The sequence below is a fragment of the Coregonus lavaretus genome (assembly GCF_964263955.1).
Source record: "Coregonus lavaretus genome assembly, chromosome: 16".
Lineage (NCBI taxonomy): Eukaryota > Metazoa > Chordata > Actinopteri > Salmoniformes > Salmonidae > Coregonus > Coregonus lavaretus.
Genome location: NC_140003.1, coordinates 22,658,420 through 22,729,822, shown reverse-complemented (window position 1 = coordinate 22,729,822; position 71,403 = coordinate 22,658,420). Strand labels below are relative to the sequence as shown.

Genomic DNA, 71,403 nt, shown 5'->3' with positions numbered 1-71,403 from the left:
TTTGTGACTTTCTTCGTGTTTATCCATACTTTTTCTGTACAGAAAGCTCACACCATTATCACCTATGACAGCCAAGACACTTTTGAACTACAAATCGACAGCTACTAACCTCGACTTCGACCTCGATTTCGGCTCCTACTTTAACTCCGACTCAGCTGTTCCCTTTTTTACACTGGACCCTACTCCATTGTTCGGGCTACCAAAGCGCAGCAAGTGATGACGCGGGAGGAGGGCTGGAGTCATTGTTAGACTCAAACGCAGACAAAATCATCGGGCACTCCCTTCCGTTTAAGTGGCAAATGTCCAGTTACTTGAGAGTATTTCCTACCAATGGGACGTGAAAAGCTGTAATATTATATGCTTTTCAGAAACTTGGCTGACGGGCGATATGGACATAAAACTCAAGGATTTCTCCATGCTTCGTCGCAACCGGACAGCGGACTCGGGCAAAATCAAAGGGGGAGGGGTATGCCTTTTTGTAAAAAACAACTGGTCAGCTGCTTCAAATGTGAAGGTAGTCTCGAGTTTTTGCTCACCTGAACTAGAATACCTCATGGTAAATTGTATACTTTTTTATCTACCAAGAGAGTTCTGTAATCATCACTGCTGTCTACATCCCACCACAAAATGAGAATGGCACTAAGCAGGCACTCAGCGAGCTGTACACGGCCATAAATAAACAAGAAAACACACACCCAGAGGCAGCATTTCTAATGGGCAGAGACTTTAACGCTGGGAGACTGAAATGCATTTTGCCCCACTTTTACCAACACGTCTCCTACACGATATGATGCGCTAACACTCCGGACCACCTTTACTCTACCCACAGAAATGCATACAAGGCCCTCTCTCGACATTCCTTTGGAAAATCCGACCACGACTCCATCTCCTGCTTCCTATTTACAAGCAAAAACTCAAACAAGTTGTCCGACGAAGCGGACGCTAAGCTACAAGCTTCGCTAGCACAAATGGGAATATGTTCAGGGATTCATCCAATAACATTGAGGAGTTTACCACATCAGTCACGGGCTTCATCAATAAGTGCATTGACGATGTCATCCCCACAGTGACTGTACGTATGTGCTTTAACCAAAAGTCATGGTTTACAGGCAGTCTACCGCTTTCAAGGAACGGGACACGGACATGGACAATTACAAGAAAGCACGCTACTACCTCCGACAAGCCATCAAACATGAAAAAGGTCAATATAGGACTAAAACAGATTCCTACTACACCTGCTCCGATACTCGTCGGATGTGGCAGGGTTTGCAGACTATTACGGATTACAAAGAGAAACCGAGCCGTGAGGTGCCCAGGGATGCAAACCTCCCAGACGAGCTGAATGCCTTCTATGCTTGCTTCAAGGCAAACAACACTGAGCCAGGCATGAGAGACCCTGCTGTCCCTGACGACTGTGTGATCTCGCTCTCTGTGGCCGATATGAGTAAGACTTTAAAACAGGTCAACACTCACAAGGCCGCTGGGCCAGACTGAATACCAGGGCGTGTTCTCAGAGCATGCGCAGACCAGCTGGCAAGCGTCTTCGCTGACAATTTCAACATCCTTGTCCCAGTCTGTAATCCCAACATCTTTCAAGCTGACCACCATTGTCACTGTTCCTAAGAACTTAAAGGTAACCTGCCTAAACGACTTTCGTCCCGTATCACTTACATTTGCAACCATGAAATGCTTTGAAAGGCTGGTCATGGCACACATCAATGGCATCATCCCAGACACCTTGGACCCACACCAATTCACATACCGCCTCAACAGATCCACAGACAACGCAATCGCTATTGCACTCCACACTGCTCTCTCCCACCTGGACAAGAGTAAAACCTATGTGAGAATGCTGTTCATTGACTACAGCTCAGTGTTGAACAGCATAGTCCCCTCCAAGCTCATCGCCAACCTCTAGACCCTGGGACTGAACACCTCCATCTGCAACTGGATCCTGGACTTTCTTCCAGGTGGTGAGGGTAGGTAACAACACAACTGCCACGCTTTCCCCTACTGTACTCCCTGTTCACCCACAAATGTTTGAACACGCATGGCTCCAACACCATCATCAAGTTTGCTGACGACACGAAGATGTTAGGCCTGATCACTGATGACGATGAGACAGCCTACAGGGAGGTGGTCAGAGACCTAGTAGTGTGGTGCCAGGACAAAAACCTCTCCCTCAACGTCAACAAGACAAAGGAGCTGATTGTGGACTACCGGAAACGGAGGGGCGAGCACACCCCCATCCACATCGACGGACCTGTAGTGGAGTGGGTCGAGAGTTTCAAGTTCCTTTTGTCCACATCACCAAGGACTTAACATGGTCCGCTCACACCAGCACAGTCGTGAAGAAGGCATGACATTGCCTCTTCCCCCTCAGAAACTGAAAAGATTTGGTATGGCCCCTCATATCCTCAAAAAGTTATACAGCTGCACCATTGAGAGCATCTTGGCTGGCTGCATCAAGATTGGTATGGCAACTGTACCACCCTCGATCACAAGGCGCTACAGAGGGTGGTGCAGATGGCCCAGTACTTCACTGGGGCTGAGCTCCCTGCCATCCAGGACCTCTATACTAGGCGGTGTCAGAGGAAGGTCTGGAAAATTGACTGTGTGTGTGTCTGTATGTGTGCGTGTGTGTGTGTGTGTGTGTGTGTGTGTGTGTGTGTGTGTGTGTGTGTGTGTGTGTGTGTGTGTGTGTGTGTGTGTGTGTGTGTGTGTGTGTGTGTGTGTGTGTGTGTGTGTGTGTGTGTGTGTGTGTGTGCGTGTGTGCATGCGTGTGTGTTGTAAAATATACAATATATTGTGTAAAACATTTACACGTGTACATTTTTATTACTACCTATAAACATTTCTGTTCATGAACAATGGCCAAAATAAATGTGTAAAGTGTGTAAATAAATATCATATGTAAATAAATAAATAGCAAGTCCTTTTCATCAATCTGAATTTATATTATGACATTTCAGATGTAAAGACATATCTGATATTACGAAGCTATTTTAAAGTGTACGTATCATTGACGTAATTAATGTGACTTTGTGTTTGCTAGGTTGCTAGCTAGCTACTTAATTAAAATCAAATCACATGTTACACAGTTTACAGCAGATACACTCTTAGAAAAAAAGGTGCTATCTAGAACCTTAAAGGGTTGTTCAGCTGTCCCCATAGGAGAACCCTTTGAAGAACCCTTTTTGGTTGCAGGTGGAACCATTTTGATTCCAGGTAGAACCCTTTTGGGTTCCATGTAGAACCAGGGTTATACATGGAACCCAAAAGGGTTCTACCTGGAACCAAAAAGGGTTCTCCTATGGGGACAGCCGAAGAACTCTATTGGAACCGTTTTTTCTAAGAGTGTATAAAAGGTGCAACGAAATGCTTGTGTGCTAGTTCCCTCATTTCTTGGAGGACAAGGAGCTCGCCCAGTGGTGTATTGCGGCGTCCGCAGCACTATCTGTAGAGCCTTGCGGTTGAGGGCTGTGTACTGTAGTTGCCGTACCATCAAATCAAATCAAACGTATTGGTCACATTCACATGGTTAGCAGATGTTATTGCGAGTGTAGTGAAATGCTTGTGCATTACCATGCAGTGATGCAGCCAGTCAAGATGCTCTTGATTGTGCAGCTGTCGAACTTCTTGAGGATCTTAGGGCCCATGCTGAATTTCTTCAGTCACCTGAGATTGAAGAGGCGCTGTTGTGCCTTCTTCACCACGCTGTCGGTGTGATTGGTCCATATCAGGTCCTCTGTGATGTTATTCTAACAAGGAAGGAAGGATAAGCTAACCAGCATGGCAGTGTAAACAATCTGCTAAGTCACTGAACAAATGTAGCTGATATACTGTACTGCCGAGGGACTCGCTGCACAACCCCATATTTAACAATCACAACGCCAAGAAATTAGCTTTATGAGCAGCAGTGGGCGGCCCCAGAACCAACTTGTTTGCTGAGCCACAAGGTGTCCCTAGAGCCACTGCACAGCATTACAGTGCTGTGGGCAGGAGCTGACACAGGAAATACAGAGGCAAACAGTTTGTCCCAATGCCCTAATTGAAAGATTACCAAAATACACACTTTGTAGCTATATTTCAGTGTTCAACGTGCTTGATAAGAAGCCAGACAAAGTTGCTTTCTAGCTAGCTAGTCTCGTAACATTTGCTATCAGATAGCTATCTAATGTTAGCTATTATAGCGACATGATTTATAGTTCAGGATTAGATGTAATCTTTGACCAGGATCCCTGTTGGTGTCTATCTGTGTGAGGTATCATGCAGAGAATCATTTTAATATCCTGAATTTTAAATATGTTTTATATTACTTCTGTGTATTTATAGGCTTTAAAATATTCCTAATGTCATTTGGGTCCTTTACTTTACGGCACAGAAATAAACAGATCATTGCTTAGAAATTATTTTGTAAAGTGGCATCTTTGATATCCAGTATTACTGGGTACCATGTGGTACCAGGAAGTTCAGTTAAATTAAGGAAGTAGTAGAGTACCCAAATAAAGTGCTACAATAATTTCTACATAGATACTAATATGAAATCCTGTTCACACTTTACAATAAGTTATTCCTAAGACATTTACAGGTGGTGGTAACTTATTTTGTGGTTATAAACGACTTGACTATTTTACTTGCAATAACTACAGTCTTTTTTTGTAACTCTTTTTTTGTAACTTAAGGTGATGTTAGAAAGGTTTTGGAATGGGTGGCATGAGCGGCCACATGAGTGGCTTGAGGTTCATGAGCATGAGGAGTATCACTGATATGTGCTAGATATCTTATGTTGACCATATAAAAGTGATTGGTAATCCGTAACAATTGCATGTGCTACGTCATTTCAATATTTGGGCGTGAGGATCATGAGCACCAGGCGTATCATGGATTCCTGCTACTAAATATTGCTTGATGTACCCATAGCAAGAAAAGCCATTGAATAAAATATTCACAAAACTATTCAAAATGATAGTGCAAGATTTTGGCAATTAAACCCTTTTTCTACATACCCAGAGTCAGATGAACTCTCGCTGATGAAGCATGCTAGCTGTTCAGTTAGACCTCCAGTCATTTGCCCTAACGCTATTGCCCTAACGCTAGTTCAACTACCTTCAACTTCCTTCAAACTACACACAGAGACATAAAAATGGTATCCATGATGATCTGACTTTGGGTAAGTAGAAAGGGCTTAATTGCTCAAATCTGGCACTATCCCTTTAATGTCTCCTTTTTTAAGTGTGACAACACATGAACCTACAGCTTTCTTGTTCACACACTTGCACCCCTTTGTCATATAGCTGAGACCAATTATGCTAACAAAATACAATATACAATATCTAGTGGCTCATTGACAATATGACTAGCTGACCAGCTTAATTGGGTTTCAAAGACTTTTGGGTATCACTTTTTTTAAAGAGTTCCTACATAAGGACTTCATCAGAACACATGTATAAACCATTTGTAACATATTCCTTACATTAAACGTTTTTCTATAGAATAATACATATACAAGATTTTGACATTAAATCAGGATTTTCCCAGGAACATGAAAGGCTACATGGTTGGCCCCTCTTTGAGAAACCATTCTGCACAGTTCCTCGCTGAGCTGCAAATAATCATTATTGTTGAACTGAGAAAAATAAATAAACTCAAGATTTTTTACAAATGTTGACTATTGTTGAATGGAAACAATATGAAATCATAGATTGTTTATTGTTTTGTTAGAAATCATTGTTTTTGTTCAATGGGAAAACGATTAAATCATATTTTCATTAAATTATTATTGTTTATATTTATTTTATGGAAGCATTGATTTTTGTACAAATCATTATTCTTGATGTTTAACATTTTTTATATATACAATGTTTCCACAAATAACCATTATTGTTGCATTTTTTTCATGAATAAAAAAAATAAATGAACCTGTTTATGATATTCCAGTTGGCCCTGTATTAGTTCTGGCTAAGTAAATAACACAATTTCCATATTCACCTCTATGTATTTTGAATTACATCTGAGAAATCAGGTGTCAAAACCAACCTTATAATGTTAGCTAGCTAGTTTTAGAGTGAAGACATTGGCCGTGTTCGAGAGGATCAAAACCTTAATGTATCACTGGTAAATTGTGACTGACTGACTGATCTACAAATAATAATGAGTAGTTATTTATGATACAGGGTTCTTTGTAGATCAGTCAGTCGGCAGTCGCCTGCACTGTTGGCTGTTATGTCAAACAAGCTAAAACAGCCAGCGGCAGGTATTGCTAACAACTGCTCCTTTGGTGATTATGTCAATGCCATCACAAAGCCATATCCTAACATTAGGGGTTTTAATAAGGGTTTTTAATGTTATAAAAACAGTAGTATTTGATATCCAACTCACCAGCATCCAGCATGGCACATTCTCAGTCCCAAGTTTTCAAATGACACTTAACTTGATGGCGTGACTGCAAAAAGTATATATTTGTCTGATTGATGTAGCTAGCTAGTTATGTGTGTTGTAGTCCTAATCAGGCAACTTATAATGTACATTGTATCTCCTCAATAAGTGAAATATAACTCTTAACCTGTAAAAGCATGGAGAATTAGGGCTACCATAGACACAGGGAATGTAAATAAATTGTGGTTGTGATGTACTTAGCAAATCATAATTTTAACCCAGTTAGCCACAATCTGGATAGACGAACTGAGTGGTACTGATCATGAACATTTTGAAACACAGTTGTCAAAAAAAGTTGTTGAGTCTCTGTTCATTTGATTCTCATCAAATTCTCTTCAAATAAATGTTTAACTTTTCTGAATCATATAGCTGATGTCATGGTGGACATGGGATTCATATCTGATCCAGAAACAAATAATATTGACATCAAATTAAAGTTAAATAATTTATGGAGTGAGAAGATTCCATTTTATGGTTGACACAAAAGTTTAATTTAATTGACTTCACTGAATGAAAGAGATCATGAGGGAATATGAATCATATGTTGAAATATAATTAAAATTGTGTAACTGATTTGTAGACTTTCTATTAAAGGTTTTGTGTTACCTGTTCCACAATGAAAAATGCCTTTTTAAGTCTTCTAGGGACCCAGTCACATGGAAATATGACTATGGTACTTCAGCACTCTATAGGCCTCTATACTGTTGCTGGGTCAGGGGTTTACACAATGGGGCCCACAGATTCTTTGGGTTTGGTCAGGTATAAAAGTAAGGGTTAACACAGACAGGACATCAGTGTAGCAACAGCAGCAGCAGCAGCTCAGTGAACAACAATGACCACAATCGGCATGAACATGGGAAGAGTAAGCATTATTTAAAAAATACTTAAAATACATGAATCTCTATATTATCTTTATATCTTTACAAACAAAACTAAAAGCTTCTTATATTTGTTGCATTTATTATATATTGAGAAATAATAAATAAATACCTTGTGTTTTCAGGCCACCTTCTACGAGAACAGGAACTTCCAGGGCCGCTCTTATGAGTGTAGCTCCGACTGCCCTGACATGTCCTCCTACATGAGCAAGTGCCAATCCTGCAGAGTTCAGAGCGGCTGCTTCATGGCATACGAGCACCCCAACTACATGGGAAACCAGTTCTTCATGAGGAGGGGAGAGTACTCTGACTACCAGAGTATGATGGGAATTACTGATGGTATCAGGTCCTGCCGCATGATCCCCATGGTAAGCCATATGATATTCAGGCTGCTGTAACAGTCCCACTAGAAGTAGCTATGTGATGTCCATAATCACACAAATCATATTAGCCCTGTGAGCTTGTCAACAATCTGGTATAGTCAGTCATTAATTCACATACAGTGGGGGAAAAAAGTATTTAGTCAGCCACCAATTGTGCAAGTTCTCCCACTTAAAAAGATGAGAGAGGCCTGTAATTTTCATCATAGGTACACGTCAACTATGACAGACAAAATGAGAAAAAAAAATCTAGAAAATCACATTGTAGGATTTTTAATGAATTTATTAGCAAATTATGGTGGAAAATAAGTATTTGGTCAATAACAAAAGTTTCTCAATACTTTGTTATATACCCTTTGTTGGCAATGACACAGGTCAAACGTTTTCTGTAAGTCTTCACAAGGTTTTCACACACTGTTGCTGGTATTTTGGCCCATTCCTCCATGCAGATCTCCTCTAGAGCAGTGATGTTTTGGGGCTGTCGCTGGGCAACATGGACTTTCAACTCCCTCCAAAGATTTTCTATGGGGTTGAGATCTGGAGACTGGCTAGGCCACTCCAGGACCTTGAAATGCTTCTTACGAAGCCACTCCTTTGTTGCCCGGGCGGTGTGTTTGGGATCATTGTCATGCTGAAAGACCCAGCCACGTTTCATCTTCAATGCCCTTGCTGATGGAAGGAGGTTTTCACTCAAAATCTCACGATACATGGCCCCATTCATTCTTTCCTTTACACGGATCAGTCGTCCTGGTCCCTTTGCAGAAAAACAGCCCCAAAGCATGATGTTTCCACCCCCATGCTTCACAGTAGGTATGGTGTTCTTTGGATGCAACTCAGCATTCTTTGTCCTCCAAACACAGCGAGTTGAGTTTTTACCAAAAAGTTCTATTTTGGTTTCATCTGACCATATGACATTCTCCCAATCCTCTTCTGGATCATCCAAATGCACTCTAGCAAACTTCAGACGGGCCTGGACATGTACTGGCTTAAGCAGGGGGACACGTCTGGCACTGCAGGATTTGAGTCCCTGGCGGCGTAGTGTGTTACTGATGGTAGGCTTTGTTACTTTGGTCCCAGCTCTCTGCAGGTCATTCACTAGGTCCCCCCGTGTGGTTCTGGGATTTTTGCTCACCGTTCTTGTGATCATTTTGACCCCACGGGGTGAGATCTTGCGTGGAGCCCCAGATCGAGGGAGATTATCAGCGGTCTTGTATGTCTTCCATTTCCTAATAATTGCTCCCACAGTTGATTTCTTCAAACCAAGCTGCTTACCTATTGCAGATTCAGTCTTCCCAGCCTGGTGCAGGTCTACAATTTTGTTTCTGGTGTCCTTTGACAGCTCTTTGGTCTTGGCCATAGTGGAGTTTGGAGTGTGACTGTTTGAGGTTGTGGACAGGTGTCTTTTATACTGATAACAAGTTCAAACAGATGCCATTAATACAGGTAACGAGTGGAGGACAGGGGAGCCTCTTAAAGAAGAAGTTACAGGTCTGTGAGAGCCAGAAATCTTGCTTGTTTGTAGGTGACCAAATACTTATTTTCCACCATAATTTGCAAATAAATTCATTAAAAATCCTACAATGTGATTTTCTGGAAAATGTTTTCTCAATTTGTCTGTCATAGTTGACGTGTACCTATGATGAAAATTACAGGCCTCTCTCATCTTTCTAAGTGGGAGAACTTGCACAATTGGTGGCTGACTAAATACTTTTTTTCCCCACTGTATTTGTATTTCCTCCTAACAGCACCGTGGAAACTACAGGATGAGGATCTATGAGAGGGAGAACTTCGGAGGTCAGATGCACGAGATGATGGATGACTGTGACTCCATCATGGACCGTTACCGTATGTCCGACTGCCAGTCCTGCAACGTGATGGACGGTCACTGGCTGATGTACGAGCAGCCCCACTACAGAGGCAGGCAGATGTACATGAGGCCTGGAGAGTACAGGAGCTTCAGAGAGATGGGCATGGGAATGGGAGGCATGAGCGGTGGCATGAGGTTCATGAGCATGAGGCGTATCACTGATATGTGCTAGATATTTTATGTTGACCAAATAAAAGTGATTGGTAATCCGTAACAATTGAGTGTGCTACATCATTTCAGTATTTGGGTGTTTTGTAATTACATCTGTAGGTATGATATAATATATTATATTATATAATTGACGCCTGTCACTAGATATGGCATAAACACATATGTTAAAGAGGCATTCATCATCATCATTCAGACACTTCTATTTAAAATAGTTGTTTTCCTGGCATTTTTACTAGAAAGATATGAGTAACATTTAACTTGTACCCTATACGATAAAGCCAATGAAATGCTGTTATGGGCATTACTTATTGACTGTCATAAAGCATTTCAACTCATGTCCTTTAGATGATAAAGAGGGATTTTGATGTTAACACTAATGCATTAGTCAACAAACTTAGCTAATCATACACAATGCGCTACTCCACAAACATCCCATCAACCTTCGTCTCCAACATGAGCCAGTCTCCAATAAATACTAAAAGATATTGATACAGTTTACTTTTCTTTACATCATTATAAAACTTCAATCACAAAGGTGCCATGGTAATTGTCAATAATCAGAGTAAGAAAGTGTATATGGTAATTGCATATACAGCTTTTTCCCACATACATTAAAAGCAGAGGAGAAAAATATTCAAATAAAGACAAAATAAAGATTTTTTTTCGGTTTAAATTAAGAAATAGAACAATTAAGAGACTTCAGTTCGATAAATTAGCCTCTACAGCCATATTATTGGTTCCGTGTGGCTCAGTTGGTAAGAGTGTGGCGCTAGGTTCGTTATTATTTTTATTACTATTGTTATTATTATAATGAAAATATGTAACATTAGCAATATTAGTGTGATTTTTATTGAGGCTCATGTTGCAAGTAATAATTGTTCATGGAAAACATCCCACTCTGTAACATTTTCAATTTAAAAAAAGAGTTATTTCAATGTAATCCTTGTGAGAGCTTCTATTTGTGGCCGCAATACACGTTTCATATACAGTGGGGGAAAAAGTATTTAGTCAGCCACCAATTGTGCAAGTTCTCCCACTTAAAAAGATGAGAGAGGCCTGTAATTTTCATCATATGTACACGTCAACTATGACAGACAAAATGAGGAAAATAAATCCAGAAAATCACATTGTAGGATTTTTTATGATTTATTTGCAAATTATGGTGGAAAATAAGTATTTGGTCAATAACAAAAGTTTCTCATTACTTTGTTATATACCCTTTGTTGGCAATGACACAGGTCAAACGTTTTCTGTAAGTCTTCACAAGGTTTTCACACACTGTTGCTGGTATTTTGGCCCATTCCTCCATGCAGATCTCCTCTAGAGCAGTGATGTTTTGGGGCTGTCGCTGGGCAACACGGACTTTCAACTCCCTCCAAAGATTTTCTATGGGGTTGAGATCTGGAGACTGGCTAGGCCACTCCAGGACCTTGAAATGCTTCTTACGAAGCCACTCCTTCGTTGCCCGGGCGGTGTGTTTGGTATCATTGTCATGCTGAAAGACCCAGCCACGTTTCATCTTCAATGCCCTTGCTGATGGAAGGAGGTTTTCACTCAAAATCTCACGATACATGGGTCCCATTCATTCTTTCCTTTACACAGATCAGTCGTCCTGGTCCCTTTGCAGAAAAACAGCCCGAAAGCATGATGTTTCCACCCCCATGCTTCACAGTAGGTATGGTGTTCTTTGGATGCAACTCAGCATTCTTTGTCCTCCAAACATGACAAGTTGAGTTTTTACCAAAAAGTTATATTTTGGTTTCATCTGACCATATGACATTCTCCCAATCCTCTTCTGGATCATCCAAATGAACTCTAGCAAACTTCAGACGGGACATGTACTGGCTTAAGCAGGGGGACACGTCTGGCACTGCAGGATTTGAGTCCCTGGCGGCGTAGTGTGTTACTGATGGTAGGCTTTGTTACTTTGGTCCCAGCTCTCTGCAGGTCATTCACTAGGTCCCCCCGTGTGGTTCTGGGATTTTTGCTCACCGTTCTTGTGATCATTTTGACCCCACAGGGTGAGATCTTGCGTGGAGCCCCAGATCGAGGGAGATTATCAGTGGTCTTGTATGTCTTCCATTTCCTAATAATTGCTCCCACAGTTGATTTCTTCAAACCAAGCTGCTTACCTATTGCAGATTCAGTCTTCCCAGCCTGGTGCAGGTCTACAATTTTGTTTCTGGTGTCCTTTGACAGCTCTTTGGTCTTGGCCATAGTGGAGTTTGGAGTGTGACTGTTTGAGGTTGTGGACAGGTGTCTTTTATACTGATAACAAGTTCAAACAGGTGCCATTAATACAGGTAACGAGTGGAGGACAGAGGAGCCTCTTAAAGAAGAAGTTACAGGTCTGTGAGAGCCAGAAATCTTGCTTGTTTGTAGGTGACCAAATACTTATTTTCCACCATAATTTGCAAATAAATTCATTAAAAATCCTACAATGTGATTTTCTGGAGAAAAAAACCTCAATTTGTCTGTCATAGTTGACGTGTACCTATGATGAAAATTACAGGCCTCTCTCATCTTTTTAAGTGGGAGAACTTGCACAATTGGTGGCTGACTAAATACTTTTTTCCCCCACTGTATATACAGTACCAGTCAAAAGTTTGGACACACCTACTCATTCAAGGGCTTTTCTTTATTTTTACTATTTTCTACATTGTAGAATAATAGTAAAGACATCAAAACTATGAAATAACACATATGGAATCATGTAGTAACCAAAAAAGTGTTAAACAAATCAATATATTTTATATTTGAGATTCTTCAATTAGCCAACCTTTGCCTATATGACAACTTTGCACACTCTTGGCATTCTCTCAACAAGCTAAACCCAAACAAGATGGGATCGCTGCAGAATGCTGTGGTAGCCATGCTGGTTAAGTGTGCCTTGAATTCTAAATAAATCACAGACAGTGTCACCAGCAAAGCACCCCCACACCATAACACCTCCTCCTCCATGCTTTACGGTGGGAACTACACATGCGTAGATCATCCGTTCTCCCACACCACGTCTCACAAAGACACGGCGGTTGGAACCAGAAATCTCCAATTTGAACTCCAGACCAAAGGACACATTTCCATCGGTCTAATGTCCATTGCTCGTGTTTCTTGAACCAAGCAGATCTCTTCTTCTTATTAGTGTCCTTTAGTAGTGGTTGCAGCAATTCGACCATGAAGGCCTGATTCACACAGTCCCCTCTGAACAGTTGATGTTGAGATGTGTCTCTGACTTGAACTCTGTGAAAAATGTATTTGGGCTGCAATTTTTGAGGCTGGTAACTTTAATGAACTTATCCTCTGCAGCAGAGGTAACTCTGGGTCTTCCTTTCCTGTGGTGGTCCTCATGAGAATCAGTTTCATCATAGCGCTTGATGGTTTTTGTGACTGCACTTGAAGAAATTTTCAAAGTTCTTGAAATCTTCCGGATTGACTGACCTTCATGTCTTAAAGTAATGATGGACTGTTGTTTCTCTTTGCTTATTTGAGCTGTTCTTGCCATAATATGGACTTCGTCTTTTACCAAATAGGTCTTCACTATTATTCGACAATGTAGAAAATAGTACAAATAAAGAACAACCCTTGAATGAGTAGGTGTGTCCAAACTTTTGACTGGTACTGTATATATACTGTATATATGTATACAGTGCCTTCGGAAAGTATTCAGACCCCTTGACTTTTTCCACATTTTGATAGGTTACAGCCTTATTCTAAAATTGATTAAATTGTTTTCCTCATCAAGCTACACACAATACCCCATAATGACAAAGCAAAAACCGTTTTTTATAAATTCTTGTTAATTCATTAAAAATTGAAAACAGAAATATCTGCAGACAGGTGTGCCAAGCTTGCAGCATCATACCCAAGAAGAATCGAGGCTGTAATCGCTGCCAAAGGTACTTCAACAAAGTACTGAGTAAAGGGTCTGAATACTTATGTAAATTTATTTTTAATAGATTTGCAAAAATGTCTAAAAACCAGTTTTTGCTTTGTCATTATGGGGTATTGTGTGTAGATTGGCCAGACGGGTGGCACAGTGGTCTAAGGCACTACATCGCAGTGCTTGAGGCATCACTACAGCCCCGGGTTCGATCCCAGACTGTATCACAGCCGGCCGTGACCGGGAGACCAATGAGGCTGTGCACAATTGGCCAATTGTTGTCCGGGTTAGGGGAGGGTTTTGGCCGGTCGGGATTTCCGTGTCCCATCGTGCTCTAGTGACTCCTTGTGGCGGGCCGGGTGCATGCAAGCTGACTTGGACGGTGTTTTCTCAGAGACATGTCTTCCGGGTTAAGCGAGCAGTGTGTCAAGAAGCAGTGCGGTTTGGCAGGGTCGTGTTTCGGAGGACGCATGGCTCTCTCCCGAGTCCGTAGGGGAGTTGCAGCGATGGGACAAGACTGTAACTACCAATTGGGGTGAATAAGATTGATGAAAAAATATATATATTTGAATCCAATTTAGAATAAGGCTGTAACGTAACACAATGTGGAAAAAGTGAAAGGGTCTGAGTACAAAATTATAAACACAACATTCAACAATTTCAAAGAGTTTACTGAGTTACAGTTCATAGAAGGAAATCAGTCAATTTAAATAAATTCATTAGGCCCTAATCTACGGATTTCACATGACTGGGCAGGGGTGCAGCCTGGGGAGCCAGGCCCAACCAATCAGAAGTAGTTTTTCCCCACAAAATGGCTTCATTACAGACAGAAATTCTCCTCATCCACACCTGTCAGGTGGATGGATTATCTTAGTTAAGGAGAAATGCTTACTAACAGGGATGTAAATACATTTGTGCACAACATTTGAGAGAAATAAGCTTTTTGTGCATATGGAACATTTCTGGGATCTTTTATTTCAGCTCATGAAACATGGGACCAACACTTTACATGTTGCGTTTATATTTTTGTTCAGTAATACTTCCAGGGACACGTTCATCTAAATTATCTCCAACATTGCTTTTAAGGCAGAAAATTTTGCCCCCTGTTTGACTGTACATAATAACCCATTCCCATCTGTGGTGACAAACAGTGGGAGCGACCATAGCATAGCATGCAGCTGACTCATGTGTTTCATACAATGGAACTGTAGATTCTTTTGATGTCACATCAGGTATAAAACAGGCTGCAGACCAGCATAGCTATAGCATCGCTCAAAATAACCGTAAACATGCACGGAAAGGTGAGTTAATTTGCAGTTTAGAGGTCAAATGATCTGATTAATACTGTACATACAGTAAGTTTTATAGCAATATATACAGTAATTACATTAATAACACTATACAAACTGCAGTCCAGTGAGCCATGGTATTGTAACCAACAAAAAAGGGAAAGTTCTAGAAAGTTCTGAACACATTCTGGTCACATATTGTTCTGGCTAATTGCAAGAGTATTTGTTGCAGATCATCTTCTACGAGGACAAGAACTTCCAGGGGCGTTCCTATGAAACCAGCCAGGACTGCCCTGACATGTCGTCCCACCTGAGCAGGTGCAACTCCTGCAGGGTTGAGAGTGGCTACTTCATGGCCTACGATCGCAACAACTACATGGGAAACCAGTACTTCATGAGGAGGGGCGAGTACCCTGACTACCAGCGTATGATGGGTTTCAATGACTGCATCAGATCCTGCCGTAACATCCCCATGGTATGAACCACCATGACAATTCTCACACAACAGTTTAAGTTTTTAATAAACTAATCCCATGTTCAAAATGTATGTTAACAGCACAGAGGAAACTACAAGATGAGGATCTATGAGAAGGAAAACTTCGGAGGTCAGATGCATGAGATGATGGATGACTGTGACTCCATCCAGGAGCGTTACCGCATGTCCGACTGCCAGTCCTGCAACGTGATGGACGGCCACTGGCTGATGTACGAGCAGCCCCATTACAAAGGCAGGCAGATGTACATGAGGCCTGGAGAGTACAGAAACCTCAGGGAGATGCAGGGACACAACGGAATGAAGTTCAGTTCCATCAGAAGGATCACCGACTCCTGTTAAATTCACAGGACCACCTGTTCAATGAAACAGTTGATTTTTAAATAAAAATGTGTTTTTCTTATTTAATATCAAGTTTTTTGTCTTGTTCTGCAAAAATCTAAAGTTGCCCAACACAACACATGTTCACCAGTCCAGTCCTGTCCTGCTCTGTCATGATTCAAATATTTAAATGTAACTTTCCATGAGTGGTCGAAACTACATTGATCCTATACTCTTTTTACTTTTGAATAAAATCACAAAATTAGGCAAGGCACACCATAGTATCACTCTACTACTGGAGCCCAATTGTGTCAAACTAGAGTCCCATGATTAGATAAAAACAAAGAGTATTGGAAAGTGTTGGAAGTGGTAATATAACTATCAATGCATAGCTTTTACCTAATGAATGTAGCTAAATGTTATTTTATATACATATATTTTACTTTTTATTGTATTTTTGGTTGCATTTCCTTCCATATTCCTATTTAAAAAGGTTAAATGACCCAGTACAGTGTCTGACCTAAAACCTGACCCTGTAGGGACAGAACATGACCCAGTGTCTGACCCAAAACATGACCCTGTAGGGACAGAACATGACCCAGTGTCTGACCTAAAACATGACCCTGTAGGGACAGTACATACTGAACACAATTTGACATATGACATCAGTGTGGCTTAACATTTCTGAGAAATTGCATATTTAATGCACTGATTAAATAACAGAGTAACTATATCATGTATTTAATGGTAAAATAGTAGTGTGTTGTGTGTTCATGTGCGATTAAAGGTTACTATGCCTTAGAGTATGCCAAATCTTCAAAAAATATGAAACGGAGGCTATCCCGTTTTTCCCTTGCATGTTTGTTTAATTTTTCATGAATAAATTAATTAATTTGTTTTGCTGAAGGCTCAAGCAATAAAGGCTTTATATATTTAAAACTAACCTGAATGCACGGACCTGGATTTTTCTAACACTTCACACCTTTTTTGTGGGTATACTTTTTCCTGTTCTCCAGTAGCTAATGCACACAACTGCATGTTTGCAAAACCATTGTGAGATAGCAATTTTCTAACCAGATAGATGTGGAAATAATCAGGCACAGCTAATTACTCTGTTTTCTATTTGTAAACATTTACCATTTACCATGCTGAAATACTGAAATAAAACATCAAACTCCCTACACCCATGTCACAAAATACATGTTGCTTTAAACAAGACCAAGCAAAGACTTGACTTGAATTTTGGCTTTGGACCAGTGCTGTTATGAATGACCTCCAATTTCTCTACCTGGGGTTTGACTTCTCCGTTTCCCAGTTCGTAACTCAAGTACCTTGTCTCTTACCTTGCAGATTCTGTAAAGGTGCTTGAGGTGGTCTTCCAAGGTATGTCTGTAAATTGCCATGTTATCCAGATAAGCTGCAGTCCTCACATTAGTCCAGGGCGATGGCTGGTGCATACTGTAATACAACCCGAATGGCATGACTATGAATTGAAACAGACAAAATCCAATGCATAAAGCAACACAAACGGCATGACTGTGAATTGAAACCAGCCATCGCTGGTGCAGAATGCTACCCAAATGGCATGACTGTGAATTGGGAACAGACCAAATCTGGTGCCTAATGCAACCCAAATGGCATGACTGTGAATTGGGAACGGACCAAATCCGGTGCATATTGCAACCCAAACGGCATGACTGTGAATTGGGAACGGACCAAATCCGGTGCATATTGCAACCCAAACGGCCTGACTTTTGCCAAGGTCTGTTAATATTGCCGGAACAGGCCAAGGCCTATTAACGAAAGCATCACTGAGCATCATTAGGTGCCAGGCAGTTACCAACTATTTAATGATTTGAGGTAAGTAGAAGAAAGTGTCCATTGGTACCGAATTATTTCCAAATAAATACCAGGTAAATATCAGTGGAAACTGTTATATATACACTCTTAGAAAAAAAGTGCTTTCTAGAACCTGAAAGGGTTCTTCAGCTGTCCCCATAGGAGAACCCTTTGAAGAACCCTTTTTGGTTCCAGGTAAAACCCTTTTGGTTCCAGGTAGAACCCTTATGGGTTCCATGTAGAACCCAAGGGTTGTACCTGGAACCAAAAATGGGTTCTGCCTGGAACCAAAAACGGTGCTCCTATGTGGACAGCTAAAGAACCCTTTTGGAACCCTTTTTTCTAAGAGTGTATTAACCAATGTACAAACCGCTACTTTAATGTTCTTGGATTCCAGTTATACAATTTGTCAATTGATACATTTTATGCCTAACAGTTTTGTTGGAGGAAAGAAAATGTCAACAACCATCTTATAACATTGGGATTCATTTTGTTTTCATCCATATTTATTTACACTGGGCAAGACCACTTATTATGAAATAATCTTTTTCAGTAATGTGTTATATTTTTCTAATAGACTGATTGATGTTTGAATCATGGTGCTACTATTTTTTGTGCTTTTTAAATATGCAAGATTTAAATCGTAATAGCCATGAACAAATGTCAGTTAGGTTTGTTGATATCTCTGAAAAGTCTAGATATGAAGAGTTCGCCTTCCTACTGTTATTCAACAGAAACAATAAAGAGATGGGCTCTCCTCACAAATGCACACAGCCGCAAATAATGACCCTTTAAAGGCCACTTTGAATTGTACTGTACAGGGGGGGCCTCTGTGCCATATTGCTCTGTCAGGGGTTTGAACAATGGAGCCACATATTCTTTGGCTGTCGGCTCAGGTATAAAAGCGATAGGGGGACATAAAGAAAATTGTACAATTCTGAGACCAATACAGTAACCGCAACCATGTCTATGGGAAAGGTGTGTGGAGCTTTGATGGAATTTGACTTTTAAGCTTTTTCTAATTTGTTTCAAACAATCAATTGTACTGTACTGTTAGAACTACAACACATTTTAGTAAATGATGGTTTTGTTGTGTGTTTTTAGATCATCTTCTACGAGGACAGGAACTTCCAGGGTCGTTCCTATGAAACCTCCAGCGACTGCCCTGAGCTGACTTCCTACCTGAGCAGGTGCAACTCCTGCAGGGTTGAGAGCGGCTGCTTCATGGTCTACGATCATTCCAACTTCATGGGAAACCAGTACTTTGTGAGAAGGGGAGAGTATGGTGACTACCAGCGTATGGGCATGAACGATTGCATCAGGTCTTGCCGTAACATCCCCATGGTAAATTCATTTCACCTGTTCATTTTGACTCCCATAGGCCATACGGACAGCTCCAGCAAAAGCAATGTGAAGGTATATTTCGCACGATTTGGTAAAACACTTTTCCCATATCCATTTACAGCACAGAGGAAACTTTAGGATGAGGATGTACGAGAAGGAGAACTTCGGAGGTCAGATGCACGAGCTGAGCGACGACTGTGAATCCATGACCGATCGTTTCCGCATGAACGACATGCAGTCCTGCAACGTGATGGATGGCCACTGGCTGATGTACGAGCAGCCCCACTACAGAGGCAGGCAGATGTACATGAGGCCTGGAGAGTACAGGAACATGAGAGAGTTGAGCATGCACATGGGCTCCAACCCCATGAGGTTCAACAGCATGAGGCGTATCATGGATTCTTGTTATTAAATGCACCAATGTCTGACATTTGAGTATTAATAAACTCACCTACCTTTTAAATTAAAGTGTCTTTCATTTTCATTTGAGTCCTTGGTTTGAGGTAAAGGTGCATTCAGAACAGAAATCTGCATTTTCATATGGTTAGTTTTCCCAGTGCAACAGGAGCAGTACACTGGGACAGGTCCTCCCCAGGTGATGAGGTTGTTAGGATGCATGCCATTTCAAAACTTGATGTGGAGTTAATGGGAAAAGAACATGTTCAGAAATTACTATCTGTTAAAACCGCTGATCATTACATAAGGTTAATGTTGAATTAAATGTTAGTAAGTACTGTCTATTCTAGTAGAAAGTAAATAATTTGTAGAAAATACTCTGCATCAGTATCAGTATACAGCTCCTGCTTCAGCTGCATCAGCTCTTATTATTCATACTGTAAAGGAAAAACAGGAATTGTGGATTTTTGTTAGGAATGCCTCTTGGGAATGTTTAAACAGCTATGAAACAGTACATTATTGTTTTTTATTGAAGTGGCGACTTCCTGTAATACTCCTCCAAGGCTGTACCATGTTTGCTCCACAAATACTGCCATCCACAAGTCACAGCAAAACCAGGAGAGGGCAGCACCTCCACAGTATAATAGCAGAGTTCTGGATTTTGGGTGGAGACAAAGGCTCAAGGAAAGTGATTCAGTCAAATAACTGTAGCTCAAACATGTACAGTGGGAGGTTTATTAGTTTAACCATTAGATGCAATCCTTATAGATGTCAGACTCATCCAAAGACTGGGAGGCCCACAATATGATTTCTATGATATTTTATATTTATATTTTATATTATAAATGTATATCATATCATATTTATATAAATACAATGTATATATCATAATGTATATCTATGTATTCCTAATGCAGATATGTATACATTTCTATTAATTAAACAAAGTGTTGACTAATACTAAATAACACATAAAAATAGACTCATTAGATGTAATGAATACCAAACAGATTATTAATATACAGTACTATGCCATGAAGCATTTTAATATTGTTCATTAGGAAGCTCATTTAGCAACCTGTACAGAAACATGTTTCCTAAAAATACAAATAAACTTGGTTATCTAGCTAGAATAAGGCTGCCAACTATCACAAGATTTGATATTGACAAATAGCCTGGGGAATTTGGCCTTGGATCTGCAGCTGTAGTCACTATGTTTCCTTACCTTGAAAATAAAAGCCTCTTTTGGTTTGTTTACGTATTTATAGACATTAATGTTCGATTAACAAAAATAATGGAACCGCAATCTCTCAAATTGTATGTTTAACCTCAAAGTAAGTTTATACCAAGTTGTGATTGTCTATCAACTAGCAGAGTTGTTACAGAGAGGAAGAGCAAGGTGTTGTGGAAGCAGTTTTCTATTTGAATACATTACTGGTGAGCATGTTGGTACACAGTACATTTTAACAGCTTGGCCTGTTCCAATTCACAGTCATGCCATTCAGGTAGCATTAGTTACTTCTGGAAATGGCTGGAGAATCAGGAAGCAGCAATTCATTACAGTCAAAACGAGTCCCACTGTAAATATTCAAGGTCACTCTCCTGTTGGCCACTGGGTGGTGTATTGTAAAACTCTATCAATACAGTCAATCACATGACCTGAGTTGTTGGCCACACCAGCAGCCACTCACTTGGCTATGGGTCAGCTGAGACCACAGGTGGCACGAGCACAAGTTTGGCTGGACGTATTCCAAAACCTGACCACTAAAACAGTACCGAAACCACCAGGCAAGGGGAGTCAAATCCCTAATTTTCTTATTATCCATCATACTTGTATTATAGTTTGCTGTGTGTTTGAAATGTTCTTGAATTATATTTAGATTTACATTTACATTTTAGTCATTTAGCAGTTTCATACTATGTAGTGCAGCGATGCAGAAAGTAGTAATGTCAGTGAAGGTGATTCATAATAATCAATTAAAGTGTGTCTGTGAGAGCCTACTTTTAAAGATAAAATGAATGCTTGATAAATACATTTTATGTTGGGTATTCTGTCATCAGTTTTGGGTTGAATATTCTGTCATCTGTTCTTTTAGTTACCAGATCTTGGTTTTCCACTGATAAACATGTGTAGAGTACATAATTAGTTACAGTGAGGGAAAAAAGTATTTGATCCCCTGCTGATTTTGTACGTTTGCCCACTGACAAAGAAATGATCAGTCTATAATTTTAATGGTAGGTTTATTTGAACAGTGAGAGACAGAATAACAACAAAAAAATCAAGAAATCATGTCAAAAATGTTATATGTTATTGATTTGCATTTTAATGAGGGAAATAAGTATTTGACCCCCTCTCAATCAGAAAGATTTCTGGCTCCCAGGTGTCTTTTATACAGGTAACGAGCTGAAATTAGGAGCACACTCTTAAAGGGAGTGCTCCTAATCTCAGTTTGTTACCTGTATAAAAGACACCTGTCCACAGAAGCAATCAATCAATCAGATTCCAAACTCTCCACCATGGCCAAGACCAAAGAGCTCTCCAAGGATGTCAGGGACAAGATGGGTATTCCAGCATGACAATGACCCAAAACACACGGCCAAAGCAACAAAGGAGTAGCTCGAGAAGAAGCACATTAAGGTCCTGGAGTGGCCTAGCCAGTCTCCAGACCTTAATCCCATAGGAAATCTGTGGAGGGAGCTGAAGGTTCGAGTTGCCAAACGTCAGTCTCGAAACCTTAATGACTTGGAGAAGATCTGCAAAGAGGAGTGGGACAAAATCCCTCCTGAGATGTGTGCAAACCTGGTGGCCAACTACAAGAAATGTCTGACCTCTGTGATTGCCAACAAGGGTTTTGCCATCAAGTACTAAGTCATGTTTTGCAGAGGGGTCAAATACTTATTTCCCTCATTAAAATGCAAATCAATTTATAACATTTTTGATGTGTTTTTCTGGATTTCTTTGTTGTTATTCTGTCTCTCACTGTTCAAATAAACCTACCATTAAAATTATAGACTGATCATTTCTTTGTCAGTGGGCAAACGTACAAAATCAGCAGGGGATCAAATACTTTTTTCCCTCACTGTAATTAGCACCATTGAAGCCTTTGTGTACATAACAAAAAGGCAATTCACCCTGCTGACAAAGAAAAACAACAATCTTTTGTAATTTGGCAGCCGTGCTGTATTTTCAAAAAGGCTGACATCTAAAGTCAATTGATTAACTTAACAATGTCTCTATTCCTATAGGATATAAAAGGACCATGGCTCGCTTAGTCAGTGTTGCAGTGTGATCACATTAAGCTAACACAATGGGAAAGGTAAGGCATGTTGTTCCGCTGCACATCTTTTGTCTCGTCACACCTTCTTGCTCATTATTTGTCTGACAGAACAAAGAACAATGAACAACTGGCTGCGAGATAGACACTCGGTTGTCTGATCCTTTGTATTGCACAAAACGGAATGTTCTTTCCATTGTCTGCATGTTTACTTCCATTCATATTTTTAGATCATCTTCTACGAGGACAAGAACTTCCAGGGTCGCTCCTATGAGTGCAGCACCGACTGTGCCGACCTGCACACCCATTTCAGCCACTGTAACTCCATCCAAGTGGAGAGTGGTAGCTGGATGGTCTATGAGCGCCCAAACTACATGGGCTACCAGTACTTCCTGAGAAGGGGAGAGTATCCCGACTACCAGCGCTGGATGGGCTTTAATGATTGCGTGAAATCCTGCCGCATCATCCCTCAAGTGAGCCCATATTCCTCTTTCCTGGTATACAAGTTAACCCATCATTGATGTAGGTAGTAATACACATGGCAAATAAACATGAAACTTGAAACTTAATAGTAAAGCAGCTGAATGAACATACCCATCTTCTCCTCCTTGTCCTCAGAATCAGGGAGCTCACAAGATGAGAATCTACGAGCGCTCTGACTTTGGTGGTCAGATGCTGGAGTTTGCCGATGACTGCCCCTCCCTCTATGATCGATTTCATTACAATGATATCCACTCTTGCAATGTTATGGAGGGGTATTGGCTCTTCTATGAGCATCCCAACTACAGAGGCAGACAGTACCTCCTGAGGCCTGGCGAGTACATGAGATACAGTGACTGGGGAGCCATCAATTCCAGGATTGGCTCCATCAGACGTGTTGTTGCTCACCCAAACTGAGAGGCAATACATTGTCAACATGAAACTGAGCCTAACATTGAAATGAATAAAAGTTAGGTCCACCCGCCATCCTATTGTCTTCTCTAGTGTTCACTCAATAAGTATGAAAACATACTGTACCCTATACACCTTGCAAAGTTTCAGTAAATTTGTTGAATCGAGGCATCTAATAGTAGTTTTGAGAGAAAACTGCTGGTCATAGTCATCGTCCAAATATATATTTTTAAGTTTTTCAAACCATTATCTAAAGACGTAAGAATGCTTACTTCACACACCTAAAATACTTTACTACTAAAGTAAAACCATAAATTCATAACACTCACCAGCAACTCTCAAAATCTCAATGTGAGTGACAGAGAGAATACCTACTCATTCAATGAAAATCAAGCACAATTCTGCACAACATAACAGTTAAAACAGTTAACTAAACTGAATTACTGAAGTTTCTGTATACTGTATAAAAAACTGTAGATACCACACTTTATACCTTGCTCTACATAATATTAGCTCTTTTTATATAATGTTGCTCTTCAAATTTGGTTCTTCATCATCATGAACCACACTCTGTCAGTCAGACTCGCTTGATAAGTAACCTTGCCAGAGACCAGAAGACTTGCTTTAGCTCCCCGAGCTAATACCTAGGCATTATCACAACAGGCTAACACAGTGGAGAATGGTACCCAGTCGGTCACACACACATAAAACTAGAAGTGTTCTGAGCACATTTCCCTTATTTGTCTTCAACCTCCATTTAAGCCCATTTTGAAATTAATGTAAATACACCTTTATCTCACATTTGTTTTGTTTGCCAATCAGCAGCCCAACACTTTTTATGAGCACCTAAGCAGACTTGAAGCAGACACCTAAGCAGACTTGAAAACTTGGTTGGCATTTGAGGATATGTTCTCAACTGGTTTACTATATAGTCTACTAATCAAACGGATATGAATTTGTGCAGTTAGATAACAAATCAAAGTTGAATTTGGTGTTCTTCAAGGTTTAGTGCTTGGACCCCTGCTAGTTTCTTTGGCTGGAATCCTAACAGAATCTCAGGCTGTTCTCATATGAAATATCAATCCTGGGTGCATACAGGCACCAGATTCCGATTATTTCCATTGCAATTTCCTACAGTCCACTAGGGGAAACGTGAGCGCCTATTACGATCTAGTAGGCTCGCTGCTTGCTAGGGTGTTGTGGATGGAGTTAGAGGAAGGGCTTAAACTGCGAGCTACGGCTCCAAAGATCACAGGTTAAGGCCCAGTGCTAGGCACTCATCTTTATCCCTGTTATTTCTCTGTTTTAACCCTATCCCAAACCTTAAACCTTACCTTAACCCTTCCGAATTAATGCCTAAACTTAAACATAGAGTTGAGTTTCGGTTTCACTTTTGTGCAGTCTGACTGACAGCTTACATACATCAAAAGATTCCGTATTTAATATGACCCCACAGTGCTTTGGTGATTGAGTTGCAGAATGTTAATTTGACCTCAACGCATGATTTACAAAAAAGTTTAGCGCATGGACCTGAGGTTAGGATTTGGGCCTTTATGTACGCTATCCCTTGGTAACATATTCCATAAATATGGTATGCTACTTGTTTGATATGAAGACCAGCTACATCAACAGTTGTGGGCCTCCTGTTGAGACATTATAGCATCATCTTCCCATGTAATGTGTGAAACAAGCACTCTGGGAAATGTGCAAATCAGGTAATCCTCGTAGGAATATTTTCCTCCCTTTAGAATTGTATGGATCGTGCCAGAGTCTGGTCTAGTGGTAGAGCTGCCAACTCCGGACCACACATACTCACTGGCAACAGCGTTATGAACCCCGTCTTCGTCAATCCCCTCTCTCACTGTCTGTATCTGTCTCCTCCTCTACATTCCCTGTCCATAACACGATACAATATCATATTACTAAATACAGTATACATACAGTACCAGTCAAAAGGTTGGACACACCTACTCATTCAAGGGTTTTTCTTTATTTTTACTATTTTCTACATTGTAGAATAATAGTGAAGACATCAAAACTATGAAATAACACATATGGAATCATGTAGTAACCAAAAAAGTGTTAAACAAATCAAAATATATTCTATATTTGAGATTCTTAAAATAGCCACCCTTTGCCTTGATGACAGCTTTGCACACTCTTGGTATTCTCTCAACCAGCTTCACCTGGAATGCTTTTCCAAAAGTCTTGAAGGAGTTCCCACATATGCTGAGCACTTGTTGGCTGCTTTTCCTACAATCTGCGGTCCAATTAATCCCAAACCATCTCAATTGGGTTGAGGTCGGGGGATTGTGGAGGCCAGGTCATCTGATGCAGCACTCCATCACTCTCCTTCTTGGTAAAATAGCCCTTACACAGCCTGGAGGTGTGTTGGGTCATTGTCCTGTTGAAAAACAAATGATAGTCCCACTAAGCCCAAACCAGATGGGATGGTGTATCGCTGCAGAATGCTGTGGTAGCCATGCTGGTTAAGTGTGCCTTGAATTCTAAATAAATCACAGACAGTGTCACCAGCAAAGCACCCCCACACCATAACACCACCTCCTCCATGCTTTACGGTGGGAACTACACATGCGGAGATCATCCGTTCACCCACACCGTGTCTCACAAAGACACGGTGGTTGGAACCAAAAATATCCCTCTCGTAGATCCTCATCCTGAAGGATCCTCTGTGCTGTAATGCAATATTTAAAAAACAACAACATTATTTTAGGATGCTTATGTGCTTTGAATGTTGTATATTTAAGCAATAAGGTATGAGGAGGTGTGGTATAGGGCCAATATACCATGGCTAATGGCTGTTCTTAGGCACGACGCATCACGGGGTACCTGGTTACAGCCATTAGCCGTGGTATATTGGCCATATACCACAAACCCCTGAGGTGCCTTATTGCTATTATAAACTGGTTACTAAAGTAATTAGAGCAGTAAAAATAAATGTTTTGTCATATCCATGGTATACGGTCTCATATACCACGGCTGTCAGCCAATCAGCATTCAGGACTGGAACCACCCAGTTTATAACTTCAAATAGGCAATTGCACTATAATGTATCATCTATGAGATAAGATGTCTTACCTGGGGTATCATTCTGCAGGACCTGATGTTGTCGAACATCATGCCCATGCTCATCATGCGCTGCATGTCAGGGTACTCTCCCTCCTCATGAAGAACTGCTGGCCCATGAAGTTGTTGCGCTCATACACCATGAAGCAGCCGCACTCAACCCTGAAGGACTGGCAGCGGGACATGTAGGGGGACATGTCAGGGCAGTCGCTCATGCACTCATAGTTGCGGCCCTGGAAGTTCCTCTCCTCGTAGAAGATAATCTATAGGAAAAGGGGGACATATAACATTTCCTGAAAATATTAAAAATCATCAAGCATATAGGCTAATTGCATTTTTAGACTCTGGGTAACATTGAATTACTGAATTCCCATAAGTACTGATTCCTCTAACAGATAGCTAAATAATGTTACTGTACTATTATATTTACAGAATATAGGATGTACATTTCACTTTTGTAAAACTGTAGCCTACATGTAGCTACTGTGAGTCAGATCAGATTACCTTGCCCATGTTGGAATCAAAAATCTCAAATTTGGACTCCAGACCAAAGGTCTAATGTCCATTGCTCATGTTTCTTGGCCCAAGCAGGTCTCTTCTTATTATTGGTGTCCTTTAGTAGTGGTTTCTTTGCAGCAATTCGACCATGAAGGCCTGATTCACACAGTCCCCTCTGAACAATTGATGTTGAGATATGTATGTTACTTGAACTCTGTGAAGCATTTATTTGGGCTGCAATTTCTGAGGCTGGTAACTCTAATGAGCTTATCCTCTGCAGCAGAGGTAACTCTGGGTCTTCCATTCCTGTGGCGGTCCTGATGAGAGCCAGTTTCATCATAGCGCTTGATGGTTTTTGTGACTGCACTTGAAGAAATGTTCAAAGTTCTTGAAATTGTCCGTATTGACTGACCTTCATGTCTTAAAGTAATTATGGACTGTCATTTCTCTTTGCTTATTTGAGCTGTTCTTGCCATAATATGGACTTGGTCTTTTACCAAATAGGGCTATCTTCTGTATACCCCCCCTACCTTGTCACAACACAACTGATTGGCTCGAACGCATTAAGAAGGAAAGAAATTCCACAAATTAACTTTTAACAAGACACACCTGTTAATTGAAATGCATTCCAGGTGACTACCTCATGAAGCTGGTTGAGAGAATGCCAAGAGTGTGCAAAGCTGTCATCAAGGCAAAGGGTGGCTATTTGAAGAATCTCAAATCTCAAATATTTTTTGATATGTTTAACCCTTTTTTGGTTACTACATGATTCCATATGTGTTATTTCATAGTTTTGATGTCTTCACTATTATTCTACAATGTAAAAAATAGTTAAAAAAATAAAGAAAAACCCTTGAATGAGTAGGTGTGTCCAAAGTTTTGACTGGTAGTGTATATGAAACATATTAAAAATGAATTTATATTTATTTTTAAAAAATTGTTACAAAAATACATATTTTTTATTATATGGAATATAATTAATAAAATAATTTTCCAGTTGTTCCAATAAAATGTACATTAAGGTAAAGGGCTTTATAAAGGGACAATAAGTCGTTTATAAAATTTTAATTATTAGTTTATAGATGAGATAAATAGCTAAACAGTTATACCAAAATGTTTGAAATTATGTGATTGTTATATTGGTGCTTGCAAAATAGTGAGCTTATATATTTTTGCAATGTTATTGATTACTACTTAAATTAATACTAGTGCAGCCATGTAAGCTCAGGCAACCAGCTAAATGACAAGCACATCATTTCAACCATTCTATTATAAGTATTTATTACTGATATGAAAAACTATCTATGAACTACCGTAAATAACAAACATTAAAAAATAACTTTACAAAAGCATTCAGGTATGACCTGAAACTTGGAGAGCAGCTTGCTCAATTTAAAAGGTTTGCTTGAAGATGTTGTACCATGTGTACCCTACTAGCTACTTAAACTGCACATGCCCATGTAATCACTGTGGGAATATTTACAAAGCTTCAGTGATATTTTAAATATGGCGTGCAATTTGTTTTGCCTTAAGATGAATACTGGCATGAAAATCAGACAGACAATTTAGTTATGAAAGATCTTCAATTATTTTATTACCATGAACAATTAAAGACATTTAATTGCACATATCATTGATACGCTTCATGCTCATGAATCTCATGGATCCCTGGCTCATGCCACCCATGCCCATGCTCATCTCCCTGAAGTTCCTGTACTCTCCAGGCCTCATGTACATCATCCTGCCTCTGTAGTGGGGCTGCTCGTACATCAGCCAGTGGCCGTCCATCACGTTGCAGGACTGGCAGTCGGACATGCGGAAACGATCCATGATGGAGTCACAGTCGTCCATCAGCTCCATCATCTGACCTCCGAAGTTCTCCCTCTCGTAGATCCTCATCCTGAAGGATCCTCTGTGCTGTAATGCAATATTTTAAAAACACAACATTATTTTAGGATGCTTATGTGCTTTGAATGTTGTATATTTAAGCAATAAGGTACGAGGAGGTGTGGTATATGGCCAATATACCACGGCTAATGGCTGTTCTTAGGCACGACGCATCACAGGGTACCTGGTTACAGCCATTAGCCGTGGTATATTGGCCATATACCACAAACCCCAGAGGTGCCTTATTGCTATTATAAACTGGTTACTAAAGTAATTAGAGCAGTAAAAACAAATGTTTTGTCATATCCATGGTATACGGTCTCATCTACCACCGCTGTCAGCCAATCAGCATTCAGGACTGGAACCACCCAGTTTATAACTTCAAATAGGCAATTGCACTATAATGTATCATCTATGAGATAAGATGTCTTACCTGGGGTATCATTCTGCAGGACCTGATGTTGTCGAACATCATGCCCATGCTCATCATGCGCTGCATGTCAGGGTACTCTCCCCTCCTCATGAAGAACTGCTGGCCCATGAAATTGTTGCGCTCATACACCATGAAGCAGCCGCTCTCAACCCTGCAGGACTGGCAGCGGGACATGTAGGGGGACATGTCAGGGCAGTCGCTCATGCACTCATAGTTGCGGCCCTGGAAGTTCCTCTCCTCGTAGAAGATAATCTATAGGAAAAGGGGGACATATAACATTTCCTGAAAATATTAAAAATCATCAAGGCTAATTGCATTTTTAGACTCTGGGTAACATTGAATTACTGAATTCCCATAAGTACTGATTCCTCTAACAGATAGCTAAATAATGTTACTGTACTATTATATTTACAGAATATAGGATGTACATTTCACTTTTGTAAAACTGTAGCCTACATGTAGCTACTGTGAGTCAGATCAGATTACCTTGCCCATGTTGGTGGTTGGTGGTTGACAGTGGATCAGCTTGTACTTCTACCGTCATTCTGTGGTCATTTTATACAAAAACCAGCGGTCCATGATGTGTTGTTATTCAAATTATCCAAAGCTGATGATTGAGCAGTATGACGGCTTTCGCTGAACAGGGCCTATGAAGTGTAACAATGGTTTTCATCCATACATTTCTGGCAGTGATGACCTGTGTTGTCTGTTTCATTATAAGCATCACTTTTGTGAACGCTTATCAGTAAGAATGTTCTTTGCATACAGTATGGTCCAATAATGGAGGATGTACAGTAGAGAACTGAGATGAGGTCGATTTCCAGTACACATCTCTGTTGAACACACAGAGACCAATTTTACAGTTATAGTGAAAGAATATGTGAGTTTATGATGTCCTCAATCTAGTATACTGGTCATGTTTGAACAGCACTTTTATAATGATTTTATCTACTTGAAATAATAATATTTTAATATACAACTATATCATCTTATTCATAGCTGTTCTCTCCCTTAGTAAAGGAAATGGTTGTTTAACCTGCCTGTAAATTGCATTTGTCATTGATCATTTGAGTTTATCCACTGGATAGTGTACAGATAAATTAATTGAATAATTTTTGTTTAATGAAATTAGGATATGAATTGGTTTTGATGGGTGATTGATTTACAATGACAACAGTTATAACTTCAAGTCACAAGTGCTTGTATTTCATTCAGTCCAAAAACATAATTGGGACTGAAAGGTGCTGGCGTTTATGTGAGACTTGCATGTGAATGTTTGATTGTTCTGTTAAATTTTGAATTTTCACTAACCAGGTTTCCATCCAACCTTTTTATGCCAGTAAAGTACATGTTGGATAAAACATGTCATGACAGTCCTGATGGAAACAGGAAATTTGACGGTAAACTTTCCAAATGTCGACAAAACAAAATACGCTAGACAAGGTGGGATCTTTTTGTGCTGGTAAAATTAATATTGCGAGAAATGGCGATGGAAACGCCTTCATGCGCAAATATTGATATAATAACCATCATATCGAAGTAAACCTGGTGTCACGCAATGATATGTTGTGTGGTCCTCCCACTACGACTCAGGAAAGCACGCAGTTTATTAGGCTACAGATGAAATAAGTTATGATGAACTTCACAGGGTGGTGAAAGTACACGGTGATGAGCTTGATGCTCCTTTCCAATAAATATTGAGGGTCTTATTCTTGTGCCATTTGACAAATACAAATTATCTCGCTCTCATCATGTAGGCTATACCCATACTGTATCTGCGAGCTGTTGGCTAACACGCACATGTCAAGACCAGAGTGGGCACATTCACTATATAACACAACATTTCTTCTGACAAAATCATCAGTAGAGTTGAAAATGTGATGGAAACGAGTGGAGGCTGCTGAGGGGAGGACGGCTCATAAAAATGGCTGGAACGGAGTAAATGGAATGGCATCAAACACATTGAAACCATGTGTTTGATGTATTTGATACCATTCCACCTATACCCTCCAGCCAATACCACAAGCCCGTCCTCCCTAATTAAGGTGTCACCAACCTCCTGTGATGGAAACCCATTTAACTCGTATTTTTTATTGGGTTCATGAGAATTTAACCACAAAAGTTATTTTTATGTGCACTACATCATCACACACAGACTTTTAACAGTCAATTTGATGAAAACACGTCTTTGGTGGGAAGATTTGGTGGGGAAATGCGTATATTACTTTTATGCAAATTTTTGAATATTCACATGAAAGTATTTCACCAGTTGGTTGGAAACCTAGCTAGTAACTTGTTATTTCTCTCATGTCACTTTCATTTTATGCAATATGTGTAATTCTACAGAATTGGTGCAAATTGGGGAACTTACATCACACGTCTTCCAACTCTATGGTCACGGTTAATGGCTGTATTCGCCATACGACCAATGAATTAAGTGCCACATTTTAATGTTATTTAACATAGCTTTTTGTATTATAATAATGAGTTACCAGTCAAAGGTTTGGACACACCTACACATTCCAGGGTTTTTCTTTATTTTTCAAGACATCAAAACTATGAAATAACACATATGGAATCATTTAGTAACCAAAAAAGTGTTAAAAAATCAAAATACATTTTATATTTGAGATTCTTCAAAGTAGCCACCCTTTGCCTTGATGACAGCTTTGCACACTCTTGGCATTCTCTCAACCAGCTTCATGAGGTAGTCACCTGGAATGCATTTCAGTTAATAGGTGTGCCTTGTTAAAAGTTAAGTTGTGGAATTGATTTCCTTCTTAATGCGTTTGAGCCAATAATTTGTGTTGTGACAAAGTAGGGGTGGTATACAGAAGATAGCCCTATTTGGTAAAAGACCAAGTCCATATTATGGCAAGAACAGCTCAAATAAGGAAAGAGAAACGACAGTCCATCGTTACTTTAAGACATGAAGGTCAGTCAATCCGAAAAATTTCAAGAACTTTGAAAGTTTCTTCAAGTGCAGTAGCAAAAACCATGAAGCGCTATGATGAAACTGGCTATCATGAGGACCGCCACAGGAAAGGAAGACCCAGAGTTACCTCTGCTGAAGAGGATAAGTTCATTAGAGTTACCAGCCTCAGAAATTGCAGCCTAAATAAATGCTTCATGGAGTTCAATTAACAGACACATCTCAACATCAACTGTTCAGAGGAGACTGCGTGAATCAGGCCTTCATGGTTGAATTGCTGCAAAGAAACCACTACTAAAGGACACCAATAAGAAGAGACTTGCTTGGGCCAAGAAACACAAGCAATGGACATTAGACTGGTGGAAATCTGTCCTTTGGTCTGATGAGTCCAAATGTGAGATTTTTGGTTCCAACCACCGTGTCTTTGTGAGCCGCAGAGTAGAACGGATGATCTCTGCATGTGTGGTTCCCACCGTGAAGCATGGAGGAAGAGGTGTGATGGTGTGGGGGTGCTTTGCTGGTGACACTGTTGGTGATTTATTTAGAATTCAAGGCACATTTAACCAGAATGGCTACCACAACATTCTGCAGTGATACGCCATCCCATCTGGTTTGCGCTTAGTGGGACTATCATTTGTTTTTCAACAGGACAATGACCCAACACACCTCCAGGATTCCATATGTGTTATTTCATAGTTTTGAGGTCTTCACTATTATTCTACAATGTAGAAAATAGTAAAAATAAGAAAAACCCTGGAATGAGTAGGTGTGTCCAAACGTTTTACTGGTACTGTATGTACACTGAATTCTTCAGGGCATAGAGTACAAGGTGTCGAAAGCGTTTCACAGGGACGCTGGCCCATGTTGACTCCAATGCTTCCCACAGTTGTGTCAAGTTGGCTGGATGTCCTTTGGGTGTGGACCATTCTTGATAGAAACGGAAAACTGTTGAGTGTGAAAAACCCAGCAGTGTTGCAGTTCTTGACAGAAACCGGTGAGCCTGGCACCTACTGTCATACCCTGTTCAAAGGCACTCAAATATTTTGTCTTGCCCATTTACCCTCTGAATGGCGCACAAACACAATCCATGTCTCAATTGTTTCAAGGCTTCAAAATCCTTCTTTAACCTGTCTCCTCCCCTTCATCTACACTGATTGAAGTGGATTTAACAAGTGACATCAATAAGGGATCATAGCTTTTACCTAGATTCACTTGGTCAGTCAATGTCATGGAAAGAGCAGGTGTTCTTGAAGTTTTCTATACTCAGTGTATATACTACTCACACACTTTGTTTGTATTGCATATTTGAAATATTTACCTGAATTCCTAATCCACCCCACTCAATTTCTTACTACCGAAACATAGTGGCAAAAGTTGCAATAAAGGGAGAACCATGCACAGTGTGATCATTTAGATTTTCAAAAGCTTTAAATTGAATTTAGATAAATATAATCTATATTGTTCTCTGTAAAATGTTCAATGTTGATTGTATGAATCTGAAACTTGTTGATTGATTGAATTACTTATGCGTCTAATCAATTAAGTTGTTAGATGTTTCAATTATCACTTTACCTATCTTTATTTGGCAAAATAACGTGTTTCTGTGTCGTGTCAATCATAGAGGACTCTAGATGGATATAACGCGCTTTAGTATAGACATTACCATTGAGGGCTTCCAATATTTGAAAGTAATGAACTGGGTGAGATTAAATATTTACATTTTAGTCATTTAGCAGACGCTCTTATCCAGAACAATTTACAGGAGCAGTTAGGGTTAAGTGCCTTGCTCAAGGGCACATCAACAGATTTCTAACTTAGTCGGCTCTGGGATTTTAACCAGTGACTTTTCAGTTATTGGCCCAACTCTCTTAACTGCTAGGCTACCAGCCAATGATCAGAGATTGTCGTTTTCAAATTGATTTGCCTATTGTTTGTAAACCAAAGAAAATGGTAATATCCAGCCAAGACCAAGATTTATACCCGGACATTGGTCTCAAGAGCCAGACCCAGTGAGTTGAGACCATGACAATTTAAAGACTGAATTTATGTGGTCTTGAGTGTTCTCAAGACCAAGACCACTAGCTCAAGAGTCCATGGGCCCTTTCTTCAATTGTAAGAAACTCTAGTAGAGTAAACTCGAGTACAGTACAGTATAGTAGTAGAGCACAGCACAGTAGAGTTCAGTAGAGTAGGGTACAGTAGAGTAGAGTAGGGTACAGTACAGTACAGTACAGTACAGTACAGTACAGTAGAGTAGAGTAGAGTAGAGTAGAGTAGAGTAGAGCACAGTACAGTACAGTACAGTACTGTACAGTAGAGTACAGTAGTTTATTTGTTTATTCATTTATTAGGATCCCCATTAGCTACTGCACATGCAGCACTCTTCCTGGGGTCCACATAAAACATACAAATACATGACAAAAGTACTGAACTATAATAGACAACAACAACATAACATTACATTAAATAAATAGAAATAAAATAAGAGTTATATATAGGAAAGACACCAAGAGACAACAAAAATATTATTTACACACTATTCATATATACTGTACATATTCATATTCAGTAGAGTAGGGTACAGTACAGTACAATACAGTAGAGCATAGTACAGCAGAGTACAGTACAGTAGAGTACAGTAGAGTAGAGTACAGTAGGGTACAGTACAGTAGAGCACATTATAGACGTCTATGTTTTGGCCAAATACTGTAGATGTACATTTTTGGGTTCTCGGAGGGTTGGAGCCCCCCTGCTGGCTAAGCATCTTAATAGTCTACACTTTTTCACAGACGCCATAACGGCACAGATACAAAGATGAGACCTCTATATATCTCTATGGTGTCAATTGTTTCGGTTGTGACCGTTTCGGTTTGGACAATTTTGGCTTATTTTGGACTTTAAAGAATCCCCATTGCTGACATATTAGCTGGCTATCTTTCATTTGGACAGATGTTCTTCCAGCAAACATGTTTTTGTCCTAAAACCGTACGTTTACATATTTCTTATATTTTAGATGTTCGGTAGTGACAAAATACATGAAGATTTACCAACTTGCTCACTAATTTTCTCCAAAATGTTTGCAGACTACTACTCACCATGTGGTCAAGCTGGAGAGGGGTGCAATGAAAGTTATTTATCTTACAATTACCTCATATAAATGTTCTAACATTTGTCAAACCCTTTTACATTTACATCAAACATTTTAGTCCACCAGTGACAGGATCAATAATGGTTGAGGATTCACATAATATGATTTAGTTCTGATTGAAGTGATTACTCAACTGATATCAAGTAATAACTCAACTCGTGTTAATGATAATGATGGTCTTTACTTTTTATGAGGCCTTTTTATACATAGCTGTGTCACAAAGTCCTTTGCAGGACATCAAATCTTTACCATTGTTTAAGATTATTTTAAGATTATTTATAAGTGTGGTCTTTTTTGTATGTGAAAAGCCTTATTATTTTTATACTATACTGGAAGTCTGTATTTCTAAGGCAGTCCCTAGGTACAAACCACTTTTTGTAACAATTTATATTAACTTTCATAAAGAAGCCATTATAAATTCTAAATATGTATAAATGCTTTACAAATTATTATAAATGCTTAGGAATTGTACTCCTTGTAATGAGTAATGAAATACTTATTTATTAATATTTTCTTAATGCTATGGTGTTAAACTTTAGATTCAATATTTTCTGAGTTATACTTTCGTTCTTTATTCTTAATGGTGTTTCCTTCTAAACATGATGTTGTCATGCCTGCCTCCTTAGATAGTCATTTATGGTAGCTAAGGCCATTTGATTTTAGTGTCCAAAAGTCTAGTAGTCTGAAAACAGTGACCTCCAGAATTAGTGGGGTATGTTTTCAGGTTTTCAAGTACTCTAGTTGGTCAATAAATGAGATACTGGATTCTAGGCCATAATTAAGTGGTATTTGATTATTGTTTGCACAAGTAATGACCTGACCTTGATTGAATAATTACTGAATATGGTAGTGCCATTTTATACTAACTTATGAGAAACCACAAAAACACAGTGAACATTTAATGAATAATAATTATTTGAATAATGAATATTTAAACAAATCAAAAATCATTCATACACAAAGGGATTAAAAATGGAACCATTTTAATAACTAAGCATGTATTTACAGCAAGTCCATGAGCAGAATGGCTAAAAGTCAGTGACCCGTCTAAAGGAGCCTACAATGGCGCAGGTGGCGCACCATTCGCGGTATCTCCTGTACTCTCCGGCTCTTAGGAAGTACTGTCGGCCCCGGTAGTTGGGATACTCGTAGAAGATCCAGAAGCCGTTCATGATATTACAGGAGTAGACGTGGCGGTGGTGGAAACGATCAGACACACAGGGACAGTCGTCCATGAACTCCATCATGTGGCCACTGAAGTCGGCCTTCTCGTAGATTCGCATCCTATAAGAACCCCGGTACTGTGGAACAACAGGAAGAACAATCAAAATGGCATCCAGTGGATACCGAACAGAGAGTAGATGGACATTATAATTTCAAGACGCCGTTAAATATCAAAATCCATTTCCTGGATAATTCCAGGAAGTTCATAAATCTAAAGCATAAACAGAGATAATTTGAGAGTGATAAATTATGTTCTTATCCTTGCTCCAACTCTCTTGTCTTGATAATAATCTTCAGGTTCCTTTTGTTGCCTCAGTAAAGCTTCCACATATCCGGTCAGAACTTACCATTGGAATCATACGGCATGATCGGATACAGCTACTGAAGCCCATCCAACGCTGATAATCAGGATATTCTCCCCTTCTCATGTAATACTGGTGGCCCATGTAGTTGGGGCGCTCATAGATCATAAAACAGCCGCTCTCCACCCTGATGGAGTTACAGCGGCTGAAGTAGGAGTGCAGGTCTGTGCAGTCATTGCTGCACTCATAACTACGACCTTGGAAGTTCCTGTCCTCGTAAAAAGTAATCTGCAAATCAAGAAAATCCAATGATAAGTTTCACTTTGGGCTGACATGGTGGGGTGGGAAAATATACTGAACACATTATAGAGCAGAGAATAGTAAAATGGTCAGAGTTTACAGTTCATTAGCACAGGGGAAAAGTCCTACCTTGCCCATGGTCTCCGTTGGAGAGATTCCACATGTTTTCAGAGCTTTTTATACTACCTCTTGACAAACAAAGTATTGTTATTCAAATGCTCACATAGTTATAATTCAGGGTACTGGCACATGTTTACCTTTTTGTTGTAGCACAACATTGGGTGAGAAATATGGATTTGTATTTGGGGAAAAAAAGGATAAATAATTACTGGTTTGGTGTTTTGACATGCATAGACAAAGGAAAAGACTAGTATGGTATCCACACGTCCAATGGACAATAGGTACAGAACAATATGGAACAGCCCTTTAGCATTAAATATGTTGCGCAACACTAGAGGTAGCCATTCACTCTCTCTTCTCATCTGCATTTGCAACCCATTTTATGCAAATTAGTACATTTAGAAAGATTGCATCCTGCGTGTAACACATGGACTATTTACAGTACATGATGTGTGAATATTCAATGTGTCATGGGTTACTTACTGTACATGAATCACAACACCAACATGATTAGAAACAGAATATTACTATAACTACATTATTACCAACCACTACCACCACCTTTACCATTACTAGTACACCTCTCCTCCCTGTAGTTAAAACAATTCAAAAGTGAGATTTAACTAATTTTTCCCACATTCTAGCAATTCTTCTCAAACCATAGCATAACTTACCATATCCACTGCCAAGGACAGTCCAAAACCTCTTCCTTACTGGCCCTGCTTAGCTACGCTCTTCCCATGACCATCCTTGACTAATTGCAGCTTGCTTTTATGCAGTAAACAAGCCATTTGTTTGTGTCATTCCTTTATCCCTAGAAATACCAATCACCTCTGTGTTTCAATTTTAGCATGAAAGTAAACAATGACACTGTGCTGGAAAGCTAAATGTAATTTCATGAACATTACATAGGTATCTAGTCAATGGTAGTTGGCTATGCTGTAGGCCTATGTCAATAACAGCCAAGTAATGAAGCGAAGGTTGATATAATATCGTTTGGTTTTTTATGACAGGCCATGTACAAAACTACTTATTATTTTGGCAGGCTGATAGAAAGCTAACTGAAAAGCCACATTTACCCCATAATACGTTTAAGAAACACTTTAATCACAAACAGTACTTGTGACATCCAGATCAAAACATTTAATTGTCCCTAAATACTCATGGTTGTTCCATGAAAGGCCTGAAGGTTCTACCATGAAATCTGTGAATGTTAGAGCCTCGTATTTCACAACTTTGTATAAGAACTGTCTTGTAATGTGAATGGGGATGTGACAGTAGGATACAAAAAATGTCTGGCTTTAGTGTAAACCCAGTGGTCAAAGCTGGTTGAAATGCAGCCATTGGACTAGTTGTAATCTAGTTGTAATGTCATTTCAACCTGTTTTGCCCACTAGGAAGGGTCCAGTTGTACCTCACAAGCCCCAGAGACTAGAAGAGTGTCTAGTTATTGGCCATGCTTTGTTGTCGTCTATAGTTACTTCATGTGCCCATGCAGAACTGCTGTATCATTCAGAGACTGGGTTCATGCACTGAACAAAGAAGTAGGAAACTTTTCCATCTCACTTCATGAAGGATCCCAGGACATTCGTGGTGCCTGTTGGACATAAATGATCATGTGACCTATACATGTCTTATCCATTACTTTACTTTACTTTTGGAACTTTTACATGAACATTGTGAATGTTATCTGTTATCTGAATCTGTCTTATCTTACTCCACATCTTATTGCTTTATTACTTGGCTGTTAAACACAAGATTACTTTATGTTGGGGGGAGTAAAGTGTGTCAAGCTGTGACAACATGTGGTACCACTACGAAGACTGTGGTAAGTGGAGCAGAGAGTCAGTTAGGTTTATTGGTATGTTAAAGAATTCTCAAGACGTTTAACGCACACTATGTAGTCGATATACCAAGACAAAATGCAGCTTAAGAAATATTGCCCTTAGAAATATTGAAATAAAAATAATTGTCTTTTAGAAATATTGTTGGTTATAGTACATAGCTCATTAAACTCAGCATCTAACCAGAGAATGATCTAGTTTCCTTATATTATTTTCCTTTCCTTGGTTTTGTTATATCTATATTATCGATTATGTTATATATTTTTATATTTCTATTATTTGATAGGAGCATTCTTGTAAACAAGCTGCATTCATATATAATTAAATATGCCATATACATAAGATCAAATGAATAAATAAGATCAAAACGACCTTATAAAAATCGGATTCTTATCTTTTAACTATAGCAGGTACAGAGAAAGCAAAGGAAGTGATTAACAGGTATCTGAATTATGGTTTATCAATACATTTTTATGATACATGATAATAATTGTATATGATTTAGGCACAGTTAAAGTTCCAATTCCAGGAGGCCAATGTGACTCATCATTATTGATGGGATGCCTCAAATTCACTACGTTCTCCAGTCAGCACTATTGTATACAGTCTACTTCTTTTAGGATCATGGTGTGGATCAATTCAGCCACAATACATGTACAGCTGGCTAATCCCTTATGGGGCACCAAACAGGGAGAGAGTGGATTCATGCTTTGTCTGTTTAACAGACCAAAACACACTAGGCCAAAGTACAAGAGCGATAGCTGTAGCTAGACCTACATTATTTTGCCAATAAATGTATTTTCCCACTTATAATGTGGTGTTTAGTGATCAATCTCTACTTTTTGACATGAGTTACCAGAACAAAAAAATATTCTAGTAATTAGGTGTTTTTATATGTAACAAGGAACGTACATGGTTGTGGTGCTGTACTGATTTGTGTGGGATTTAGATATATAGAGCCTACTGTAGAACAATAAATAATATATCTCAAATGCTCTATCAAGAAACGCATTTGGACTGCATAATGAGGTTTATTGAAATCAGCAAACTTTGTATGAGTTATCAGTGAGGGTTTCTAGCAACGGGGTTGAGTTCTGAGAAGATACCAATGGCCTTCTCAAAGAGAAGTAAAAGACATAAAACAGAGTTTTTTTTTATTACGAATCAAAGTTTATTGTGGACAGTGACAGTTGATAGTTCAAAATGGAGCTCTAGTTTAGTTGAAGTCGGTGATCCTTCTGAGGGAGCCGATCTTGGGGCTCAAGCCTCCCCAGTCGCTGAACCTCCTGTACTCGCCGGGCTTCACATAGTACTGCCTGCCCTTGTAGTTGGGCTGGTCGTACATCAGCCAGTGGCCATCCATGACGTTGCAGGAGTTGATGTCAGACATACGGAAACGGTCCTGGATGTTGGGGCAGTCGTCGCTTAGCTCGTTCATCTGGCCTCCCATGTCAGGACGATCGTACATTCTCATTCTGTACTGGCCACGGTGCTGTAAATGGATCAAACAGGTGTTGCATAGTTATTAGACAGTAACTGTATAGTTATTACATAGTTACTGCATAGTTATTACATAGTTACATCGTTTTTACATGGTTACTGTATACTGAAATGCAGTGTAATTTATATATTTCTTACATTTCATTAAATATAATGGTGATTTTAGAGATAAATGTTGCTAAAGGCTTTAGTTGTGATTTAGATGTATGTTATATTCAACAAATTTGTGACTGATTAATCTGATGGCAGCTTCATGTTATATGTAGGTAGCTTATTTATGCACCACCACTCTCTCATAATTAATCAATAAAATACATGTAATATAATTGCAGAATTGAAATGTATCTGGTTATGACTTTGGCTCTACTATAAAACTAAATGTATGCCATATATTTGCATAATTCATTGATCAACTGTTACTTTCCTTCAAACCACTTTACAACATGTTGGCCCTAGATGTATTACATGTATTACTTGTATTTGTTTTACTTGTATTTGTGTTACTTGTATATGTAGTACTTGTATTTATGTTACTTGTATTTGTAGTACTTGTACTTGTGTTACTTGTATTCGTGTTACTTGTATTTGTAGTACTTGCATTTGCATTACTTGTATTTTGAACCTCACTCACCATGGGGATCATACGGCAGGACCTGATGCAGTCGTTGATGCCAATCATTTGCTGGTTATCGGGGTACTCGCCCCTCCTCACGAAGTACTGGTTTCCCATGTAGTTGGGGCGCTCGTAGACCATGAAGCATCCACTCTCAACCTTGATGGAGTTGCAGCGGTTGAAGTAGGAGTGCAGGTCGGCACAGTCGCTGCTGCACTCATGAGAGCGACCCTGGAAGTTCCTGTCTTCGTAAAAGATGATCTGCAACCAACCACAACATCACAGAATATCATTATCCCTAGAACTACAGGACTACTGTTGCTAAACTGCATGAGATATGTCTGCTAAACTAGTTGCATTATTTTATGTATTTGTAGAAACTGTGCATGTAACATTTATTAAATACTATAAAATATTACTGTAAAATTGTTTCGTTTTAATGCATACAAATCTGGAAAGTTGTAAAACCATGGCCTTCTTTCTTACCTTTCCCATAGTCATGTTGGCGGTGGATGGGGGTGACGGCTCAATGCTCAATGTCCCTCAGTCCAGCACTGTCTTTTATTTTAAAAAACACAAACAGGGCAGCTGTGTGATTGCACAGCACAAAGTATTGTCATTCAAATATATCCCTTAGTCATAGTGATGATGTTTCAATGGTGAGGGTGGGTGAAAAAAATCTGTTTATGTATAGGTGGCCATGCGTAACCAGTTATTGTTCTATCCCCCATGTTCATCACAATTCTCAGAAAACACTACAGTATACCAGACTGATACAGTACACTGCACAGCATCAGCAAAACCTATCACCACCATATGAATTATACAGTGGTAGCCAGCTACATGTTAGACAGCCAATACACAGGCCATGAAATGAGAATCCACTTAGCCTAGTTTATTCATCTAATTCAATCTTTGTAGAATAAATACATGGTAATTATCAATTTAAAGTAGCATATGTATTATATACTGCATCTAATCAGAGCGATGAACATGGCCCACACAAGACATAGATCTACCTTTACCAACATGGTCTTACCTGTCCTCGATATTGAGAAGCCATCCATGGACACCTTTGCTTTATAAGTCACTGTTTCATAAAGTCAAGGTTACAACGCATAGGGACTGCAGATGAAAATAAACTAGGTAGCTCAAATCTGGTGAAACATTTGTTGTGCATGGTCCCTGACAAATATACCAATAAGATAAATAGCCAATCAATAGAGAGATCAGAATATGCATCTCTATAATAAACCCATATCTGGAAGACATTTTAATTGTGTGATATGCCATCTGGTAATTGTGGTGGGATTATTGAATAGTTAATTACTAGAATATCCGAGTTCCATGTTTCCATTTGTTTATTGTAGCATTGAGTCATTGGTCAAGAACAGAGCCAGAGACTTGCTACCATTTGCAGACTGAATGTGATCAAATGATATAGTCAGTGATCATCATTGATAAGTATTGGTCCATCAGATACAATTGTCAATATTACATCAAAGTGAAAATATTTTTTTGAATCTGATCAGCTGAACATGCCATAAAAATACAGGCAATTTAAAATGGTGAAGATTGCATTGCATTGGTCCTCTTTGTTTTTGTCTGAAGATATTCCAAAGTATCATTTTTGCCCATAGGCTTTGTTATCAGTTGTCTCTCCTTGGAACAACTTATATCCCATCATGTCGTTGAGGTTTGTTCGACATCTTCTCTGATTTCATTTTCACCTTCTCTATACTTTTATGTTTGCATTTTATCCCAAGAACAGGAAATTAGATTATCCATTAATGTCCAGTGACGGTGGGGTATACGATCTCTTGACTTCAGTGATTGTATAACTCAAATGATAGCAAGATGGCTTGATATCAGGTTGATGTTGGGTTGAATATTGATATTCAAAGAGTTATTGTCGCACCATGATTCCTAGCTATCCGCAGAGGAGGTAGCCACAACGTCCAATGAATTGAGAGGAGGGTATGTTTAGTAGTCCATGATTCGTCGAATGGAACCCACTCTGGCACTCCTGCCGCCCCATTCGCTGAATCTCCTGTAATGCCCAGGCTTTATAAGGTACATCCTTCCCCTGTAGTTTGGGTGCTCGTAGAACAGCCAGTTTCCTCCTTTCACATTGCAAGAGAAAATGTCATTGATGTGGAAACGATCCATGACGCTGGGACAGTCGTCCACCAGATCCATTATCTGCCCACCATACTCTATTCTCTCAAAGAGACGTATGTTGTAGGATCCAGGCACCTGTTATTGATTTGAGAAGGTGAAAAAACTATTATAATTGTGCAATCTTAGAACTTCTATCTTTATGTGATAATCAGAGGAGCATTACAAATCATTATGGTTACACACCCCCACCCCTGCACACACACACCTACACCAACTTGTTACACGTGTAATAAGTGACATTTAATCACAAGACAATTTAGCAATGATCTCTCAGGAGCATGTTTACCCAGAATTCCACACACGTTATAATTTGCATAATTTCCACCCCAAATTAGAATGCTCCAAGTTTACTTTTTGAGAGTGAAATATATACAGAGTACACTATACTTATATCTGAACATACTTTTATAGCAAATGTACTATTTGTACTATATGAAAGTGAAATAAACATATAATACAAGTAAATGTTTTGCTTTTAGTTCAGGAAAAAGTTAACTGGTGCAATATACATTTATGAACTTTTGATAAACTGTTGATAAATACACATTTATTAACTTAATTTTCATAAGGGCAGTCATACAAACAGAGAGCTCACCAAGGAGATGATGTGGCACGAGTTGATGTTGTCATTGATGCCCATCCAACGATGGTAGTCAGGATACTCTCCTCGACACAGGTAGTACTGGTGGCCGGTGTAGTTGGGCTTCTCAAAGATCATGAAGCATCCACATGTCACCTTGATGGAGTTACACCGGCTGAGAAGGCCAAGCATGTCTGTGCAGTCACCACTGCACTCAAAGTGACGGCCACCATAGTTCTTGTCTTCGTAGAAGATGATCTAGGCATAAAGTTGATATCATGTTGTTAATATTCATAAAGACAGAACATTAATCAAGGATTGATACAAAGAATAGATGATCAAGGATAAGATTCATCCTTTCAATTCTAATAAATGGTGGTACAAGAATACCAGAACACAAAAACACCCACATGAATTCAATGGGAATGCCTGAAATTGATATTGCCATCAACACCCTTTTTACTATCCTAGTCTATGTTGACTTGGTGTACATAGCTGTTTTGAAGGCTTACCTTCCCCATGGTAGCTGGGCTGGTTGTGCCTTGTCGGTGTGGTCTGCCCAGCCCTTTGAAGACTCCACCTGTCACATATATAGTGAACGTGAATTGCAGACTCCGCATGTGCCATTCATATTGTAATACCCAGTGGTCTTTTGCACTTAGTGTCATTGTGTTGTCCTGAAGAGGTCAAAGGGGAGGAGAAAATGTTGGGAACACTTTGTTCCCAAATGGACAGGTTATGGTGACATTTGGCTATGACCAGGAGATCATGTAGCTTTATTTTGTATGTACTCAAACATGACCATGAATGACAAGGTATCCATTGGTTGGTTTGGTTTCTTTCTTTTAGATCTGTGCCAGCCAATTATTTATGTGTCATTAGTTATAATTATTTGAAGTTATTCACTCTTTATGAAATATAGATTTCTCTATTAAATATATTATGTTATTTAATGTATTTTTGTGAAATAATTATATTTCATGGATTCTACATTCTACATGTTCACATTCTGTAATCACAACCATTACACTAAGTAAACCCATAGTAAAATATTTTAATGATAGACTAGAAAGGTTCATCCTATAGTGAATATCCCATACATCTTACCATGATATAATGAGCCAGTAATATAATAAGTAGGATTCACACAAGGAAAGATTTGGCCTGTTTTGTCTTTTTCACCTTTTTTATGATTCTGCTTCTCTTCTAATTGAAATGTGATGTTCTTTCCAATGTCTCCTCTACATAACTATACTTTCATGATTGGGTTGAACTGAACTATTTGGGATGGGGGGAATCTATCACACAGTTTTTTTTCTTCAGTATATAGTATAGGACAGTTTAGGTTTTTTTCAGTATAAAGTATATGACAGTATAGGTTTTTTTTCAGTATAGGTTATCTAAAATTATGTTTTTTGTTTAGATTTGTAATAAGTATGTTATTATCTGTACTATTATTTTGCAACCCTCAGTATAGAAATAGGACTACAGTGGGAGATCCTATTTCAAAAGCAGTTACAGAAATCCCAAATTGCCTGTCTATGTAGCTTGGCACTTAAAATATATGAATTAATGTTGTATTTTCTTAAATTAAATGTTATTATTTAATATTTTATTCATTAAATATTAAATATTAAGACTAAAGAGTGATGGTGGAATTGAAATACAAGTGTGATGTATGTTTACAAATGCATCTCTCAAAATGTTAAACTTAATGTGAGTGACATTTGTATATTACTTGAAAAGTATTTGAATTATTGTTTCAGTTATATAGGATAGTATGCTTACAATCAAACCCTTCACCCTATCCTTAATATCTATACAAACCTCTGATTTCTTTGTTCGATTCAGTTATTTGTAAGAAATTGTTCTTATATTTACTATTCTCCAAACAGAACATGTTCTCCAATAGCATTAGAACACTACTCGCTACTAGTTAGTATGTAATCAGACATATGAGCATACAAAATTGACTAACTATGATAGTTTATGCATAGACAAGATAGTTCTGGCCCTTCAAATATTTAGCTCTATAGGCTTCACATATCTACACCCTTGGCCTCCAGTGGAAGCAGGGAGGTCCTGATGCCTTTGAGGCCTAGAAGAGATAGCCACATAGTACCTTGTTACATTAGAAAGTGCTTTATGAATGCATTTATTGTGGATGTGTTACTCTGTGCAGCAGCCATAGATGCACAATATGGGGTAAAGTATGTTAATTCCATAAAGGAGGATAAACTTTTCACTTGAATGGCCTTTGTGTTTTTAAGCCATCTCAGAGTATCATTTTCTTATAAATCACTGGCTTTTAGACCGCTTTGAACTTTGGAACTTGTTTGTTTGGTTAACACTAAACAGTCAATTACATGAGGGTAGAGCATGAATGATCCAATACTGTATAATAGAGATCACGCCTTGACTCCTGTCTGATCAATGCCAATACTGCAATTGCTTTATTGAACCCTCTAAGCAGAGCGAGGATGTCGGGCATCGTGGTGCCACCCCTGCTGCTAACATCCACACTGGAGAGCAGGCCTGCAATGCTCAGAGAGCAAGAACAAAACTGAAAACACTTGAGCACTGACACCATTTTATTCAGTGTGTGAAACAAGGCATAAAGTAAACATTTTACAAGGACCCTTCCTTCCTTAGAGGTCCATAATGCGCCTGATGGAGCCAATCTTGGAGCTCATGCCTCCCCAGTCGCTGTATCTATGGTACTGGCCGGGCCTCAGGTAGTAGTGGCGTCCTCTATAGTTGGCCTGGTCGTACATTAGCCAGTGGCCGTCCATCACGTTGCAGGAGTTGAAGTCGGACATACGGAAACGGTCCATGCAGTTGGGGCAGTCATCATCCAGCTCCATCATCTGGCCTCCCATGTCAGAACGGTCGTACAGCCTCATCCTGAAGTTACCACGGTGCTGGAGGGGACAGAAAAGAGAACAGGTTATATTCCATGATAATCTGTGTTCTATATATAACTTTTCTTCATTGTTAACAAGCTTTATGAATCGTCAATACAAAAATGACTATTTAGATGCTCACAGAAAGGCTAGTAAGATGCAAAATGTAAATCTTAACGATTTAAGGAATTGAAGATTGATTATGTAATTGTTTGATATTGATGATTATCCACTAAGGATAACATGATACACCCCTCATAGATGGCTTGGTGATATACTATGATCAAAATCTAGATTATGTGTAAATAAACAATGATACAGTAAGTAGATCATATGTGTTTGAGAAATAATATGAGGATATCAATATCCTTTAGAATAATCTTGGACAGTACCATGGGGATCATGCGGCAGGACTTGACACAGTCATTCATTCCCAGCATGCGCATGTAGTCGGAGTACTCTCCCTTCCTCAGAAAGTGCTGGTGTCCCATGAAGTTGGGGCGCTCGTAGATCATGAACATACCGCTCACCACCCTGATGGATTGGCAGCGGTTGAACATGGAGTGAAGATCAGCGCAGTCACTCATGCACTCATGGTGACGGCCACCGAAGTTCTTGTCCTCGTAGAAGATTATCTGATGGAAGAACAGGAATCATTTTCAAGTAGCATTAATAAGAAAATCAATGGAAAAACAACAAAGTAAAGATGTGATATTAGGCAGCCAACAGATATACTGTATGATTAAATTACTCTAAATAACAACTTATATGTGGTTGTATGTTTAAATATACAATGTGTTTGTATATTTAGTTTCTGTAAATGTAAAATGGCCTAAAACACTAACCTTTCCCATCATATTTGCGGCTGGTTGGTGAGCTGCTCGTTCTGCTTGCTGTGCTGTTGGCCAATGAGGTGGCTTATCTTTATATACATTCCCGTAGGGGGAAAGGTAGCAAAGGTGTTGTTATTCAAATCAGTCATGGCAGCATGTCAGCACAAACACGACATACAGGAGTTTTGCTACTCTTGTTGTCATATCCAATCATGGTGATGGATGTGTTCACATCCTAGCGTCCAGAAAAAGCCACACACATCATTGACAGGCAGGCACTGGAAAGATCAATGGTCTGATGCCACAATTGCTAAACCAGACCAATGTTAGCAAGCAATTGAATTAAATGAAGTAATTTGCTGTCATATTGAATTTGATATTGTGTACTCAAATCATCACAAATGTATGCATGTCAATCACTTAAGGTTGATGGACTAAGTTTTTTATGTAATATAGCTATACTTTGTTGGTATAGTCAAAATACTTCATAGCCATCTAAAGTTGTATAGTCATCTTATAAAACAATTTGATCCGTGATTGTACATGTTTAGTTGGGTTGGTATGTTGATTGATAGATCTGAAAGCCATTTACTGTATATGATGAGTATATAGTTCTCTTTACAGGAAGTTACCAAACATGTGTTGCGATGTTATGTGTTATATATACATAGTAGGATGAAATGTCATGCTTTGTGTGTGGCCCATTTTTCTGATTGGGAGCTTTGCCAACGTGGTATGTTTTTACAGTGTGATCCTGTGTCACCCTATGTGGCACTTTTGAGCTTTACATGTGTGGTCCTATCTATGGCATAGAACCCTGGGTGAACTCATCTATAGGAGAGAGGCAGCCAATAGCACCCAGACCCCGCCCACCATCCGTCCATCCACCCTTCTCTCTAAAGTTGTGCAGAAGAGTGTTGTGTCACTGTCTTCAGAGGAGTAAGCAGACTTGATATCAGAATGGGATGGGATGGGATATGTTTGTATAAGCTGTACTCTATTGTACATGTCAGATTTCCATATACTGTATATGCCATTAGCAAATCATATTTTTCCTCTTACTTTGATCTGAGAGAGCGCACAACTTAAGACCATAGTATACTCCTGAACAAATGATTTATATATACACTAGATCACTGATAGGAGGCGCTGTGTTGAAGCCACAGCGCTTCCATCTTCGCACTCCCCCAACATTGTAAGTACACTATTTCCATATCAACCGGGTCCATAACAAACTGGTTCCCTTCCAACTGGTTTATCACCAAACTGCATTTACAGTATGTGTGGCAGTAAATTGGTTTCGACTTTACCCAAATTGTTTAGCTAGCCTATTCAAAAGAATTATGACAAGAAACATTCACAATAGATTCATTTATTCAGAGTCATTCAGAGTTACCTTTGTAACTTAATAATGATCTATTTCAAATTCATGAAATATTTCGACACAGTCCTGTGTGTTAGAATAGCCATACTCTTCTATTGACAAGCCAGTGCCAACTAGAGACAAGCTGTGTTTAGGGAGGCAGAGAAGGTGTTCTTATCTAAAATTCGGTGATCCTACGGAAGGAGCCAGTGGTGGCGCAGGTGGCTCCCCAGTCACTAAACTTCCTGTACTCTCCAGGCCTCATGAAGTACTGGCGGCCGCGGTAGTTGGGGTGTTCGTAGAGGGTCCAGTAGCCCTCCAGGACGTTACAGGAGTAGACGTCACGGCTGCGGAAGCGTTCCTGGACAGACTCACAGTCCTCAGCGAACTCCATCGTCTGGCCCTGGAAGTTGGGGCGTTCATAGATGCGCATGCGGTATGGGCCTCCGCTAGTCTGCAGGAAGGGAGATAGGAATCAGGGTGTTCAGGGCATTCTAGATTATTGCTGTATTGTGATACTGTGTTGCTCCATGTCATTCACTATAATAACCGTCATGTCCTACCAAGGAGATTCACCCACTCAATCAGGTTCTCATCACAGAACCTAGGACTTTGCTGTTTTTTTGTAAAGAAGAAACCCACATTTGTTGCATTATCAACCTGCCCTCAGAAGGGATTTGAACATTCATAACCACACATAATGTAACTAGTGACACAACATGCCCACCTATCCTAGAACATCAATCAGAAGGTAAACCCATTCACTCCATAGGTAAAATATTCTATGTTCAAAACATTGTCATCGTTTGATTGATGTCCGAAGTATTACTGAATGGAGTAGCAGCCTGGCAGGGTATCCAGGTAACACGGCAAGGCCTCAAAGACAATTAGGTTGCTCACATAGGAGAAGGTACGGCAGGAGCGGATGCTGTCATTGTATCCCATCCAGTGCTTGTACTCTGGGTACTCTCCCCTGGTCAGCACGTACTGATAGCCTGTGTAGTTGGGACGCTCGTACAGCACCCAACAGCCGCTATCTACCTTGATGGAGTTACAGCGGCTGAAATGGGGGTGCATGTCAGCGCAGTCCGCATCGCACTCATAAGAGCGCCCCTGGAAGTTGTTGTCCTCGTAGAAAGTTATCTGTAGTCGGAATGGGAGGCAGGAGAGCACACAATTTAAGACCATAGAATATTCCTGAACCAGTGATTTATATATACACTAGATCACTGATAGGGGGCACTGTGTTGAAGCCACAGTGCCTCCATCTTGGCAGTCCCCCACAATTGTAAAAAAGCTATGGAAGCTATAGAATGCATTTGTTAATGTCTACATTTGTTTTTGCTACATTTATTCCATTACAGACACCTTAATGCATACTTTTAAATTATATTATGTGAGCTAAACATAAAAATAAAAAGTATAAAAATGTAAACATTTTTCTTAAAGTATAATTTTCTTAGATTACTAATGTTACTGTCCACACTACAACAAATAAATACATGTTATTTTGTCCTTGCAACATTTAATTGAAATACTGTAGAATTCCATTCATTCATATGGAGGAATGCTTCTACTGGGGAGTGCCAATATGGCCGACCGGTGGCTTCAAAGCCTCTCAATGGCCAATACATAGAATCAGCAATCCAGGGTTTATATACATCATGGTCCTGAACACCACAATGGACTCAACTGCCATATGTTGTTAAATGCATGCACATGATTTGTGTAATTTCCTCTGTCTAATCAACTGCACCAATTTCAACACAAAGCCAATGTTTCCTCATGTAATCAAAGTCTAGGTAACGACAATAAATGTGTGGCCTTACTGTCCTGTTCAGAGACAGTTTGACCCAGGGGCGCCATGCCGTAAGTCCGGAGAATTTTGCATTTTTCAAACACCTGAAACAGCTTTTTCCTGCAATCTAGAGCCATAATCATTATGATTCATTATATGTAAAAAATAATAATAATAATAATATATTTTTATGCATATCTAAGCATACCTCTTGAGCTGTCTGCATCCTCCTGACTGGTGGTTATTTTGTTTAAATAAACTAAATATGCTTCTCTGCTCAAATCTGGGTAAAAGATTGAAAGGAATGTGTGTCTTATTCAGTGCATTTAGTTATTGGTTGCTTTTCTAAAGTCTACCAACCTTGCCAGCAGGCATGCCAGCTCCTGTGGTCCTCTGTAGCTCAGCTGGTAGAGCACGGCGCTTGAAACGCCAGGGTAGTGGGTTCGATCCCCGGGACCACCCATACACAAAAATGTATGCACGCATGACTGTAAGTCGCTTTGGATAAAAGCGTCTGCTAAGTGGCATATTATATTATATTAAGATAGTTAGACAAGCTAGCTACTCTAACTTGATTGATAGCCTGAAATGGCTTCTTGGTAGCTAGTTATGAGGTTGGGAACCTATCTGGGCTAGCTAAAGCCAACTTCATACAATTGCTATGCGGCTAGTAGTAGCCTATTACAGAGAAAAAACAAACAAAGTGTAGGCCTAATTGTTTTTAACAGGACAAATCTGAGGGGGCATGTGCCCCCTATGGGCATGACGCCTCACTTTTACCTAATGTAGTTCTGCATTGATGCATGTTTAGGCTGTGGGTTAAGTTGCATTGGTTAGCAGAGGGCTGGGAGGAAGTCTACACTGGTCCGGCCCACTATCTTAAAATGCAATAGAGACAGACAGTGAAAGTGTCCCCTCCTCCCAAGGTCTTACCTTACTCATCCTGATAAATCTCTCTGGAGCCCGTCCTCTACAGGAGTGATGGTCTGGCTCACCAGGCCCAGGGACCACTATATAAACCTCAATCGACGGATAGGCTGATCCCACTTTATTTGTTATTTTAATGACCAGGGATTTGGTGACCTGGCTGCGCTGCCAAAAGTCTTGATCCTGGGCATACAGTAGAGTTAAAAGCCCTGATTCATCAGTGCTAAAAGTCCTAGCAGGCACATTACTGACCAGATCTGACCCTCACTTTTTTTTTTATATGTCCAATCAGAGCGACTGTACATGTTTATCCACTGATCCACCAAAACGTGATTAATGTTTACCACACAGAATGTTCGAAGTCATCACAAAGGCAAAGCAACCAGGTGTCTGTCTAACCATCTGGTGACAGAGAGGGTGAGAGATGGGTACATGTAGTCAGGGGTTAAACTGGGGTGCCCTATTTGGGGGGAGGGCTCAACCCTCCGGCTCAACCCTAACCCTAACTTCCATGTCCAGACCCCGGCTCAACCTAACCTAGTCCTCACCCCATTTCAACCTTAATCCTAGCCAATGCCATAAACTCAACCCTAACACTAGCATAATGACCACACCTCCGCTCAACCCTAACCCTAGCCATAATTTAAATCCTAACCCTTATTTAATGTCCACATCCCGGCTCCTGTTCCAGCATCCCATACTACCATATTCAGAATTAGGAAAATGTACGCCTTTCCTAGGCACTGGTATTCAGACTTACCTTATGCAGGTGCGTAGGGCTTTGCAGGCATGGTTCCCTTGTGCGCGCTTAATAATGCCTCGTTCACGTCATGTCGGAAACTCGGGACATCAGAGTTAAAATGAACGTTAGTTATTTGCGTAGAGCTTCCCATTGGTTGATTCTGGTACCTCCCAAGTGGGAAATTCGAGATCCAACTCTCCGCCTAGGTTAGCAAGTCAGTAATGTCTGAGTTTCCGACATGACGTGAACGCGGCATGAATTGTATTCAACTGCTGAAAACCCTCCCACCTGCTGGCCAACAGATTTTTCAGTACATTTATCTAAAGTCATCCCTTTAAATTTAATTTGGTGTACCTTTAATTAGAATTCTCTCGACAGACTCACTAGAATATCAGAATATTAGGGATCAATTAAAGAAAGCCATGTAAATACATGCATATTTGTCTCCTTTTCAGCACCAACTGGTAAATACTCTGATCTTGCATAGTACTTAGGGTTAGGAAAGTATTTATGAATAATACTAAAAACTGGTTTGGAGAACCTTCACGCACTAAATATATACAGCGGTTTGATTAATCCTGAAAGTTGCCATATTACATTTTCAACCCATGAAATATTGAAAGGAGAGAAAAGTGTACAATAGGTGTTGAACAGTAATCTATATAGTAGTCTATAAATCTACCCTAATGATCCTCACTAATCATGGAACTGTGATGACAACAGTCCAGTCGTCGTGAACCGTGCTCCAGGCACCAGGTTTAAACTGCTACTGATGATCTGTGTTCCATAAGGTTACATGTCCCAAATTATTGCACAACTTGCAATACATTAGCCTAATATGATCCACTATTGCTAGCGATCCTCATGAACAACCACACAAACATGACAGAGGAAAGAAAGGTAAACCAATGATGCAATGGAACGATGCAAAATATAAGGAAAACAACACTAAAGTGACAGTTATAAATGTATGTGGGTATAATTGGTGGTGGCTACCAGATAGTGGCTAATATTTGACACAATATAAATTGTAAGAAATACTGTGTAAGGTCCGGGCATATAATTAAAACATTCTAGAAATCATAAATCAACTCGGTAGGTTTGGCGCTATACTGTCATTTGATTGGGTCTCCAAATGTCATCCCTGCAAGTTATTAGGCCACCTTTTCACTGTGGAAAAGGTGATATGTTGAAATGCTTCAGTTTGCTGCCATATGACTGGTTTCACATTTGTCTCCAGCGATCACAAAGTAAAATATAGTAGATCTAAAACAATTGTTATTTATATTTGCAATCCCCTTATCCAAACTGTTTACTAATTTACCTAGTTTTTATCAATAGCTCTTACCAATTTGTAAATTACAGTGCATGGAGAATTATGTTATTTCTATCGGGAAATGTAGATGTTGTTCCACTTGGAACCAACAGGTTGCTCACGTGTACAGGTAGTGGAATTATGAGGGAATTAAGTCAATGTCAGAATGCAGCGTATCTGTTGACACACCTCCGCCACACCTTCCTTTCTTTGATCTCCACCCCAAACGAATAGTGGGTGAAAAGCATGCTATTCTCAAGGTCAGAATAGAGAAAAATGTGCATAAAAAGGGAATTACGTTCCTTTTAGGCGCGATTAAACAATACATGCCTGATTTCCACATAACTGATATACATATGTATTTGTTACAGACAGTGAATGGTTTATTGTACAGTAAAGTATGTACAGTAATGTCTATGATGTAGTCAAACATTTGTATTGCTTATAGATGGACATGGCCTGACCTACAACCAAATATAGAGGAAACCCCTAGTGATATGATTACACACTGGAGGATTGATACTACTATTGGCCAGGGTTCCTTGAATGTGAAGGCCCAGTAGTACCAGCTTATAACAGGGACATCAGCATTTTCACCCACAGTGTAATAACATTTTTAACCCAGGAATAACCCTGTAATAACGGTGAAGTAAGGCAGAGGATGAGAGGACTTTTCTTAATCCTGCAGAGATTCTAGTGATCCTTCATAATGCTCTGTTTGTTCCTTCAAGGACTCACCACTGTCCTGTGTAGGGGACAGAAAACATGGACAGTAAAGAGAACTTCCAGTTAAAAACACAAGATGGCAGTAGAGTCCCTTCCAACAGTATTCTTCAACTTTATAACAAGGTTGGGATGTTTGTTGAAATGATCAAATTCACAACCGCTTTAAATGTAAAGTATTCTTAGAGTCAGAGAGTTAAACTTAACCTTTGTGGGCTGAAATGGCATGCATGGGTACATGCTATTGTCACTAATGATTTATATAAACAATATGTGAATATATACACTCCCCAAACATATTTATTTGGAAAGTGAAGCTAAAACTTTTAATTTGGCTCTATACTCCACCATTTTGGATTTGAGATGAAATGTTTCATATGAGGCGACAGTATTTTCATACTGTTTTACAGTTTAGAAATGAAAGGACTTTATGTATCTAGTCCCCGCATTTGAAGGTGTCATAAGTATTTGGACAAATTCGCTTATAGTGTATTACATTTAGTCAAAGGTTTAGTGTTTGGTCCCATATTCCTAGCACGCAATGACTACATCAAGCTTGTGACTCTACAAACTTGTTGGATGCATTTGCAGTTTGTTTTGGTTGTTGTGCTCAATAGAAATGAATGTTATAATGTATTGTGTCATTTTGGAGTCACTTTTATTATAAATAACAATAGAATATGTTTCTGAACACTTCTACATTAATGTGGATGCTACCATGATTATGGATAATCATGAATTAATCATGAATAATGATGAGTGAGAAAGTTACAGATGCATAAATATCATACCCCCAAGAAAAAACTCCCCTGTTATTGGTAATGGTGAGAGGTTAACATGATTTATTGGATTTTCCATGTGGTCTATATTAAAGGGAACTTCATTTAATATAACAGGCTTTTAAAATTCAATATTGGTGCACAATTTCTACTTAAAATATCAAAGGCACTCTTCGTGGAACGACCCTGCTAGGAATATGGGACCAAATACTAAACGTTTGACTAAATGTAATACACTATAAGTGAATTTGTCCAAATACTTATGACACCTTCAAATGTGGGGACTAAATACATAAAGTGCATTCATTTCTAAACAGTAAAACAGATATGTATGAAAACACCCTCAAATAAAAGGTGACATTCTTTACTGTCGCCTCATGTAAATAATTTGATCTCAAATCCAAAATGCTGGAGTATAGAACCAAATAAAAAAACGTAGCTTCACTGTCCAAATACATAGGGGAGTGTATGTCTATGATTGCCACTCACACTGAGGAAGGAGTTAGATGTGGATGAGGAGGACTGCACCAAGGCCCTCCGTCCAGCAGGGGCAGCACCTCCTTTACCCTGCACAGACAGCCACCGCTTCAATTTCTGGGCTGAAGGAAAATAATCAGAGAGGAGCCAATACTGGTCAGGGTTCTTACATAACTTGTTCTATAGACTACTGTAAACACAAGTGAGGAAGGGCAAGTCACATGTGAGCGAGGTAGAGGGAGACTGGCATAGTTGATGTGTTAACGAATGGTAGTGTAGGATGAACACACACACACACTGACATACTGTGCTTTCTGGAGTGGTCCACGGCCTTGAATGAGCCCAGCATGGCAAACGGGTGGTAGGACAAGGTGAAGGGATGAACAATGGCGCTCTGTAGAGACAGTCATCAGATCTATTTTTCTATTTTAATTTTAAGACCTTCTCATTAATGTCTTACAATGCAGTGGTACATATAGGCCTACATAATATGTATACAGAGCAGCACTGCATTATACCACTGCACATGATCATTATAGACCAGATAGCACTACACTGAGGCTGATGGCCTACTTACTTACTTACTATACACTGAGTGTACAAAACATTAAGAACACCTGCTCTTTCCATGACAGACTGACCAAGTGAATCCAGGTGAAAGCTATAATCCCTTATTGATGTCACTTGTTAAATCCACTTCAATCAGTGTAGATGAAGGGGAGGAGACAGGTTAAAAATGATTTTTAGGCCTTGAAAAAATTGAGACATAGATTGTTTTATGTGTGCCATTCAGAGAGTGAATAGGCAAGACAAAATATTTAAGTGCCTTTGAACAGGGTATGGTAGTAGGTGCCAGGCGCACCGGTTTGTGTCAAGAATTGCAACACTGCTGGGTTTTTCATGCTCAACAGTGGGAAGCATTGGAGTCAACATGGGCCAGCATCACTGTGGAATTCTTTCGACACCTTGTAGAGTCCATGCTGCGATTAATTGAGTCTGTTTTGAGGACAAAGGGGGGGGGGGGGGGCAACTAAATATTCTGAAGGTGTTTTTAATGTTTTGTACACTCAGTGTATGTTATATATTATATCCCCTTATACTGCCTTCCCACACAGACAAGGCTAGGCTGTAGGATTAGGCTATACTAACACTGGGGAGAGAGAAATGTGCAGTATTCTAAACTCAGTCTACCTTGTAGTGCTGGTGAGGGTAAGCGGCAGACGGTTTGGTGGTGTAGAGGGCTAGAATGTCTTTTACAGGCAAGCTATTCTGGAGCAGAGAGGACAGCAGAACAGAGGTTAGAGCAGAGGGGAATATATAGTTAGTAACACTTAAACCACAATAATCATAAAAGGACCAGTTACATGGTCAACCCAGTGAAAGATCATGGACTAGGTAATGCTGCCCAGTTTGAAATATACTGTTGCACCTGACTTAGAGACTGAACGGGAACGGGATCTTAAGCACAACAAATTTGTAACATATTGTACGAATTGTAAGCGTAACATACTGTATCATACGAAATAGATTACGTAGTACACAATTGTGCACAATTTTCAGAGACCTGTTTTGGCTCGTGAGCACTACTTTCAAAACTACTGGTTGAAATTATACAAAACCTTTATAACGTATCTTAAGTCAAAGTTTAGCAACAGAGGAGCATGGCTTTGGAGACTGGTGATTCATTGTGTAGTAACAAGGGAGGTTAGCCTAAGGGTCATTGACACTTTGGACTGAGCTGTGGTACTAGACTCCCAACTCCACCAAACGCCTCTAGATTACAAGGACGACTAAGGGTCAGTAAGACTACAGACTGAGCCGTGCTAGACTCACAACCCCTGGCATACTGTATGCCTCAGTACCCGGACTACTCACCAGGATCATCCCAGCGAAGGAAGAGAGGATCATGGCTTCTCTCTCCAGGTGGTTGGGGTACTGGTCATTATACCCTGGGCTGCCCACTCCACTACAGGGAACAACAAAGTCAATAAATCAAATGTTATTTATAAAACCCTTTTTATATCATCAGTTGTCATAAAGGGATTTACCAGGGTAGCTTAGAGCTAAAACCAAGGTATTAGGTAAGGAAGAGCAGAAGTCTTCAGCTCTCAGACAAGGTTACTCAGGACATGACACAATCAAGTGTTATTGTGTTTGGAAGTCAATGTTTCATCAATGTTCTTACACGATGTCTCTGTCCATCACATCATGTCGCTCCTCTTTCTCCAGCCACCAAAGGGCAACACTTATGGCCAAGTCATAATGGGCCTGGATGGAAGCACAGACACATTAAGTAAAGGGTTCGTAAAAATGTTGAAATAATCATAAACACAGTCGACCGTTTAACTGTATACAACATCCCACATTAACCCCTGGTGGAGGATGGTGCACTCCAGAACAATTTGTGTTGAGATTCCTACCAGGTCATCCAGCATGCTAGTGGATCCTTTCCCCTTGGGGTCGAAGCCATTCTCTCTCAGTTTCTGACCAATATAATCTCCCCTGTTCAAAACACAAAACTCTCTCAAGTGCCTGAAGAAATATAATAAATGCCATTTCATCTCGATTTCCTCTTCCCACACCACATCATTGCTCTAAATTTATAATTTATCATCCACAGAAAGCAACTCACAGAAGGGCTTCTATGTCTCTTCTCAGTCGCCTTGTCTCCATTTCTCTGAGGTAGCGTTACTCATGCAGAGGGTTAAGTCCTTGGTGGTCCTGTAGCCTACACAAAACGAAGTTTGCAAATATGATGTCAAAGTACTTGACAATGACCATAGGAGTTTGCACGGCAGCACAAACAGATCTGGGACCAGGGTAAGAAATAGGAGGAAGGGAAGTTACATGGTAGATAAAGGATGGAGATGGAAAGAAATCTTCAGGTGATTATATAGTATGATAGCAGTGGTTATGCAAACAGACCTGCACTAACTTCCACTGGGGTTGATCTACTACAGTAAGACAGGGTAGTCTTGAACCTGGCACCTCTCTGGCCCTACACAGGGTCCAGGAAATGTGATACAAGCCATTCAACTCACATCCAGCAGAACACAAATATGTTTTTAACTAAAGCAACCTAATCACTGAAGATTTTTACGCAGCCTGAAGTGCTACAGCAAGGCAAAAGCAAGGTGATTAGAAGTAGGCAGAGACATTTTCTGCCAATGATTTGGCCTCACAACCTTTTCCCACTAGTCTCCAAAATGAGATGTTGACCTAAATATGTCATTGTTGATTTACATAATATTTTATGTAGCATGTGCCTGGTAAAATATGTGCTTATTCAAATCTGAGTTACATGATCAAACTGGCATTCTCAGCAATGCATTCTATCTAAATCCATATAACATTACAGTTGGTCGTATTTTGAATAAAGAAAGACACATTCATGGTGTAAAGCAATCTGTACTTACCACACAATGCAGAATTATCAGCAATGGTTACACCCAAAAACTGCAGTACTACTCTAAATGACAGCGTATCACAATCACGAATATGTTTCATGTAAATAAACCCCCCCAAAAACACACTGCAAACGGTAGCCGTTTCAGGTGACACCTGCCTGCGGGAAGGCTGTATACAGTAGAGACCGAGGGGAGCAGAAAGCCAACCACAGCCTCCTAGGTGAACAGCCTACTCTGAATAATTCACACAGGGCCTCTAGTCAATCACTCCAACAATACGGGTCCAGATTATTTTAGAAACATAAGGAGGTGCGTTGGTCGGCACTTAACCATGATGAGATACAGCCATAGATTAGCTGGATGGTGCAGTCAGCCACCTAAGGATGAGTTGAACACCCTTACGCAATTGCTAGTTGCCCCCAAGGGTATAATTAAAGTTGTGTTGCAACATTCTCCGTCTAATCATGTTGCAACAACTTTAATTATACCCTTGGAGGCAACTAGCTATTGCATAAGGGTGTTCAATTTATCCTTAGGTGACTGACTGCACCATCCAGATAATATATGGCTGTATCACATATCTGTTACTGTCACAAAACAGAAAATGTGCTATTTCTTACAGGCTTATTAAATTATTTATTTCTTCATGACTAATAAAGTGGGTGCTAAATTAACAAAAACCTTTTCAACATAAAATGTATTGACATTTTATTTGTAAACGTATAATATTAAAACAAAGGGCAAAACAATAAAGGCATTGGAAATATGTGTAAGAATGAAATTACACCGAATAAAGTCAATTAACTGAATGTAGGTTCTCCAAACTGTCAGGTTTGTGTGTTTTCTTCTGTTGTTGCTTTTTCTTCTTCTTCTCTTTAAAAATGGGAGAACTCAGGTACTTGGTGTCTGAGAACTTATCTCCACGTCTCATTTTGCTGTTAAAAGAAAGACACAACAATTGAATAATCAAGTGCTGGTATCACAGCCTAGTAGAACGAACCTGACCACTAGTAAAACCTACCTGATCACTGTGCAAGCTACTGATATAATAAAGATTTAGTTTCATTTCCAGGGCAGTCCTCACCAGTTGATGGGTGGCAACTTGTAGCTCACAGCAGCCCCCCGTCGTCTGGTCCGTCCTGTGTCTTCATTATCCGTCCAGTTGGTATTGGTTAGTGACTTCAGGGCTCTCTCTGCTACTGTGGGTAATACATAAAATAACAATTAGAATATCTACATCTCACACAAATAAAAATAAAAATACTGTCAACAATAAAAAGCTTTGTACCTGTTCCTGGAGATCTTTCAGCCATAACCTCAACCGGCTCTTTATATACAGCAACCTTGTGAGCAGAAGAAGCAACCCTTTTAGGGCTTGAGGCTGGAGTGTCAAATCCAGTCTCAATTGAACAGCTGACATCCATGAAGGACTCCCATGGAGGCCTCTCGTCCATGAGCAGCTCCCTCAGGCTCTGACATACTGCCTCACCACTGTCAGGAATTTCTGTGTGGGTCTCAACAGTTGATAATAATACATTAGATGTCCTGCTGTTTGTGTCATCATCCTCAGACAAGGAGTCAGGAACAACGTAGGTCTTCCTGTTTCTGGTGGAATCACTAAAACTATTGGGTATGACAAAAGTGCCTCTACATCTCGGTTTAGGGCCCTGGTTGGACCGGGGCTTGAAGCTGCTGACTTTGAAGTCTGGACTCAGGACCTCAAGTGAAGACAAAAGTTCATGAGTTTCACAGCTCTCCTCAGTGGCAGAGCGTGTGATGACTTGCAACACTTCGGGATCCGCCACAGGCTGTACTTCTGCATTTTGTGCTGCAGTGCTTATACCTATACTACTCTGGCTATCCAGAGTCTCACTAGACAAAAGATAACCTGCACCCCCAGGCGCTACTCCTTTACTGCTGCTACTTTTTTTTTTTTTCCTTTCCTTCACAGGGGCAAGACAGTCACCCTTCTGTGCATCCTTCTTCATCCTTGATTTTGCAGTCTCCACTCTCCTGGCTTTCTTGGGCTTTTGCTCCACAGCAACTGAAATGGGGTCACTGATCTCCCATGGGGGCATTTCTTCCTCAACACATAAGCTTTCTAGGCCCTCTGAATTCCCTGCAGGTTCCTGGGTAGCCAGCCATGGACGTTTAGAGGAGGCATGAGTCTCTTCAACCACAGAGTCTGTAGTCTTGCGCCTAGCAGCTAGACAGTGATCTGGGTGTGGTCCAGTCAGGTGCTCCTCTATGCTTTCATCCCTGACCGTTTCTGACTCTTCTTCGGCAACAAAGTCATACACTGTAGTAGGAGTGCACACCAGCTTTTCTGCCCAAGCATCGTCTAATATTGTACTGTTCCCTGAGGAGCTGTCCCTGTTCACCGAGACCACAAACGTCCCTCTGCCTTTCACTCTGGTAGGTCTCTTACTGCTCCGTGCAGTGGACCGAGGTCCGGAAGCACTGGAAGAGCTGTGTGATTCCCTGTATTCATGCAGGGTGGCATCCATGTCTACATAGGCTGGGCACCATTCAGAAGAATGACATTCCTCTTCAATGAGAGATTGAGGCAGAAGGAATATATCATTTTCTGCTTCAATGTCTAATTCATGGTCCACCATGACAGGCTGTGCTTTAGTCTTCCTGCTTGCTTTGGATTTCTTCTGGCTCTTTCTAGATGTAGGTTCATTAGAAATCACAAAATTAGAAATCACAAAAGTCTTGCGACCTTTAGTTTTAGAGCCTTTGTCCTCTGTGGCATCTATGACCAATGGGTTTGCCCCGTCTAGTTTAAATACAGAGTTCTGAGCTTCAGGGTCATCAAAAAAGTCATCTTCAAATGGGTCAGGTGAGACATTTCGATGGGATTTGGATTGGAGAGGGACTACAAAAGTTGTTCTTGGGTCAAACTGTTTTGGAACATCTTGTGTTGTTTTATGGGATTCTCGGGTAGGTTTTCTGTGTTTGGTGATGCGAGAGGTGACATGAGTCTTCCTGCGGGCAGCAAGGGATTCTATCTCTCTGGCTGAGTTCTCTATGAAGTCCTCTTCTCTATGTTCTACATACACACCCTCCGCTGTAGGGTTGTCTGTTTGTAGTGGCGTTGCAGAAAATGCCTTTTGTATCTCTGTCGGCAGCTCCACGTTTAAAGCAGAGCTCTTCACCTCTAGATTTTCAACAACACGTGTTGGGCCACTGTTCTTATTTCCAACCTTCACTAATAGACAAGGGATCTTTGTCTTTGGCACCTTCAGTTTCTTCAGTCCACCAGCTTTCTTGGGCTTGGTCTCCACTGTAACGATTTCAGCAGCGCTGTCCCCAATAGTTATCTCCATCTCTGTGTCATTGATGGTGGTCTTCTCTCCTTCTCCGACAGTTGTCGTCATTGCAAGCGCCAATGTGGTCTCCATCTTTAAGCTGTTTGGATTAAGCACAACTTTATCAGTACCAGAGGGCTGTATAGTATTAGTTATGGAGACAACAGCGGGCAAGACTGCTGGGATAGGGTCGAGTCCAGTGTCAGAATAAATCTTTGACCACTTTTCCACCTCATTTTTTAGGCTGCTGGATTGTCGGGATGTTCTCTTTTGGGTCGATTTCAATGTATTGTCCACCTGTAGCTCCATCTTATTCATGCTGTCTGTAAGATAAGAATACATGTGAGTTACTGACCTAATCAATAACCAACCTAATGCTGAAAAGGTCATGCATACCAAAATGTGGGGTAGTTCTGAATTCTCCATGTTCCAGCCCCCTTACCTTTACTGGCACTGGACTCTGATGATCTACTTTGGGTCCCAGAGGGATTTGTGGATGTGGTTCTTCTGTCATTTACTACAACCTCCTGGCTCGTGCTGGTCTGTTTTGAGGGACACACCAAATCCCTGGACTGCTCTGCTATGACAAGAGGTATCTGAACCGCTACCCTAGAATGAAAATAAATAAGGGGGGGAAATGTGTGAACAGAAATAATTGACCATAAGACAGTATTGCTGTAACTGTAAATATTAATAGGAGTCTCATTATTACCTCTCAATCTGATTATTTTCATCTTCTTTATCGGGGGGTCGCTTATTACGGTCTTCAGGTACTTCAGGGGCATCCTTCTTCAGAAAGAAAAACAATTTAGCAGGGCTCTACGATGACACTAGGAGCACGTGCTCCTAAGTTGAAAAATGTTGAAGCACACAAAGAAAATTAGGAGCACAATGAAAGTATTTGAGGAATAAGAAATGTGTTTTTATCATAAGAAATAACTAAAAGTGCATGAATAAAAGGTTCCATGTTCAATCAAGTACAATGTACCCTCACATATTTGACTCACTTGTGAGACAAAAACCATCAGCTGCCCCTTTAAGGGGCGTGAGCCATTACCTGATAATGGTGGGACTCCCACTCAAAATGAGATTCTCCAATGTCCCTTCACTAACAGTTGAGAAAGCTCAAACTAACATTGAAAAACAAGCTAGCGTCTGAACAAAACGATGTAAATAGCCAAGAAACACGGGAACAAAGTCACACTTTAGTAGACTTTTGGGTAAATTCAACCAACTTTATGCCTGTGTGCTTCAAAAAAATAATATTTCAGCACTACACTCACAGAGTCCCAGGCACTGTTGCTGCTTCCCAGATATTACTGTATGAGCAGAAACTGTTGCTGTCGCACGAGGTGAGATAGGACTCTACATAGTTATTTGTGTGATTAGCTACCAGTTATCAAACAAAAACGGCAGAAATACTTTTGAAAATAGCTACGGCAGCAATTTCTTTAGCTATAAATCACAACTCGCACGTGCTCATACTTGACTTTTCTTCTACTTTTAGGCGCATATGCGAGTAAAATGGTCGCACAGCATAGAGCCCTGTTTAGCATTGTAAACCGTGACATAGGCTACTTATACTTATCTGATACCATAGAATCAGAGGACATACTGGAAGGGGACTTACATTTTCATCAGAGAAGAGGCCCACAGCCCTTTCCAAGTTATCCAAAGTGTTGCGTTGAAGGTCTTTCAAGATGAGAATCTGTAAAAGGATGTTGTTTTTAAATTGCTTGTTTTTTGTTTTTGCTTTAAAGCGCTTAGAGATTCATTTATGTAATGAATAGCACTATAGAAGTTGAATAAATTATTATTTGCATTATCACCTGTCAACAACTCCCATGCTTTTATGTCATAAACTAACACTGAAGTCTGTGAGAAAATAGATCATTATTGTTACAAATAGCATCTCTAAATATGACCCGGTTAGGTGCCAAATTTAGATCACACTATGTCTTATCCCTCTCTAACCCACCAGTTGGTTGTGCTTGAATCTGCGAATAGCCAGGTCAAAATTCAGAGACTCCACTTGTTTCCGTAGGCGCACAGTTTCCACTTCAAGTTGTCTGCTTCTCTCCCTCTGAGCCACCAAGGCCAGTGCCAGAGCCTTGTTGTTAGTCTTCAGGGAGACCTTGAAGAACGAGGATGTGTCTAGAAAATACATCAAGCAGAAAATCTAAATAAACATATGATAATGCAGTATGACTTACCAAGTGACCTGTCATTAACCAACAACAGGCTATTACAAATTAAAAGGGAATCCACCTTTTACATCAATTTAGTGATGACAGCTGTATGCTACTTACTGAGAATCTTGGTCTTTATCTTCGATGCCACTGTTAGTGAGTTATGTTTAGCAGCCTTCGAGGGCATAGGTTTTTTCCCTGGTAACATAGTTGAGAGGAGGGTCCTTCCCTCAGCTGACGCGTTCATCCTGATCCTGGAAGCATAAAAAGGAGAGTTGATCACATTACTAGCCTTTGGTCGACAATCAATCTACTAGTAGAAGGTGCATGCGCCTCCAAACTATCAAAATTAATATGCAAATCACAACTGCACAGTTTAGCTACTAAAAATAACTATGGCTTGCTGGCTGAACTAACGTAACCTAGTTAGTTACAGCAATGATACTTATTGCCATTTTATATGTTATCATAATTGTTGACTACAACTTGCCTAGCTTACGTAAGCTAGCTAACTAGATAGCCACAATTAAGAAGTTAACGTTAGTTAGCATAGCTAGCTTACGTTAACTTGCTAACATTACTTACCGGGCGTTATGTCTTCTTTCTTATTTAAAGTAGACGAATTTGCTATAGCAATGTAATTGAAACGTTAATATAGCCGGTAAAAACGTTACCTAGTTTTATTTGCGTGCTAGCTAGATTACCAGTGGCTCAGCTCAAATATAAACATTCTAGCAACCAACCGGCGCCGCTGTTTCAAGTCAAAAATAGGCGTGCCCTTTGGACTGCAACGAGCTAATCACAGCTGAGATAGCTAATTCTAAATGCTAGCCCTGTCTGGGTCTAGACCAATCATGTCTATAAACTCTGAATAACTTCCAGGGGGCGCTGTATTGAAGCCACAGCGCAGCCATCTTGGTACTCCTCCTCAAGTGTAAAAAGGTTTTGGAAGCTATAGAAATGCAATTATTAATGTCTACATTCGTTTTTACACGTTTATTCTATTACAGACACTTTAATGCATACTTTTAAATTATATTATGTGAGCTAAACATACAAATAAAAAATGAAAAAATATATTAAAACATTTTCCTTAAAGTAATATTCTTTAGAGAGTACTAATGTTACTGTCCCCACTACAACAACAAAAAATACTTAAATACATTTAATTTTGTCCTTGAAACATTTAATTGAAATACTGTAGAATTCCATTCATTCCTATGAAGGACTGCTGCTAGGTGGGAGTGCCAATATGGCCGACCGATGATTTCAAAGATTCGCAATGGCGAATACATACTGTCGGCAATACAGTGTTTATATACGTCATTGGTCTAGACTAGCCAGACAAACTCAAACTAAATTATTCCGCTGCTCTGTCGTTCGTTACAAATTTGCGGAGAAGAATCGAACGTCCGTGGGGCCTGATCGAAAAAAAATAAACAGGGGTGTGAAGAAGATAATGTAGAAAGTAACAATAGTGGATCAATATATTAATAATAAGCCTTGCAGTATACACAGATGGTTCAGGTGTATTTATTCCTGAGTTCAGTGTTAATCTATGCAAGAGACTAACAAATGATTGCAAGAGACTAGCAAATTATTAATGTGTATTCGACAGAAATGGTTGCTATAATTGTTGGATCCAATTGATAGAGGGGGTGCAACCAAGAAGAGTGGTAACAGGGCCAGCTCTAGCCTTTTGGGGCCCTAAGCAAGAATTGGTTGGGGAGGCAGCAAATCATTTTTGTGGCCCCTCTCTTGACAGCAGAGAGAAACATTTATGTGTTTTAAGTACATTTCCTGCAATTGTACACATTTTTCCATGAGGCAGAGAGAAACATTTAGCAATTTTATAACAAATGTAACACAATTTTGCCATGGGGCAGAGATAAAAAATGCTGCTTATTTCCTGCAATTCTACCAATTGCAATGGGATGGAGAGATATTTTAGCAGTTTTAAACGCCCACAAAAGCTAAAGAAAATAAAAAAATATCAGCTGAAAGACAAGCTTATCCATGATGTTGCAAAACAATTAAAGTCAATAAGTAATCGTTCAGGTCGGCCTCCCGAGTGGCGCAGCGGTCTAATGCATAGAAAAACCAGCTAAATTATCCATATAAGTAAGACCTTTAAACAGGTTAACATTCACAAGCACGCAGAGCCAGACGGATTACCAGGATGCGTACTCAGAGCATGCGCCGACCAGCTGGCCAGTGTCTTCACTGACATTTTCAACCGCTCCCTGACCCAGTCTTTAATATCTACATGTTTCAAGCAGACCACCATAGTCCCTGTGCCCAAGAACGCCAAGGTAACCCGTCTAAATGACTATCGCCCCGTAGCACTCACATCTGTAGCCATGAAAGGCTTTTAAAGGCTGGTTATGGCTCACATCAACACCATCATCCCAGACACTTTGGACCCACTCAAATTTGCACACCTCCCCAACAGATCCACAGATGATGCAATCTCCATTGCACTCCACACTGCCCTTTCCCACCTGGACTAAAGGAACACCTACGTGAGAATGCTGTTCATTGACTACAGCTCAGCGTTCAACACCATATTCCCCTCAAAGCTCATCACTAAACTAAGGATCCTGGGACTGAACACCTCCCTCTGCAACTGGATCCTAATGGGCTTCCCCCAGGCTGTGAGGGTAGGCAACAACACATCCGCAACGCTGACCATCAACACGACGGCCCCTCAGGAGTATGTGCTTAGTCCCCTCCTGTACTCCCTGTTCACCCATGACTGCGCACGACTCCAACACCATCATCAAGTTTTCTGACGACATGACGGTGGTAGGACTGATCACTGACGATGATGAGGCAGCCTATAGGGATGAGGTCAGAGACCTGGCAGTGTGGTGCCAGGACAACAACCTTTCCCTCAACGTCAGGAAGACAAAGGAGCTGATCGTGGACTACAGGAAACGGAGGGGCATGCATGCCCCCATCCACATCGAGAGGACTGTAGTGGAGTGGGTCGAGAGCTTCATGTTCCTCGGTTGTCCACATCACTAAGGAATTAACATGGTCCACACATACACCACACAGTTGTGAAGAGGGCACGACAGTGCCTCTTCCCCCTCCGGAGGCTGAAAAGATTTGGCATGGGCCCTCAGATCCTCAAAAAGTTATACAGCTGCACCATTGATAGCATCTTGACTGGCTGTATCACCACTTGGTACAGCAACTGCAAGGCACCCGACCGCAAAGCGCTACAGAGGGTGATAAGTACGGCCCAGTACATCACTGGGTCCGAGCTCCCTGCCATCCAGGACCTCTATAGCAGGTGGTGTCAGAGGAAGGGCCAAAAATGTTTCAAAGACTCCAGTCACCCAAGCCATAGACTGCTATCTCTGCTACCGCATGGCTAGTGGTACAAGTGCACCAAGTCTGGAAGCAACAGGACCCTGAACAGCATTTACCCCCAAGCCATGACTGCTAAACAAGACTGCTAAATAACTAATCAAATGGCTACTTGGACTACCTGTATTGACCCTTTTTGCACTAACTCTCTTGCACTGACTCTATGCACACAAAATGGACTCTACCCACACACTGACACCCCGAAACACACACATACACACACACACACACATAACATGCGCACACATGCATACTGACGCCACACACACTTTCACTCTTACCACATACACTGCTGCTACTACTACTGTCTATTATCTATCCTGTTACCTAGTCACTTTACCCCTATCTACTGTATATGTATACTGAACAAAAATATAAACAAAACATGTAAGGTGTTGGTCCCATGTTTCATGAGCTGAAATAAAAGATCCCAGAAATTTTCCATATGCACAAAAAGCTTATTTCTGTCAGATTTTGTTTACACCCTGTTAGTGAGTATTTATCTTTTGCCAAGATAATCCATCCACCTGCCAGGTGTGGCATGTCAAGAAGCTGATTAAACAGCATAATCAGTACACAGGTGCACCTTGTGCTGGGGACAATAAAAGGCCACTCAAGAATGTGCAGTTTTGTCACACAACACAATGCCACAGATGTCTCAAGTTTTGAGGGAGCATGCATTTGGCATGCTGACCGAAGGAATGTCCACCAGAGTTGTTGCCAGATAATTTAATGTTCATTTCTCTACCATAAGCCGCTTCCAACGTCATTTTAGAGAATTTGGCAGTACGTCCAACCGGCCTCACAACCGCAGACCAAGTGTAACCACACCAGACCAGGACCTCCACACGCGTTCGTCTGAGACCAGCCATCCAAACAGCTAATGAAACTGGGTTTGCACAACTGAAGAATTTCTGCACAAACTGTCAGAAACAGTCTCAGGGAAGCTCATCTGCATGCTCGTCGTCTTCACCAGGGTCTTAACCTGACTGCAGTTCGGAATCATAACCGACTTCGATGGCCACTGGCACGCTGGAGATGTGTGCTCTTCACGGATGTATAATGATTTCAACTGTACCGGGCAGATGGCAGACAGAGTGTACGGCCTCGTGTGGGCGAGCGGCTTGCTGAAGTCAACGTTGTGAAGAGTGCCCCATGGTGGCGGTGGGGTTATAGTATGGGAAGGCATACGCTACGGACAACGAACACAATTGCATTTTATCGATGGCAATTTGAATACACAAAGATACCGTGACGAGATCCTGAGGCCCATTGTCTTGCCATTCATCCGCCGCCATCGCCTCATGTTTCAGCATGATATTGCACGGGCCCATTTTGTTAGGATCTGAACACAATTCCTAGAAGCTGAAAAGGTCCCAGTTCTTCCATGGCCTGCGTACTCACCAGACATGTCACCAATTGAGCATGTTTGGGATGCTCTGGATCAACGTGTACGACAGCGTGTACCAGTTCCCGCCAACATCCAGCAACTTCGCACAGCCATTGAAGAGGAGTGGGACAACATTCCACAGGCCACAATCAACAGCCTGATCAACTCTATGCGAAGGATATATGTCGCACTGCATGAGGCAAATGGTGGTTACACCAGATACTGACTGCTTTTCTGATCCACACCCCTACCTTTTTTTAAAGGTATCTGTGACCAACAGATGCATATCTGTATTCCCAGTCATGTGAAATCCATAGATTAGGGCCTAATTAATTAATTTAAATTGACTGATTTCCTTATATGAACTGTAACTGTAAAATTGTTGCATGTTGCGCTTATATTTATACTACCTCAATTACCTCGTACCCCTGCACATCGACTCTGTACGGGTGCTCCCAGGGCCGTAACCAGGGTTTGTGTTTTAGTGAGGTCCGGAAGATTTTCTCAGGGGACCCCACATGGAGCCCAGACCCCAAGTTTGGGAAGCACTGTACTAACCTCTCACTCTGCTTGCTTCCTCTCTCTTTCTGTCTCCTAAGTTTCCTCCTGCATGCATTGCAGCCTGCCTCAGCCTCACCACTGAGCGCCACATCACTGTCTGTCTCAGTAGCCTACTCTCTCTGTAAAGCAAAGTTATTATGAGAACCTAAGGCTGGTTTACAGTCCGTCTAACGACATGTCTGTAGACAATTGTCGTAGCGACATAATGAACATTCTATTGTCGTCCGAAATCTAACTTATCATTGTCATTATGAAAACACATAAACACAAAATGACATCCTCTGCATGACATCAGCAGCCCAATGCTCCAGATAGCATACTTTTTCTATTTTAACACCAATAAACTCATCCGTTTAAAAATGAATTAAGTAAATGTCAACCTAGCAAGTCAGGCAACTAAAAGCAATTTTCTAAACAATAATTTGGTTCGTTGCTAGCTAGCCAGCTCAAATAATGACCAGAGTAACGTATAGCTGACAATTAAAATCTTAACTTTGGCAACTTTTTATTCATTATTACATCATCATTATTTACAAGGTAATGGCGAGCTTACAGAAAAGCTTACTGCCACAGTTGCTAGGTTTCCATCCAATTGGCGACAGATTTTCATGCGACTATTCAAAAATCCACATAAAAACAATATGCATTTTCCCATCAGTGGAGGCTGCTGAGGGGAGGACAGATCATAATAATGTCTGGAACGGAGCGAATGGAATGGCATCAAACACATGGATGTGTTTGATGCCATTTGTTGGGTTCTATTTTTCTCATAATTGGATCTGTATGTGATGAATAGCTTAGAAGGAATGCATTAATGAGGAGCATAGGTTTGAACTATACTGATATAAATTGTTTCACATAACAGGCTGTGATTCATGTGAGGAACGTTAGGGGCTAGGATGAGATAAAACTTGCATTTCTTATAGATAAGACTTGTATTTCTCACAGATACGAACACTGCCTCTTTGTTGTCTGTAAACCGTCCTTGAACGTAGTACAGTGGAATGGTGTCTTTTGGGTGCTGACTCCACAGGTTGTTATGATAAACTTATGCCTGGCAACAGTGTGCAACAAATGGAGCGCCGAGGGGTTGGGACTAACCCGTGCGCCAACGGATTGGCTGAGTAAAGTCTAAACCACACTCAGTCCTTTACTCTGATTGGCCAACAGAAGAGGTGGGAACTCTCTGTCAGAGT

At 40.2% G+C, this 71,403-nt stretch overlaps 11 protein-coding genes across 11 annotated transcripts; 4 read left to right on the top strand and 7 right to left on the bottom strand.

Moving 5' to 3' along the window:
- Positions 1-7,270: 7,270 nt before the first annotated feature.
- On the top strand, positions 7,271-9,735 carry LOC311144110 (gamma-crystallin M3-like; the record flags this gene model as incomplete). Its single annotated transcript, XM_084180083.1, has 3 exons — positions 7,271-7,300; positions 7,442-7,684; positions 9,442-9,735. 3 exons carry the CDS (start codon positions 7,271-7,273, stop codon positions 9,733-9,735), a joined length of 567 nt encoding a protein of 188 aa, XP_084036209.1.
- A 5,168-nt stretch (positions 9,736-14,903) lies between these two features.
- LOC311144113 (gamma-crystallin M3-like) lies at positions 14,904-15,738 on the top strand (the record flags this gene model as incomplete). The annotated part of the gene is made up of 3 exons (XM_084180086.1): positions 14,904-14,915; positions 15,136-15,378; positions 15,460-15,738. The coding sequence occupies 3 exons, from the start codon at positions 14,904-14,906 to the stop codon at positions 15,736-15,738; spliced, it is 534 nt and encodes a 177-aa protein (XP_084036212.1).
- A 2,781-nt stretch (positions 15,739-18,519) lies between these two features.
- On the top strand, positions 18,520-19,312 carry LOC311144112 (gamma-crystallin M3-like; the record flags this gene model as incomplete). Its single annotated transcript, XM_084180085.1, has 3 exons — positions 18,520-18,534; positions 18,661-18,900; positions 19,022-19,312. 3 exons carry the CDS (start codon positions 18,520-18,522, stop codon positions 19,310-19,312), a joined length of 546 nt encoding a protein of 181 aa, XP_084036211.1.
- A 3,292-nt stretch (positions 19,313-22,604) lies between these two features.
- LOC311144115 (gamma-crystallin S-1-like) lies at positions 22,605-23,468 on the top strand (the record flags this gene model as incomplete). Its single annotated transcript, XM_084180088.1, has 3 exons — positions 22,605-22,613; positions 22,802-23,044; positions 23,190-23,468. The coding sequence occupies 3 exons, from the start codon at positions 22,605-22,607 to the stop codon at positions 23,466-23,468; spliced, it is 531 nt and encodes a 176-aa protein (XP_084036214.1).
- A 5,196-nt stretch (positions 23,469-28,664) lies between these two features.
- LOC311144118 (gamma-crystallin M1-like) lies at positions 28,665-41,851 on the bottom strand (the record flags this gene model as incomplete). The annotated part of the gene is made up of 3 exons (XM_084180093.1): positions 28,665-28,964; positions 29,368-29,619; positions 41,837-41,851. The coding sequence occupies 3 exons, from the start codon at positions 41,849-41,851 to the stop codon at positions 28,665-28,667; spliced, it is 567 nt and encodes a 188-aa protein (XP_084036219.1).
- Positions 36,476-37,411, bottom strand: LOC311143374 (gamma-crystallin M2-like; the record flags this gene model as incomplete). Its single annotated transcript, XM_084179211.1, has 3 exons — positions 36,476-36,748; positions 37,019-37,261; positions 37,403-37,411. The coding sequence occupies 3 exons, from the start codon at positions 37,409-37,411 to the stop codon at positions 36,476-36,478; spliced, it is 525 nt and encodes a 174-aa protein (XP_084035337.1).
- Positions 41,852-43,333: 1,482 nt separating the features above from the next.
- On the bottom strand, positions 43,334-44,632 carry LOC311143438 (gamma-crystallin M2-like; the record flags this gene model as incomplete). The annotated part of the gene is made up of 3 exons (XM_084179255.1): positions 43,334-43,606; positions 44,127-44,369; positions 44,624-44,632. 3 exons carry the CDS (start codon positions 44,630-44,632, stop codon positions 43,334-43,336), a joined length of 525 nt encoding a protein of 174 aa, XP_084035381.1.
- A 2,127-nt stretch (positions 44,633-46,759) lies between these two features.
- LOC311143437 (gamma-crystallin S-1-like) lies at positions 46,760-47,871 on the bottom strand (the record flags this gene model as incomplete). Its single annotated transcript, XM_084179254.1, has 3 exons — positions 46,760-47,032; positions 47,407-47,649; positions 47,860-47,871. 3 exons carry the CDS (start codon positions 47,869-47,871, stop codon positions 46,760-46,762), a joined length of 528 nt encoding a protein of 175 aa, XP_084035380.1.
- Positions 47,872-49,388: 1,517 nt separating this feature from the next.
- On the bottom strand, positions 49,389-51,950 carry LOC311143436 (gamma-crystallin M2-like; the record flags this gene model as incomplete). The annotated part of the gene is made up of 3 exons (XM_084179253.1): positions 49,389-49,664; positions 50,111-50,353; positions 51,942-51,950. 3 exons carry the CDS (start codon positions 51,948-51,950, stop codon positions 49,389-49,391), a joined length of 528 nt encoding a protein of 175 aa, XP_084035379.1.
- A 2,711-nt stretch (positions 51,951-54,661) lies between these two features.
- c9h2orf80 (chromosome 9 C2orf80 homolog) lies at positions 54,662-58,673 on the bottom strand. Its single transcript, XM_084180079.1, has 8 exons — positions 58,604-58,673; positions 58,392-58,473; positions 58,157-58,239; positions 57,847-57,937; positions 57,163-57,240; positions 56,278-56,365; positions 55,984-56,093; positions 54,662-54,737 (listed from the first exon to the last, which is right to left on the bottom strand). Exons 1-8 carry the CDS (start codon positions 58,642-58,644, stop codon positions 54,669-54,671), a joined length of 642 nt encoding a protein of 213 aa, XP_084036205.1. The 5' UTR covers positions 58,645-58,673; the 3' UTR covers positions 54,662-54,668.
- Positions 58,674-60,052: 1,379 nt separating this feature from the next.
- sgo2 (shugoshin 2) lies at positions 60,053-65,614 on the bottom strand. The gene is made up of 9 exons (XM_084180059.1): positions 65,467-65,614; positions 65,002-65,135; positions 64,671-64,846; positions 64,323-64,400; positions 63,405-63,481; positions 63,135-63,301; positions 60,667-63,015; positions 60,463-60,577; positions 60,053-60,313 (listed from the first exon to the last, which is right to left on the bottom strand). The coding sequence occupies exons 2-9, from the start codon at positions 65,126-65,128 to the stop codon at positions 60,175-60,177; spliced, it is 3,228 nt and encodes a 1,075-aa protein (XP_084036185.1). The 5' UTR covers positions 65,129-65,135; positions 65,467-65,614; the 3' UTR covers positions 60,053-60,174.
- Positions 65,615-71,403: the final 5,789 nt, after the last annotated feature.

Excerpts from the sequence above, each read along its gene's own strand:
- sgo2 (XM_084180059.1), bottom strand. The coding sequence starts at position 65,128 with ATGAACGCGTCAGCTGAGGGAAGGACCCTCCTCTCAACTATGTTACCA. Across the intron at positions 63,302-63,404 it reads GAAAATAATCAGATTGAGAG|GGTAGCGGTTCAGATACCTC; the intron begins GTAATAATGAGA and ends TTTTCATTCTAG. Across the intron at positions 60,578-60,666 it reads TGAAAGATCTCCAGGAACAG|TAGCAGAGAGAGCCCTGAAG; the intron begins GTACAAAGCTTT and ends TATTACCCACAG.
- c9h2orf80 (XM_084180079.1), bottom strand. The coding sequence starts at position 58,644 with ATGGAGACAAGGCGACTGAGAAGAGACATAGAAGCCCTTCT. Across the intron at positions 57,241-57,846 it reads CCTTCGCTGGGATGATCCTG|AATAGCTTGCCTGTAAAAGA; the intron begins GTGAGTAGTCCG and ends TCTCTGCTCCAG. Across the intron at positions 56,366-57,162 it reads ACCCTCACCAGCACTACAAG|AGCGCCATTGTTCATCCCTT; the intron begins GTAGACTGAGTT and ends CTGTCTCTACAG.